The sequence below is a fragment of the Simochromis diagramma genome, unplaced genomic scaffold (genome assembly GCF_900408965.1).
Source record: "Simochromis diagramma unplaced genomic scaffold, fSimDia1.1 OVJJ01000304.1, whole genome shotgun sequence".
NCBI lineage: Eukaryota > Metazoa > Chordata > Actinopteri > Cichliformes > Cichlidae > Simochromis > Simochromis diagramma.
Window position 1 is genome coordinate 7959070 of NW_024387030.1, and position 70229 is coordinate 8029298.

Consider the following 70229-nt stretch of genomic DNA (forward strand, 5'->3'; position numbering starts at 1 on the left):
TAAATGATTCACAAACAGTGCAAAATAATTTGAGGGTAATGGGTCGATTGTTGAACTTTGGGCAGAGCCTAGACTTGGTATTTCCTTCTGCTTTCCCATACTAAGCTAAGCTAAATACTTCCAGACATTAGCTCTACCTCTAGACCAAAGAAATAAGGGACTATAAAATGGCACTGGTCTTCTAGTGCAACATACTTCCCAAAATGTTGCCCTTAAACCTTTGCTGTCGCATAGCAGGCGTTGTGCAGTCTCAGAGATAAAAGCTAACACCGTTTTTCTGAGAACGCTGAGAACAGTTTGACAAAAGCCCCCTGCATCTGAATAAAGTGTAAGGTTATCAGCTTGCATGTTACCGGTTCCAGTGTGACTTTTTCTCTGTGTGCATATTTTCACATGTCACTCCCTGAAGGCATGTTGCTGTCAACCATGGGAACTTGTGTGTCTAACTGTAAGTCCACAGTCCTGCTCTGTCAGAAGTAGGCCGGGTTGGGTTAGAAAATGTTTCATAAGCTTAGACTGACCTCCTTCTTCTCTGTTTCTCCCTCTCTGCCACTCCTCACAGCCCTCCCAGTTTCTCTATCTTCTTCTCACCTAAACATTAAAACAGTCAATGCAAAAATAGTATCGTATACTTTCACCATATGCACCCCAACATCTAAAAAGCCTACTTTTCATAGCGATTTCATTTCACTGCTGCATATTCAAAGTTCTTCCTCTCTTTCTTCATTTTTAATCTCTCACAAAAGTCTCCGTTCTCATTAATATTTCCTGCATTCTGTTTTCTGATAGCTTTGTGCTCCACGAATAATAGTCTTCCTACTAAACTGACTGAGGGAGGTGACTGAAATACTTGAATTTATATGACACTACAGTATGTTCTTGTAAAAGTCTGCACGTTGGTGTGCGAAGGTGCGTGTGCGTCTGTGTGTCTTTACACAGATGTCTGCGAGAGTCTCTATCCATGCGTGCAGTTGCCAGTCTGGATATCCATTTGCGTGTGTGTGTGTGTGTTTGTATGACTGTGTGAGCATGTAATTGCATGCATGTGTCTCCGTGTTTGTCTCCATCTACCATTTGACTGCCATCTGAATCTGTGGCACGTATAGCAGGAGAGCTATGAAACAGCAGAGAGACAGACAGGCGGAAAAGAGAAAGGGAAAAGTGTACTTATATGTGTGTGTGTGTGTGTGTGTGTGTGTGTGTGTGTGTGTGTGTGTGTGTGTGTGTTTCTTTTTTTCGGGGGGGGGGTGAAGGAGACAAGAAGTAGGGAACAAGTGAGGAGGAGAAGGATGAGAGATGAGGACAAGGAGCAGAGGAGAAAGAGAGACAGGGGAAAGATGTGAGCATGAGAGAGTAAGACAAATAGAGATACAGAAAGAGAGAGAGAGAGAGACAGGCTCGGAGCAGGACGGGTGGGGGTGGGGAGTGGGGGGAGTGGGGGGGCATCAGCATACAGAGGCAGTCTGTGGTCTTCCAAGCAGCAGCAGCAGCAGTAAAAATAGGGGAGAGGAAAAACAACGATGGTTTGAAAGATTAAATTCCTGTTGGAATAGGAAGTGCAGAGAGAGGGAAGGGCAGATACCGAGGCAGGCAGTGGGGCTGCTGGGTAAAGGTACTGGTTTTGGCTTTAGTGCAGATATTTTTAAAGGAAAATTCCACTATAAAATACTCGCACAGCCCGATCTAGCATGCTGGATGCATGTTACAAAATGTAATTGCACTTAGTCCTTGGCGAGCACGGCTTAGAAACCCTTATTTGGACTGAAATTCCAGTGATTTTTTTTTTCCATGCAATTTTTACACAATTTAAAAGTCTTTTAGTGTTTACTTTCCCCAAACATCTAATGAACAGAGCTTATATATGTCTACCCTGAGCGTATAGAGGAGAGGCCTTTCAGCCTCAGCTTGAACTCTTTTATTTATTGTGAAGTGATATGACTCTGGGTGGGGTAAAACATTATTACGCAACTTAAAACGCTCAAATTTCACAGTGAATGAATTTGCATTTATTCATGCCCGCTCATGTTGCGGCAGTGCCAGTTAATTTTGGAGCTTGTCACATAAAAATTCAATTCATACGTCACCGAAGAAAACAAGACCACAAACCTTTCCATTTTTTTGTTAACTAAGCATACCACATTTAAACCTGTGTCATGTTTATTTGTTTATCTGTATATTCTAATTCAATAATTCAACTGGTCTAAGAAGCAACTAGCCTTGCCTGTCTCCTCTGGGATTTCAAGTTTTCTTTCTTTCTTTGTTTTCAAACCTGCAGCAGGTGAGCAGTACAAAAAATTATTAAAAGCAAGACCTCAGCAGTGACTTGTTTTTAGCGCAGAGGAAGCATGTGCATGTTTGTCTGTGAAGGGTCTCCGAGAGGAGAGGGGGGAGCTGCAGGAGGAGGGCTGTCTGTCACGTTCTCCATTATTTATTCATTCATTTATTTACTGCCTTTTCCTATATTTATGTGACAGTATCTAAATGAGAGGCACATTTTAAAAAAGGACAACATCTTTGTATGTCTGTGAAGGGAGAAGTCAATTGTAGATGAAAAGCTGCGATAGCATAATTCAATAACACAACTTTCTCTCTCTTTTTTGGTCTTATTTGATTACTGGCGCTCTTTTTTAGCTTGTCACGGGTCATTTATGTCGACATGTTGCGGAAATCGAGTAGAAAGTGTTTTTTTTTTCTGGAATCCTTTGACCAATTTCAGAGGCCTGCAAGTCTTATCTAGTTATTTACTAAAGTAAAAAAAAAAGGAGATAAAAACACACTTTCTGTTCTGTAAATCATCTGAAACCTCAGTCTTGTGCTACGTACATCTATTTCATTCATAAATAACACACTGATGACAGAAATCTGTTGAAAGGTTCAACAAACTGCTTAAATAAGCACCACTACATGGGTAACATAAGGTTTAACTTACCTTCATCTAGTTTAATAGTTAATAGAGTCCCTGAAATGTCGACGGTGTTCTTACGTCTTCTCGTTATTTGCAACAATGGGTTGGATTCGTGACTTAAATTGATATCGCACAAGAAAATCTTTTTTTTTCCTGCATTAACTCACAAAGAAAAAGCCTGTTCTGACAAAAGAAAACGGTGGGGAGGGGGGAGGAAGGAAGTGATTGCTAAGTGTTGGAAGGAGTCCCATATCTCTCTTAGAAGCCAATGAGCTCTGATAGAGAAATTCCAACAAACCGACTGATTGGCACCGCAAAGGATGCCATTCAATTAGAAATGAACATGTGAATGGAATGCTTCTGAGAGGGATCTGGAGTGATGAAAAATACAGGTTTGGCATGATTGAGCTCAAACCTGTTTGGGGATTGCACGTGTGTGTATGTGTGTGTGTGCAATCTCCCTGATAGGATAGGGGCTTCGTTAGGGTAATTACAGCTTTGCTATGTAAATAAGCCTGTCATAGAGGAGAAAGACACACCCACCTCTTTTTCAGACCCAATTAACCTAACTCCCCTGGAGTTTACATACCTAGCGCTCTCCAGAACACACACGCGTATACACACAGATAAAATCCATTCCAACACTACTGCGTGCACACTTGTCTACACTTATGTTAAGGGCGAATATAGTTATCGGCGAAGTCTTCCATGCTCCAAACTTTTCCATTTCACACAGAGCCAGTCCTAGACACCAGGCAACGCAGTATGTGCGTGCGTAAACTTGAGAGCATTTGTGTGTATTCGATCCTGGGCGAAGCAGTAGACTACAGCTAGCCAGGTGATATCTGTATGCATAAGGCATCACCCCAGGCTAACTGGCTGCTGGAGCTGTGGTGAGCAGCATCTATCATCTCAGGCCGCTGATGAATGTCTGTCCTGAATGGCTCTGTGGCGTAGTGAGGGGAGCAGAAAGAGAGAGCACAATATGACTCATGGTGGAAGGAGAAAGGAGGGAGGTGAGGGCTGGTGGTGGTGGGGAAGGGGGGGGGGGGGGACAAGGGGGAAAGATGAGGGAGAAGGGCAGAGGGGGAGGAAAAAGGGGAGGAAGACAAAGACGAGGAAAGAGTGGGAGCGATGAAGAACAAAAAGGCAAAAAACACAAAGACAGAGAGGGAAAAGAAAGTGAAAATGCTCAGTGAGACTGCACAAGAATGTAGAGATGCAGACGCATCGGAGGGGGGGGGGGTGGGGGGGGGGTAGAGGAAGTGGCAGAAGAAGGTGAGGGGCGAGGAAGACGCGGAAGGAAGAAGAAGCAGAAGAAGGAACAGAAATAGGAGATGGAATGGAAGGAGGGTGGAGAAGCATGAACAGGAAGAAGTGAAATGGAGGAAGAACAGGAAGGGGGGAGGAGAATGCGAGAGAGACAGAGATAGAGATGAAGGATGTGGGTGCATGGGGAAGAACAGAGGGAGATAGTGGCAAGAAGGCATTAAAGTGGGTCAGAGGAGAGCAGGATGATGTGGAAGAGAAGGAAAGACAGAGAGGAAGATAAAGAGAGAAAGAGAGCATGTTGGGAGAAGAAAGAAAGTGATGGAGAAAGGATGGAGTGGAAAGAAAGGGAGGATAATGGTAGTTCAGATGACAGCAAACCCAATAATGCACCAAATAAAGATTGACATATGTTGTATGGTGCGTGGACTAAATGCAAAAACACATAAATGAACCTATAATCTCTGCCAAACAGAAGAAAACTAGTCAAACCAGAAAAAAAGTTGTTAAATACAGCTGATCCGTAACAGTAACTGTTTTTATGACATTTCAGCTGCGATGTGATCGGACAATTTATATTTACCATTTTCTGTAAAACATTGCACACCATTGTTGATGCAAGATGTAACATCAGCTTGGTTCCAAATCACCCTGATTTCATTTCATCCAATATTGAATAAAATTATCATATATAGAGGGAAAGCACGACGACAAAAGCCCAACAGCCTTATCTGCATTTGAAACGGAGAGACAGACACACAATACGCAGTGACGCTGCTTGTGTTTATTCTCTGCAAAAGAGGAAGAGCCAGTGTTCCCGGGGATCATTGGGTTCTTGGATCAATATTGGTGCTATGATGAGACAGTGATAGAGTTTGTGGTCTAGAGCTTAAAAGATACCTACACCATCACTTTCTCACTTTCCCCTTCTCTCTCAGAGTTCAGCTGGCTAAATTTGAAAATGCATATTCTTCTTCCTCTTTCGGCTCTCTGTCCACACTTTGACACCCTTCTTTTATAAAGTCATTACCAGAGTAGAAGAATCTGAAAACAACATCTCATTTCAAAGTAGTAGTGCTGAGCAATACAAACTTTGCTATTGATCAGAGTACTGCCAATACCAATACTGATACCGGTACCGATATTTTTAACCTGTTAAGGTAGCTTATGTAGGGGAAAGCAACGTGCTGCGATTCACGAGCTGAATCGTCATCAATTTACTTAATTCGGGACACATTTTAATGACCACCATGATTCTACAATAATTAGTTAAAACAACAAAACACACCTTTTAGCTTTTCTTGTATTTCGAAACTGTTTCTTTTTTGGAGACCTGGAATGTAAATGTTGTTCTGTTGTTTAACGGTGCAATAGGTCATAAATCATATTTGGATGCGACAATTATTTAACACAATTCAGTGGGCTACACGCTGAACGTAGTATCGATGCTATCGTACTAGTATCGATCTGATACCAATACCAGCGTTGGTATCAGTAGTGTCGATATTTGGAATGATCTGCCCAACTCTAGGAGAAGGAAACTTTTTGAAGACCTTCCCGTGTTTGCACATGAAAGCAGTCTTTAGCTGCTTTATTGCAAACATTACACTGCATGCAAATATGAAACCATTAAGCTTAAGACAAATAGCAGTCCACAGCTAAGTGCCCAGTCATATTTGAGTGAGTTTAAATAGGCTGCAAATAAATGTATTCTTATTGTCAGGGTATACTGTATGTCCCTTGGAAAAATCCCAACACTCTTATGTCTGTTGCATCACTCAGTGTTTCTTTGTTGCTATGTTACATTCACTAGTTCACCGAGGAAAAATGTTTTGGTCATCCATAAAAATGATGCTCCTCGCTAGTGTTTTTTATCTGTTGTTCCTCTGTTCTTTCATATAATGTCTGCTCATCATGAGGTACATGCTCATGTAGAAAAAAAAAGGCTTACCACACATACAGAAATATTTCTCTCTCTCTCCCACCCTTTTCTCTCTCTCTCTCTCTAACTCTCACGCACACAGAAATTCGTGCGCCTGCCTCCGCGCATACACACTGCGCCGTGCGCGCAGGCGTGCACGCCCGCAGACAGTCAGCTGTGTCCTTCCCACAGCTAGTAGCACGAAAACAGAACACACTGCCTGTCCCTGCCTTACACACATATACACACACAGACCCATGTGCACACACAAACTCTGAAACAGCCCTCTACACACTCTTAAAGGGACATGACACAAACTAACGCATTATATATCAAGCGCCAGCCCCGTACCTGGATAATCAATTATTTTTTATTAGTATTAATATTATATTAAATTGAAACGAAGCTTGTGTGTCTACAAGCATAAAACAAATATAACTTGGAGCTAGTGAACAGTGATAATTCCTTAATGCTCTCATCCCTGTGTCTTCATAAGATGGTCACTTTTTAATTATTTTATTTTTACTGTATAAACTATAAGCATGTTGATACAAGATCACAGAGATGATCACATTTTACAGTGTGTAAAAAATGTTTCATTAGTGAAATAGTAAGAGTCCTTTGAAATTGAGACAACACGTGTTGCCCCAAATATTCTTTGAATATATAAGAAACTTTTTTTGGCCTTATGATAAGGTTTGTGAATAAAGAGAGATAAAACTGGAAAAAGACTAAACAGATTAGGATAATTTTATCATCTGTATATACAGTGGGTGTATTTGTCTGCTAGTGACGCTAAAACTACTTCTTTATCTTCCAGAACACATAAAATTGATAATATTTTATACCTCGGGACACTTTAGACACACAATGAGTGAATTATGTGCTTTAAGCAGCTGACCGTACTGATTGCACAACAAAACAAAATTAAAAAGATTAAATTATAGCAGAATAAGAGTTTTTTCCAATTACTTGTGTTCCTACTCCTCCTCCTTTAAGGGCCGTTGAGGTCAGAGAACACTAGTTTGGGAGGCAATAGAGAAGTATTGCATGGAAAATAAAATACAATAAAATAAAAACACTAAAGGCTTCTGATTTGCACTTATATGTCAGCATGATAGCATCGATGAGTGGTGTACGCCGACTGTCCGAAGGCTCAGCAGTCAAAGGTAATAACAGACATCTTTTTCTGTGCGCACAGGACTGGGGTGTCTGGTTGCCCTATACGGTGTCACTGCATGACTGGTGCTATGACTGGCCACAGGGGTAATTTAGAGGTACACAGGTCAACAAGGGTGGGTATTTGGGACTATCAAGCCCCCATCTGCTGTGGCAAAATGAAGCCCTGAATCTTTAGCAGGATACATATTGACATATAATTGCTTAGAAAATGTTTCAAAACACCAAAAGCATTCAATCTGAATAATCTTGTGCTGTATATGAACTCACATGTAATGTAAGGCCTGAATTTGAAGGCCATCAAAAAGAACTTGAACTTCAGCGAAGTCGACAAAAACTGAGTCACTGTGCCTTTAAGAAGCCCCCACCGTCTCGCAACAGGGGGGGCGTGAGCTGAATCCAGGAACAGCGATTGAAAAAAAAAAAAAAACGCTCCACCAGCGGACTGTTTCAAGTTCCCCCCGGCTGAAACCCTGCCTGATTTGTGGGCAATGTTGGGGATGTAGAAAAAAAGGAAACCGGAGCAAAGAGAGCGCAAGGGAGAGATAGGGAGACAACACTAACTAGGTAGCTATGGAGATAGTAGGTTTTCCTGGTAGCTTTCTTTGACAGGTGTCGAGTGGGATAAAATAAAGTATCAGAACAGCCTCCAAGATGTACGGCAAAGGAAAAGGAGCTGTTGTCCCCTCCGATAGCCAAGCAAGAGAAAAGTAAGTACAATATTGCACTGTCACAACTGAAATCCAGCAAAGAAGTGTGCTAAGGTGGCTCAACTTGCTAACTGATGTGGAGCAGTTCAGTCACTCCAGCGGAGTCACGCATGTTACTGGAGCTCTTTTCTAAAATTTACCGGCTACTTCAAGTGAAAGCTGTGCTACTTTATTCTTCGTGTTTGCCACTTTGTACTCGTGCCTCTACCTTTCTTCTTATGCATCCTCCCAACTACAGGCATGGCTGCTAAGTTAGCCCAAGTGGCTAGCTGCACTGCCAATTTCACTCTTGTCTTTCTTGTTTTCTCTCAAGTACAAAAAAAGGGAAAAGAGAGAGAAGCGGCAGTTTGAGCAACTAAAGTTGCTCCACTTTTACCTGCAGGGAGTGTTTTCTGCGCGTGCTTCCAGCGATAATGTCTGAACGTGCACTCGGGAGCATTGATGGGGATCCCACGTCCATCTCTTTGCCCCTCGCCCCACAGTGTGAGGAACAATGCATTTGGAGCGACGCCGTGCATTGTAGCTAGCATGCTTTGTGTCGCCTCGCTGAAGCAGCAGGTATAAATAGAATACAGCTGTTTGGGGCTTTGTTACAAACTAGCAGCGGAACGTGCTCGAGAATTGTTCCAGAAACCCAGACTGGTTACATTGTAGCGATGCCCGTGTTCGGCCAGCGAACAGCCGCTTGCGGTCTCCGCGTAAAGGGGAGCTGCGCCTCCTCTTTAACTTTTGTGGCCCGTGGAGATTTTCTGCAGTCATCCCGAGTTGTGCGAAGCGCCGGCGGGGACAAAGTGCTCACAAAAATGCCGCCGCTTTTTTTTTTTTAAACCGTAGGAGTTCCACATGGGCCTTTTATAGTGGTTGGTTTTTGTTTTGTTGGGAAACTTAGATGGCGTTAGCTGTAGCCCTCCAATCCCTTTGTCTGTGTGCCTCTGTCTCGGTGCCTTGTTGTTCGCTCTGAAGATACGTGCCGCACGTTTAGCAACACTCCTGTGAGTTTCGGAGCTTTCACGTTAGTCTCAAAAAGATTTGTAAAAACCCCATGTGCACTGGTTCCGAAATAGAAGACACGCTTCTCTGCAGTGAACTTCCTTTCCTAAAAGTCACAGCTAGCAAAGCGCATTGGGACATTTGTTAAGATTCGTTAAACTTTGGTTAGATTTAACAGTTTGGGAGTGTTGTGCTTTGCAAATGGTCCACAGTGGGGTCGGATTCACTACGGTTAAATATCCTGCTGAAGAAAAAGGAAGAGGGAAGAGCTTTCACACAGGTCAATGCTTATCGATTCGTCCTTAGAGCGGATGAGTTGGACACATCAGCTCTGACTTGCCGGACCGGTCTGAGCTGAAGTGGGACCAAATTGTGAGACTCGTGTGCATGTTTGCATGAAGATCAGCAGGCGCCACGTTACCCCACACCTTCTATTCTGTCATTTGTGAAGCCATCTGCTTTATTCTTTTCCTCTGTGCGTGGCTTTTACACCTCTTTTCTCCATCTGCCTCCCAACTCTCACTTCCCCATCCACTGCTGCTCCTCAGTCTCTTCATCCCTCACTTCAGTGTTGAATTATTGAGACAGACTGAAGCAGCTGCTCTCAGCTTTGCGTCAGAGTTGAGAGAGACAGAAGAGAAAGAAGGAGACAGAAGAGAGGGAGATATGGTGGGCAGGCTCATCCATGTTTAAAGAGGGGGTTTTGTCGGGAGCCTCAGGCAGGATGTCAGGTGTGCCGACCGTGTACATCAGGGAGATTTCTCTCTCTCTGTGGAAGTGAGTTTATGCACGCGCAGATGTCCCATCTTTAAATGTATAAGAGCGTAGTGGGCAGGGAGGTCAAAGGGCACCTCACATGAAGTGGAAGAAGGAAGAAAATTTTTCTTAAAGCAGGAGAGAGAATACCAACCAAGAAGCGTACGAGTCAAGCTATGTGGAGGCCACACAACCTTAACAATTGGCAGAAAAAGGGGTTGCTTCAGTTTTTTAACCTCCCCTGATGAATATAATATCACACACTGCTACTTGACTGCTTCTCTAATCTCCTGTACCACCTGCTGTTCCCTCCACTGTAATACTGGGCATGTTCCCGTTTTTGTTCCAGTCAAAGCCATTTTTTCGTCTCTCCCTTCACTCCACCAACCGCTAGTGGCTCCTCACCTTAAACTTCTCTTTCTTTTTCTATGTGCAAGCTTCTGAGCTTTAATAATGCAGTAGGCCAGGTGCACACACAAGCCGCCCCTTCTTGCAGCCCACATACAAAAAACCCCACACACATACACACCACACATAAAAAATTCATTGAAGGCCTCTTGGGGGGCATCTGCATCGTGAACCTCCCATCCCCAGACGTAACACCAAGTCCTTACCCGTTTCCTTCCAGTCAAAACTCCTGTGTAAGGATGCACATGTATTGAGGAAGCCTGTAAGCCTGCAGTGTGCAGGGACATGCAGACAGTATCAATATTTGAAGCACTTGCTGTATCCTAAAGCTTCCTGTGAGCTTTTGCCAGGCATTTCAAAAATATTTAAAACTGGTTTTAAATCCAAGGAATCTGCAGGTGTTGAGGTGCAGAGGTAGAAAGCTCTGTGATGCATAGCATGTGTGTGTGCGTTGTAGGTGCTTGTGTGTGGCTCAATGCTAGACTGACCTGCAAGTGGCAGTGACTTACACTCTACACCAGCGGTCACAGAGAGCTCTGTGACCTACAAATTGCTAGGAGCCTCAGAAAGTGGTCAGATTCCCCTGGCTAAAGTGGTCAAGTGTTCGCGTGTGTTTGTGTTTCAGCAGAAGTGCAGCCTTTAGCCTCATAAGAGCATTGGTTATTTGTACAACAACTAATCTGCCACGCTGTCTGTTTTGAATTAAGTGGTTGCACTCGGGATGGTTTCTTCCTTTTGAAATATCAGTGCACTATGAGAGATTTATTTATCATGGAATATAATAAAAAAATATGAATTCTTCTGCGAAGAAGTCAAGGCCAGTTGTGCTTGGTTTGTTTGTTCATCGATATGTCTGCCTGTTCATTTATGCGCTCTTATCTCTGTGACTATCTGCAACAGGGAAACACCCTCAGTTATTTATTACCTTCCAAGCAGGTCAGCCCACTGTACATACGCAGAGAAAGCAGCACTTTGAAACTGTTATCTCTTTCCGCATGAAGTGCAGGACTACTAATGACACATGTTCAACCTGGACTGACCCATTGATAGTTTAGTCTTATGTAACACATGTGTCATTATTGTTGACTGAAAACCGTGTCTGCAGCTGGGATGTGTGTTTACAAAGAAACTTTCAGTTTCTGTTCTCTCTTGGTCTCGTTCTCACACTCTTAACTTTTAAGACAAGTTGGGTAGTTGCAAAATGTTTCTTTTATTGAAATTCCCGCCTAGACAGATCACTTAAATCTATTCAAAGTAGCAACCAATAGGAATGTACCAGTTTATTGCCATTGGTTAGACTCCATTTATAGTTTTCTGTACCTGGGATCCAGGTTTATTAGTTACAAACACAATTTGAGCTCATTCAAAATCGGTTGAAAACTTTATGATTAATACGCAGATCTTTGCTTACCTGACACAAAGGGTACAGTGGAAAATTACAAAAACAAATCTGTTTCCACTACTGTCTAAATTATTTCAATCATTAGTTCTGGCCCAGAATTTCCAACTTGTTGCAGCGCTAGTATACAGTGCATATTATATTATTAAGCTCAGGTCAAGAGGACAGAAGGTTGTGCACCTCATGTCGACCCACTTGAATGCCAACGACGCATAGCAGCATGCAGGACCCTAAGGTGGCTTACAGTCTCTATAGGCTTATACATACATTGTGTGAGCAGTCTTGGAAGTTTGCAGGTTTTGAGTCCAACAATGTTGGTGAACGGGTGTATTGATGGTTATATACGTGTGTGTGTGTGTGTGTGTATATGTATGAAATATATTTGCCACCTTCAGTTTGATATCTTGTGTTAAATCATACACATAATGTGTTCTGCTTAACTTTTAAGAAACATGCATTAAAATCCGCTCACTAGCCCCGTAAATGTCTTCTGCCTGTTTTCTCTCGTGAAGGACAAGGTCTGAACATGTAGGGACTAACATCACTGCTGTTACTGTCTATTTGCCTATTCATATCTTTCACAGACTACATTTGCATACTAACAATGCATATTTTAAACATTTGCATACCATTTGTAGTAAGTACAGGTCAGTCACAGATCATATCTCTTAACGTAACCCATGGCAGTTTTTTTTTTTTTTCCATTTCTGTTATTAAGCCTTGAACCTCACAGAGAATTTGTTCATTGCTTTACTATCTGGACGTTTATTTTAAGCGCATTTATTTAATTTTTTTCCTTCAGTACAGGCTATTAGTTTAAAGAACAATGCTCTACATGATTGTGTTTATAGCCTGGGATTATTTGCAAAACATACTCCTAAAAGAGACAAGAATAAGGAAACAAGTGCAGTTTAACATCCCCATAGCTAACACTGGATAATTCTCAATACTAGCACAATGGCAGTTGAACGAACTTCATACTTTTATTGAGCTTCTAAACATTTTTTTGAAATCAAGTTGGATGATTTTGATATTTAAAATGGAAAAACTAAATGTAAACAGGGTTGTAAAAACCTACAGTTTTCCGAGGGATGTCCACGAGGGCAGTCGCATGCCCTGGAACGGGACTGGGGCGAGGCCCTCTGTCATCTCCAGACACAAGCAGCTGGAGGCAACTGCTAGTGATCCTTCCACAGGTTCACCTAAGGAAGTCTTGTTACAGCAAGTAATTCTTTTACTTTTAAGTAAGAACAGTAATCTGGGGGTTTGACAAAACATGTACTGGAGCTCAAGTTAGTTGCTTCAAGCTATTTCTAGAAGTCCTTGCTTAAACCTTTTTTGCATGTCTGTCTGCAGCGTCAGACAGCAGGTGAGACACTTGCACACATTTAGACATGAAGTACAGGCAGCTGTGCTACATGTAAATTTATAGTAAATAGTTGGACAGGATCAGTTAGCAAATATTTGTTACTTCACTTAAAACAGGTGAGCTGTCACATAAAATTGACCTTTATCCCAATGACAGAAATTTGGAGTTAATTGTTATACTTGTTTTGACTGTTAATCTAAAGATTTCAGATTGACTTCAATTAAAAAAACAAACAAACAAATTTCATAAAAATAATATTATGTTGATGGAGTGAAGTTTAAAACAAGCCAGCACTTGACTAATGTACAGCATGCACTCATCAGCTTTATTGATTGGTTAATAGAAAATCAGAAAACTGTGATATAAACCCACCATAACTATCCCCAAATCACAGGGTCGCGCCATCAGGCGTCCTGATTAGTCAGAATAAATTTTACATTTACCAGATTGTGACCAAGAGATGACGCGTCAAGCCTAAACATTTGAGAACATTTGACAAATGATTTCTGAGCCTCCAGTCGATGGTCCTAATAATAGTGGTGGATTAATTTTCTTTTTATAGACACACCCCAAGGTTTAATCTTAGTCCATATGCACTTCAGGACCACAGCTATGCACAAACCTAAGGGTAATTTGAGTATTTGCAACCTCGGCGGTTATTAAACTGTCTTTATCTATTTTATTTTCATTGCATGCTGATAGAACTTCCTCTTTAGCATCTTCTTAAGAGACTTAAATGCATTAAATATGTTTTAATAGATATTTCATCTTATGAAGAAGTAACTTTGGAAACGAAGACAGAATTGGGGGAAAAAAAGCTGTCAGTGGTTGAAAACAAACTGAACAACATCCTAATTATCTCAAAATCATGTGTCATTGATCAGTTCATCGACTAATGATAGGGACTATGACACTAAGCTACTGTCCTTCTCATTAGGACCTTATTGGGCTGTCAGAGGACTGTCTGCTCTGGGCACACGGGGCACTGTCATATCCACACTGCTGGTCGATTGATGGTCCATTAACAGCCTATTAAACATGACTAAGTGAAGGAGTTAGGAGTACAATGTTGGGCCAATGGGGGTTTCCCACTCCACAGCATGGATGTCTGTCTGTTAATAGACCCTGGTGGATTGCCATTTTCAAGTGTTGCTGGCCTGTTATAATAGCAGCGATTTTGAAAAGTTTGACAAGAGCTTTTAAAATATTGTTGGAACGATTGGGAATGCCTGTCATGTGCAGCTATTTCTGCTGGTATGTGGTGCTTTGAATAGAAGCGTATTCTTCAAAGAGTCTGACTGTCTTTAGGTTTTGTTGTGATTAAAGGAGTTTGGATAATTAGGCTTAATAAAATGCACAGAAGCAGTAAAGTATAGCAAACTATACAGACCACCTGGAGTCCCAGAATGTTTAAGTGAGATTTATGGTCTAGGAGAACAGAGGCGCTGTAGAGCTTCAGTCACAGGAGCTTTTGTTTTTCTTCAGTGACTTTACAGCCATCCCGAAATAAAGTGAAGATAACAATACGGAGGAGCTCCAAGTCTCCGGAACTTTGAGCTCAAGGAACTAATGTCCAGGAAGTGTTTAAGGAACTGAAGGTTCATTTTGCCCCTTTTGTTTTTACTGTAGTGTAAAGACCCATAAAGACGAATCAAATTAATCACTAAGTGAGGAGGTGATGAGGTTATGACAAAATGTCCAGATGCTTTAGCAAGGCCATATGCATTACTTTAAAAAAAATCACTACTATATGGAAAAAGTTTTTATTATTTATTTAATAATTAAAATAAATCCCAATAGAAGAGTCAAATCCACCTAAGTTAAATTGTAAATGTACAGCAGTGTTATGAGTATGCATGTATGCATAGTATGGAGTGTAATACTGGGATATTTACTTGTATTAATAGAACTATTCACTGTAATGAAAAGAACTATAATAACACAAGCAAAATCTTAGGTTGGTCATTGTAAGTCCAGTCTTCTGTTGCTGCATGATGTTATAGGTTAGCCTGATGGCTGAACGTTTGAACCTTTGTCTGAACTTTCAGAAAGTACTTCCTGTTTAACCCTAACAGTATCTGACTGACATTTAGCTAACCCAACTTCTCTGTTGATTGAGGAAAGTTCTAAATGACTTCACCCTCCCTGACTCTTTTTATTTTTACCTCTCTTGCCACTTCCTGATAATAGTTTGTTCCTTCTTCACAGTTGAACAGTCGTTGATCTGTTGATACATAATCTTCATTCTTTTTGTCTAATTTGTTAAAAATGCAAGACGAAGACAGAGGAGTTTGACATTAATGTTGAAAAATATCACTAATTTTTCTTTTTCTTTTACATTTCAGGTTAGCGTTATATGTGTACGAATACCTGCTACATGTGGGAGCACAGAAATCAGCACAGACCTTCCTGTCTGAGGTAAGACTGCAGCCATGACATCGACTTTTTTATGCTGTACCGAGCCCGGTCGGTTTAGAAATGCCTTCGTTCTTTGCATCTTTCCTGAAAATCACCCTTATAGTTTAACCTTACCAACTCCTGTTCAAGTACATGCTACCAGAAACATTGGCCTTGGTTACTAATGAATGGAAAACGGCTTCCTGCATTACCAAGCTTTACACGATAGATCCCTCCTGTAGCTCGTGTTATAGCAGCTTGTACCCTCTCAGGCATACATCGTCAGTGCAAACATGCTAAACATGATTACAGGGTGCAAGGTGTTGCATAAATTTTTCATAAGGAAATCCTATAACGTTACACCGGATCATGCTCACTGTCCAACCAGGGGATCTTAGTGAACCGGTGAAGTAATGTTATTTCTAGCCGTTTATAGGCAGTGTATTGTAAACTGCATTGTCTCAAGTCTGCTGACAGCCCATTTGGGTGTAAGGAAGTAAATTAATAAGCTATACTCTAGATGATGATGATTGTACTTTACATTAAAAAGAGGAACAGTAGAGGGGCTAATAGAAGAAAGATAGTCGGGAAGAGGGTGATGCACAGAGCCAGAAGGATGCCGATCTTCACATTCGATACCAGTGACAGTTTGAGACTAACTGATTATGTGTTCTTAACCTCGGACCTGCAGACATAATCCTCCCTCTCTAGTGGCCATAAGTGACCTCTTTTCTTCTGGCTTCCTTTTCCTTTCCCTTTTTCTTTTCCTTCTCTCAGATTCGATGGGAGAAGAATATTACATTAGGGGAGCCCCCCGGATTCCTCCATTCATGGTGGTGGTAAGCGATCTATTCAGTTGTTCTATTATTAGCAGAGCCTTTTTGCTTTTTATTCTTGTTTATTTCGAGTGAGTATGTGGATTTTTACTTGCGTAAACACATTTTACAGTGTGCATCTTAAACTGTGTATCCCCCCCCCTCCAATAAATCATTACTGTTATGTGAACAAACAGCTGTAATCCAGGTTTGAGAATAATAAACTCAACACATAAATCAGTACATGCAACCATTCAAAAGTTAAGGTGCTTGGGAAATGCCACTTTTTAATTTAATTAAGGGTACTTGCCCATATTCATGATTTAAAGTGACTCTCAGAGGTGGGAGGTCTGACAGAGTCTCACCCTTGGGGTTGACCAGACTCACCGAGGGCGTGACCCCCCTCCCTTCCTGTCTTCTCGCCTCTCCCCTCCTCCAGCTCTCCAACCTTCACCCCCGATTCTGAAACAATAGATCCAGATGGTTAGGGAATGGACCCCCCCTCCTCCCTTCCCCCTCCTCACCCTCTCGTCAACCTTTGTAGCCCCCCCCCCCCCCCCCACCTCCCACTTTTTTCCCCTTTGTTCACATAGGAGAGGGATTCTTGGTAGATTAACCCTTTGCATTCCAGCTTCCTTTGTGTACAGCCTCCCCCCACCCCTATCTCCACCCCCCAATCATTTCTCCCCAGGGCTAAGATTTAACCTTTAGGGTCAATACCTTACGAACTGATCAGCAGTTTCACTTGTTTTGAGGGATTGCCCTCATCCTGTGGTTCACATTTACGGGTAGAACCATGTTTGTTTTACTGTAAAACCCACATTTAACAGCATTTTTTTTTCTTTCTTTCTACCACATATTTAAACTTGGATGGAAATATTTAAGCCTGTTATTGGTATGTGGGTTTCCTGTGGATGCAGAGTCCCCTCCATTGTGTCCGTTTGTAGTTAAGACTACTGAGAATTGAGTCAAGCCGTTCGAGGCTACACTTAAACAGATCTTAAGCTTATGTAGCTAAAAAGAAATCGTTGAAATTCTAAGCTGAAAATTAAGCTGCTGAATTGTCTTAATACACTGAAACAGTAGCAGACGAGGAGTATTTTATTTTTCTAAAAGTCAGCACACCTAATGACCAAAACCACAGAAGAATACAATTTATTTTCATTTTTTTCATACTTCTTCACATTCTTGGCATATGAAACCATTTAGCTTTCACTTAAGACTTTGAAATCTGTTCAGTATAAGCTTTTAAATGATTCCTGGAAATGACTGGAGAATAGTTAAAATCGTGCGTTTTAATGTGGATTTAAAATATGAGAGGAGTTGACAAGTGTTTGGAGGAGTACTGACTAGTACCTGAATCACGTCTTTTAACGGGAAGATGTTATTTTCTTACCTCCTCTTAATAAAAGTTTAGCTTAGAGAGTGAACAACAGTGTTATAAGAGTGAGTTATTGAGCACTGATGCTATTGAATCAGCTGTAAAAACAGCACACACACAGCTGAGTAGCTGATGCTTTGTTTGGACAGAACCACACCAAGAAGTTGATAAAAAATGATGAGCAATACCTGGTGATGTCACCACTCAGGAAGCTCTTGTATTGACTTCACAGGTGGCCAAAAGTTTATTTGGATGAATGGGAAGATTTATCGTCTCCTTGTGTTTAACAAGGAGAATTCATAGTTGTGGACAGTTCATCCTCATCAAAGGAGGAATTTCAAGAATTGATCAAGGTCACCAGAACAGCTAGCAGTGTCATCCGACATCATGACGACTGTTTACACTCAGTGGTTGTTGTGAGATACAACAAAAATAAATCAGAATATGTGTTCAAAATGACAAACCCCCTATACCCCCCAGGGTGTAGTTTACATATGAAAATGTTGACAATTGTGAACATCCCGAACATTTAAAAAGAAAAACAATATTCAGTGCAGGGCCACACAAAGAACAAAGCAACATATTAAAAAAATTCTGAAAATGTCAAAGTACAGCATTTGCCAACCTTTCATACAAAGGCGACTCTGCTCAGTGAATCTTTGTAGAGCCTATGACGTAACCTACGTGGCCAACGCCATTGCCAGCATTCATGCTTTTGCGCGGTGTTAATTGTGTTGTGTCCCAGCGTTTTATGCGGTGCCAGCCACGATACAAACAAATAAAATCCTGAGGCTTTTCCCCTCCTGCCTACCCGGTCTTTGGTGTGGTCAGTTTTTGTTGTCGTTGGTTTTGTTTGGGTTTTTTCGGAAGCAAACATATTTGCCCCTCAGATTTTTCCACTTCTTTGTACATTCCCTCATGTTCGTTCCGATAGATTCAGCAAGCTCCCTGCCGCAATTTGCTGACTTCTGTGAGTCCTCAAATTGAGGCTATGATCATATTTAGGTGATAATTGTTATTCTCTCACTGATGCATTCAAAAACTGGTACTGATCAGGCCAATCACAATAGCTGCAGACTGCATTTATGTGCCATGTAGTTACATTTCCAGGTGCACATCAGGTTACAGGAGACGTTTGTGGTGCCGTCAACAATAAGAGTCCAAGGACGTGTTGTAATAAGAAGCAAATGAAAGTAGAGAATAATAATTTGAAAGCATGCAAGGCAGTATGAATCTAAAGAAAAAGTTAGATTTGCTATTTAGTTAAAAACTTTGTTTCAGAAGGTTCTGAAAGGTGAAATAAAATAAGCATGATGCTGTGTTATGTAAACATTCAAGAAGTGCATCTTCTTGAGATTTTTTTTTTTTTTTTTTTTTTTTTTTTTTTTTTTTTTTTTTTAAGTTTTATTGCACACTTGAGCTTTCAACTTTGGTCAATAGTGCTGTTAGGTGCGTTTTTTTTTTTTTTTTTTTTTTTTTCCCCCAACTTTTACCGGCACTTGCTTCTTCCACAGTTTGCTGATACAGGTACCGCAATGCCCACAAAAACCCGCCTCCTCTCAGTCAGACTCATGCACTGCAGCTGAATAATACAGGCTTATTTTTATTTTTTAATACAAATCAGACATCTTATGCCCTCAGTGTTGCGGCGACTTGTCCGCCCCTGGTATTGAAAATAGTGTGGAATAATTGTATTTTCTAAGGCATTCAAAGTTATGAATTCCAGTGTAATGGAAGGAATTTCCCCACTTTTAGGATTATTAGAGTATATCTTAAACAAATCAGGGGTTGTTTTTTTTTTTTTGTTTTTTTTTTGTTTTTTTTTTAATATATACAAGAAGAATGTCTCTCCTCCTCGGAGTTCATCTTGTCATTGTTTAAGCTGTTAGTAAAATAATCAGAGCAAATGAAAAAACATATGTGCTGCTTTGTATCTTACGTGATCATTCTGACCTTCTAAAGATAGGCCACTAAGTTAGGATAAGCCAGCTTTTGGGATCAACATAATCTACTCCATTCTACTCATTTTGCTCAAATACAGGAGCTCATTATTGAACAATCCGAAACCTTCATAAATGTCTCATATGAAGGCAAGACTGTATGAAACGCACAAAAAAAATCAGCTTGGAAGTCTTAGTTTAGTCTTAGATGGGTAGCACACAGGCTGTTTGCATTCCCTGTTCTACTTATCATGCCCAAACACATTGACAAAGAAACTTTATGAATAGTTGGGTCCACTCTTGGTACGAGTCAGTGGAACAGTTACAGTGTAGGGACAGGAAATGGATGGAGGTAAAGAGGTCTGCACAAGTATGGTAATGCAAGTGTGTGCGTATGTGTGTATTCTGAGTGAGTGAGAGGTTGATTGAGGAGGCGACACTGGCATTGTGTCCCTCTTCCAATGATGCTCAAGTGTGTAAGAGGTGGTTTAAGAGCGCCAGGGAGATAGTGAGAGTGTGTGAATGGGTTATGAATAGCTGTTACACATTGGCTTGTATTGCTCTGTTTGCTAACCTTTGAACTGCACCCCCCCCCCCCCCCCCCCTCTTTCATTTCAGCGTATTCTGGGATTTGTATTGTGCAGCTCCAGACCGAAGAGAGACGTGTGAACACTCCAGTGAGGCAAAGGCCTTCCACGACTATGTAAGTGACAGACTGGCTTTTCTAACACTTAAAAGGAAACAATTAACAATTACTGTTAATCTTTTTTTTTTTTTTGCCTGTTCTTTTATGTATGTCTGCCAAGACAAACACTATATTACAGTCACAAGTTCAAGTTTCTAGAGGAGTCTTAAAGTGGAAAACAGGGGATATATATATATATATCTTTTTTTTTTTTTTTTTTTTTTTTAAGATTAATTGGACTGAAAATATTATAATTAAGTATAATGAAAATGTTTCTTGAACAACAGCGAATACTGGCTGACTAGATTTAAAAAGAAAAAAAAAAAAACGTGGTCCATATGAGACACTTCTGCTAACCAGAAGTAAAGTTCTAACTAATGGTCGTTTAACAATTCATTGATACATTCTTTTCTTGATTAGTTGATGCTTGGCCTATAAAGTACAAGGACATGGGGAATGTCTGTCCTTATGTTTAAGGTGGAAATCCTCAAATTCCTTTTGTCTGATCTAACACACAAACATTCTGATCATTTCAAAGGCTGAAACTTTTCAATATTTGTCCTTTGGCTTCAAGAACAACTTAAAGATCCACTCACACAAATTGTAAAAAAGTTTAATTGAAAATGCTTTTCCCCCCCTATGTTCTGTCTTGTGTGTGTGTGTGTGTGTGTGTGTGTATGTATACCGTTACAGTGCTAGATACTCATTTAAAGTATTTCAGAGACTTCTTCAAACTTTAAAATTGTTCTTGACTAGTTTCATATGTCGGTTACAGTTGATGTACTTAAAATGGTCATGTCAACAACCCCAACCATGTGCTGTGTAGACCTGTTTACAAGAGGCAGGCATTTTAGACTAAAGTTAGCTGAAAGCGAGAAGGAAAGGTAGCTGCAAAAAGGCACCAGTGTAAGACAAAGGTTATTTTAAACTGAATCATACAAACCAATTTCAGTAGAGCTCAAGAATAAAACCGTGGAGCCAGAAATAAGTTTATAGGTCTCCTTTTAACTGCTTAAAACCATGTAATTAAAATAAAACGAATAAAAAAATGCAGTGTTCAACTCAGAAGTTGTCAAGAAGATCAATTTATGTGCACCAGGCTTCTTGAGTTTTGCTGTCACACATGCTGAATGGCATGCATGGACATGTGTTAGACCCAAGTATGATTGAGTAGGGAACATTTCCATACCAAACCTATGGTTCCTCATTTCTTAAGGTGCATCAATAATTGACAGAAAAGGAAGAAACTTCAGAGGAGCAGAAAAATAAAAACAATTTGAGAAACAGCAAGAGGAAAAAACTGAGGGAATATTATGGAAATCCAAAGGGTCTCATTCTGTGGTGTTGCTGATTGAACGATGAAACTGAAAATGACATTATGTAGGTAGATTGCAAGTCGCTGTTTCTCTTTGTTACAATGTATAGTGTTGTTACAATACACCACTTGAAACGACACCACACAGTGTAATATCCTTGCAGTGCCATGAAAACCCTGCTTCTAAAAGTGTGTTCTTGTTACCAACTTATATTAATCATGTCTTTAGCTTTACTTAACATAGAATCGCAATTCAACAACTCACTTTTTTAAATTGTTTTTCTGAACTTCATAGGTGAGAATGGCTTGAATTCTTTTCAAAGGTCGGGGTCAGCTGTGGTTTCCATAGTTTGTAAGGATTCAGTGTCTCATTTGAAATCAGTTCATTTGGATGGCCTCCTAATTGTTATTCCTGATTTTCCATCTTGCTGAGGAATTCCACAAACAACAACTCCAGATTTCTGCAGCAATAATGCAAAGTGTTGTTTTTATTCCAGCATGAGGAGAAACTGTAACTCTGTTGTCATGTCTGTAAAAGTCATCTGCTCTGATTGACACTGTGTCTGTCTTCAGCGTGTCCGCTTTGGCCAAGACAGTGTGGCATTGTGTGTGCGTGTTTTTGTGTGTGTGTGTGTGCGTGCATGCGCTGTATAGTGTGAGGAGATAATGGAATAGAGTTCTAATCCGGTAATCCCAGCACTGGGCCGAGGCTAAGCCAGGGATTTGTGTGTATGTGTGAGTGTGTATGTGTGTGTTTGGATGGGTGGGGGGCATCTTTGGCAGCCAGCCCATAATAGGAGGGTGGATGGGCTCATACCCTCCTTCCAGTTAACCCTGTGTATAAATGTAGATGGGTGAACTGCATGTCTGCTCCTAGCAGCGATAAAGCAAAGGAGATGGGACTGGTTTAATTTTGGCTCTTGTCCCCCGAGGCTGGTCTCTGAGCACAGGTCCTTTTCTACTGGTTTCAAAAGAACGAGCCAGTTAGAGGCACCGAAGAAAAAGGCATTTCACCTTACGTTAAAACAGTTTCTTACTCTTTTGAGGATTGCAGGAGTGCACGCCAGCGTTTAAGGAACATTATTACACTTCTGTCCGCTGGGTGCAGAGACACAAATGAGGTCTGGCTAGTTTTTGGATGCGGGTTATAAAAGTACTACAGGGGTTATAATATAGTTGATTTGTTTGTGTATTTTTTTTTTCCAATAGAAAATTACCTGTAATATTCATAGAGCTCTTTGTATAGGTTTTTAATTCATGCTTAAATAGCTTTATAAATTTCAAACACATCTTTAAAGTGATGTGTTTAATGTGGCAATATTTAGCTGAAGTGCAGTAAACATGAGAAAAACAGAAGCCAAGGCAAACACTATGTATATGTATGTATAATTTAATCAGGGCTTGTCAATAAGACCAAGACCAGGGATTCTTGTCATGGGCTGTGTTGTATTACTTGGTAATCTTCTATTAAGTGAATTTTTGTCATTCAGCTTTCAGCAACATCTTTTAACTTTTTGCAAGTATTTGCTTATTAGGTAATTTAGCACTGCTAGCTTGATCACTTATGTTAATGAGTGATAGTATAAAGTGTTTCATAAATGAGTATTTCTGCTAAATTATTTTTTTTTTTTAATGGATTTATTTGAAATTATGTTTTGAATGAGCTTGGGGATGTATTCATCTGGGACGAGGGGTCACGAGTGCTCATTGCTCGGCTATAGAGGCCCTTGAGATTTATTTATTTATTTATTTTATTTTTCTGCTTTTGAGGCTTCTGCAGGCAGCTCTTCTGCCATTTTCTGTTACCTTCTCAAACTCCTTCCCCGTCTTCTTCTCATACACTCTGCAGCTCTGTCCTATTCACGTCATATTTTTGCAGCGTTGAGTATCTCTGTAACACCCCCACATCCGCATCTGTCTTCTGTCCCCATTCATTCCAAAAACTTTTTTTAACCTCTCTTCCTTGTTAACTATACCTCTTACTCTTTCTTAGATCTAACAAACCAGTCCACCCCCCTCTCCTCTCACTTCACTTATCACTCGCTCTGCCTCTGAGTCTCCTTCTCTTGTTGCACCCACCACCCCCACCCCTACAACCCCTTTTCTCGAGACAAGATTGATTGGCTAATCTAGCTGTTTACCCACAATGCCTACTAGCACTGAAGAGAAGAGGGCAGTGTTGATAGTATAAAGACACAACCGAGAGACAATTGAGGTATTTGAAAATGGAGTTCAGTGAACATACCAAATGGATAGAGAAGGAAATTAAAGATAGAGCTGCTTTTCTTATTATTTTAAATAGTTGGAAATTACAGTTGCTCTATGTGTAAATCAGCAACACTATTTAAAAAAAAAAAAAAAAAACTACAGGAAATTTGAAAACAGCATGTATTTAAAGTTATAGTATATCTGTACTGGTGTGTGTGTTTTGGTGCTTTTCAGCACTTTCTGATGCCTTGGAGGACAGTAGCAGCGTAATAATATTTGTACCATTTCCTTTAATGCCATAAAGTGTTTAAACCTAATGAAGCATTAGTGACAGAAAGCAGCTCTTTGTTATACAGCAATTTCTCCTGAAAAAAATCCATTAAAACCAGCTGACATTATGCAGCATATTAAACAACCTGCAATATGTTTTCACTGTGAATAGTTTAAGGAGAAAGCCTCTTAGATGCAATTGAATAAAAAAACAAACAAAAAACAAACAAACTATTCTGCCAAATTGCTGCCTGCTGTGTAACTGCTGCCTTCTTCCTCTTTTGACCACATTAAACAGAAATCTCTCTAAATTCCTGAAATTTCATATAAGTTGCATTACCACAGTGATTTTTAAAAATGTCTATAATCCTGTTAAAACAGTATTTTCATGTATGTACAAATTCCTCTATTAAAAGCAAAGAGACATAAAACACAAGTATGTTTTATTTCAATCTATATTTTTGTCACTGGCTGACTCCAGATCAGCTAAATGGAGAACTTTCTGCTTTTTGCATTGCAGAATAAAGTATGTAAGAGAGAAAGAAGTGTGTTTTTATATATATTAGTGATTTATTACTGTATTACTTAGAATACTAGTAATAATACTAAAACATCCATAATAATTTCAGTTCTTCTCCTTGATTTGAATCTATACTGTTATTCACTGCTGTTCTCATTCCACCCATAGTCTTGTCTTTTGGACGCTCTGCCATCTCTCTGGAGCGTTGGCTAAGTGGATGTTGTGTCTGCAGCATGTATTAGTGCTGTCATCCGGTGTGTGCGCACAAGTCCGCCTGTCTGGTTCAGTACTGCTACCTTGGCAGCAGCGTTTGGGGAAGTGCGTGTGTGTTTAGCGTGCACGTTGTGCCAGTTTTGAGGACCAGCTGGGTTTTCAGAGACTGTGTTTGTGCACGCGTGTTTGTCAGACGTGACGGTGAGAGGAGCAGCCATATCCTGTTGCTCCAGAGTGAAACATACTGTTTGGTCTGGGCTGATAAATTAGCCAGATCACCACAGTCAGCTATTTTTTTTTTTTTTCCCTCCCATCTCCATATACTCTCTCGCATCCTCACTCCTTTGCCTTTCTACCCCCGCCACCCTTCTCTCCCTTACTCTGTGCGCTAAGGACAGCAGGTCAAGGAGACAGTGATGAGGTACATATCAGTGTGAACCAGAATGTAGATTAGTACCTCTCCAGGCAGGGACACACATAAATACAGACACAAGCACACACATACAGATGCATCTGCTGTCTCTTCCTACCTCACGCCCTTCTTTCCATCCAGTGTTTATATCTCTGTCTTTATCCCTGTGAAAGGTATCAGGCGGAGGTCAATAATGTGTTGAGCACTATTGATCTGTCCGGTAGGTCCTATGGGTGAGAGTGGGGAGAGGGAAATGGAGAGGGAAGGATCAATGCTATTTTGTATAGGCTATCTACATACTGTACTATACGAGCCAATCAGAATCATTAGTGTCTTGTTCTTTGATAGATTATTCATCAACACTATGAGTTTGTGCTGAAAAGGAAAAGCAGTCTCAACTCTGGATTAAGGTGTCAGAGCTTGAAATATTTTGCCACCCTGGTAGCGAGGCAGAGGGTGGAATATGTCTGAGTTCATCCTGATTTCCACAGGCTAAACTACTTAAACTCATCTCACTTCAACCAGGAGGAAACTGCTTCAATAAAGTGAGGTCATTGAAGAGTTTGGTACAGTCAGCTTACTGAAAGCTGCCTCAAGTGTAAAATTATTTTCATGGAACAAACAAATGCACGTCAAAGGTTTTACAGAGCCCAAGAGACCATCTTCACTCTTTGCTTGGTAACTAATGTCTTCATATGTTAGAAAATTGAATCAGTAGGATTGAATGAATATTATTATTGTTGCTGGTACGTGAGTGGGAGGTATTTTTGCCTCACTGGATAGTGTATAATCCAGAAATAACAGGGAAAAGATGAAGGGTGACTTGTCACAGAAATCATCATCCAGGCTCAAATCAGGAAAGGTGTGATAAGAGTACAAACATCAGTCTATTAAGAAGACTTTTTTTGGCCTTTTGTCCAAGTGTGCAATAGAGAGAAACAGGAAGCATGGGAAGACAGTCGGATGATATGCACCAAGGCTCTCTGACTGTCAGTGTACCCAATTAATGCTTCATTTGAGGTGTCTGTCAGAGTCTTAATAAACTGTGGATGTACTCATCAGAGAGTGGGCTACAGGCGGGCCCACTCTCTGAATGATTCAAATTTATCTTCAGTATATTTTGCTGGCTGTAAATATATTTAGTGCGAATAATGGAGATTTGAATTTCTGAGTAGAATATTATGAATAGAATGGAAACACCTGTGTGGCAATCATAGCCTGTACAGGTTAGGGTGATAAATGTTACTGAAGCCTTTCTTGTTTAATAGTTAAAGAAAGATCAACACTATGTGACTATGTAAGTCCAGAGGTCGCTACACTCTCCTGCCAAGTTGTGAACGAGTATGGAGTGGCTGAGAAATGAAAACCCTAAAAAGGTAAAGATGTTGGTGGAAGGAAAGAATACATAATGTAAGTTTAACGCTAATAATTGAATATTTTTCATTAGGAAAGTGTAAATCCATTATTTTTCAATGTTGATACTTGTGCTGTTGTTTCAGCTGCGACCCTTTGTCAGCTCAGTATGTTGTAAACATAAAACCCAATTGAATTGAATGGATGATCTCCATAAGCCATAGTCCACCTGTTGTCACCAAAATCGTACACACAAAATCATAATTCATGAAGGTGCCCTCAGTTGAATTTGAGTTTTTAAAAGATAATGTTGTGTTTTTTTTTTTTCTTTATATAGCACAGGTACAGATCAGGTCTCTGGCCCAGATTCCGTGTTGTTGATAGCCAGGTAACATAAAAAACTCACCTGATATTGTTTTTGAGCAGATGCTGCACCAGGATGCTTTGACACAGTGTTTGTGCAGCGCTGCCGCGGAAGGCCATTAAAATATAGTTTACAGTTTAAACAGTGTAAATATTCCCAGGCATTTGAAAATGCGTCCCGTGGGTTTTGTTGAACTTTTCTGCCGGCTTCTATAAAAGAGACACATTCTTCTTTCTGCTGCATGTCAGACATTAAAGAGTTTGTGTTGCCACCAGGTGCTTCTTTCATGCACTCCTTATTTTGTAGACTTTTCCATGCTTCTGCCTGGAAATGAATAATTCAACTCAACTCCACGTTGCTATTATATCAGCTAATTAGTGCAGTACTAATATCTGCTGTGGATTATTTATGTCTTCTTGAACTTGCTTCTTTTCATAAGTTTACACACTTGTCGCCCCTGTACACGCATGTTCTTTGTGAATTAGCATTTAACGTTTACCTTCACAAATGTCAACCCGTTCCTGGAGATCTGATTTGTTGTAAATCACGTTATTGTGATAAAATGCGATGGGGGCAGGATTTTCTGACTGTCTTCCACTTCAGAGGTAGAAATGGGGAGGTGGATATAAACACTACTGTACGTGCCACTACAAACACACAGAAAAAAGGCACTGCTGGATTCTTTTGTATTTCCCCAGGCCAGTTGATTTTAATAAAGTCCAACTGCATATTAAATCTACCTTCATTTTTGCTCGTGGCAACCGCGCTCAGTCTACACGCTTTCAGTCTGCATTCATTTTCAATCAGCAAATTAGGGAATGTGTGAGGAGATAACTGGCCATTAATAGTCCATAAAAATAATGTGACTGAGTGATTGATTGTGAGCAGAAACCATTTTTGGTGCATGTTCTTTGTTTTTCTCCCTTCGTGTTTTTTTTTTTTTTTTTTTTTTTTTTTTTTCTTTCTTCTTTTTATCTCCTTCTGTCTCACTCTTGTATCTTCTAACTCACTCTCAAATCTCACTCTCCTGCATCTTCTTATTCTCTCTCTCTCTCTCTCTCTCTCTGTCTCTGTGCTCCTGGAGCGGGGGATGCCAGGGGGACAGAGTGCAGATAGGACCTGTCTCCATAGCAACAGCTTCTGCAAGCTGCTGACACCCTACTGGGGGGACTGAGGGGAGGAGAGGTTGTGGATGGGGAGGGATAGTACAAGGGTTGGGGCACAGGGATATGTGTGTGTCGTATGTGTGTTTGTGCATGTGTGTGCACCAGTGCCAAGACAAATGAGTGTGGGGGTCACGAATAGGAGAAAAGATGGAGAGAAAAGTGCTCTGAAGAAAAAGAGGAAGGATGGAGAAGGAGAGAAAGAGGCAGCCTACCCTGCTTCTTCCCCAGGGACTCGGTGGCCTGCTCATGTTCACTAGCAGAATTAGCATAAAGATGGGGGGAGGTGTGTGTGCGTGCGTTTGTGATATTTCAGTTTGTGTGCTTTGGTTTCAAATGGGAGAAGGAGGACGGCGAGCGTGTTTGTGTACATCTGTGTAACTGGTGGTATGTGTTGTCCATGCATGCAGCGTGTGTCATATGGATATAGTGTGTTTGTCAGTTGTGCGTGCTGGAGGATCTGTAGATGTGCAAAAGTGTGTGTCTGTGTATTTGTTAGAGCAACTCCCTCCCCTGGGTCTTAAACCCCCTCTCTGTTCTGTCCTGTAGCCTGCGGTTCTCCCCTGTCTGCTTTTCTGTACTGAAGGGCTGCACTTTATGAGGCTGTGATGCAAGCCTTTGTGTGTCTGTGCGATTCCGCGTTCATGTGGTTGCGTGCACATGTGTTTGTTCCGGCTTGCTTATGTAAGCACTCTGAACATGCGTCTCCTTCTATGTGTGTTGACAAGAATACAGTTATATCATATTTAACTCCCGGGCTGAATCATTCTGCCCCCCTTTTCCTATTCTAGATTCTAATTTTATTCTCCCATATTGTTTGACTGACGTAAAGGGGACTGGAGACAGTACTGGTGTTACATCTGATTTGTTTTAGTTGAGTGGTATGCTTTCTGTGTTTGTCCTTAAGATAACAATAACATAATTACTCACTGATTTTATAAATTTCTATTAAGCAAGAAATGTAGCATTTGTAATTAAACATCCTTAGAGTTGTAGAGTAAATGGAGTACTATTAAAGACACTGTGTTTGTCCTATAGGGAATGTTAGCCCAAAAATCTATTGGACAATTACTTTGGAGTTAAATGTTATTCAGAAAAACTGAAGAAGAAAAAAAAGATTCAGTGGCCTTCTAACAAAAGAGTCTTTAAGTGTCTCAAATATCTTGATTGCTTCATTTTCTAAAAATTAGCAAGAACTCAGTAAGATGTAGTACAAAATCAACCTATTTGCAGAAGACTTGTTACTATATTTAACCTCTGTCAGTACTCATTAGGTACTTATGAAAGCTTGTAATGAAGATAAGTTTTGAGTAATTTAATTGTTTACAGTAAATTAATGTAAGTTGGTTTGGTGCTGAATTGTATTTCATAACCTTTTTTTTTTTTTTTTTTTATGTAGCTCATGAAACACGAGATGACACTTGTCTCTGTTGTGATCTGACCAGGAAGTAATCACTATACTTCAAATCAATCAAAATGTCTCTTAAGACATGAAATATGAAGATTTTTCCTGAATTCATTAAAATTAGTTGAATTTTGAAATAAATTAAATGTAACAAATTGTGTAGTTTGTGTCAGATTCTTAAACTGCATCCAAATATGCCATTACTGACACTTGGCTTCTTTGTAATGAGAAAGGACCTGTGAAATAGTCGTTGAGAACTTCAAAAAACAAATTGGCAAAATTTTTCAACTTTACTAGCTGACCTATGGAGCATCTGTTAGGATATTGAAATGCAGTTTCAGGGTGATTAGTTCCATATGAGTACATTCAAGCTACAAACTCCTACGTATGCGGTGTTCCTAGATCACTTTGCAAATCAGCTGCACGTTATTATAGAGTCAGTGTTGTTTTCATTTATCTCCAAGAAATGAAAATGAAGGAGTTTGCTAATATTAGCCGTTATATTTCTGTTGTTTGTGACAGAGACAAAAAAGCTTTTTAATGAAAGAAGCATAAAAGTATGTACTCATATGTACTCATTATCACCGGTGCAGATAAATAACTGCTGTGTTGGTCAGGACATTATTCCTGGGTGTATGATAGAATAGATCAGAGTACAGGCACAGGTCTCTTTACAGCTTTGTGTCACTGACATTTTACGATTGTTCCTCTTCTGAAGTGTTTGAATATTTTTGCAATGTTTCTCCCTGAAGTCTTTCTTTTCATTACTGGCCTTGCCTAAAGAAAGAGATGGGGGTTAATGCATCTCTCTTCTATCTAACATTTAAACTTTAAATGGAGTTTTTTTTTGTGGGGGGGGGGGCAAATGCAGGTGCAGCCACTGCTCCCTGTTGTCGTTTGTTGGCCAATGCAGCATCATGCACATATACATTAGGGTAGAGCAGTGAAGGATGCATGTACACGTTGAACACCATATTGAATTCATCTGTTTGTGTTTTCCAGAGCGCAGCGGCAGCGCCAAGCCCAGTGATGGGCAACATGCCACCCAATGATGCCATGCCAGGTGGTCCCATGCCCCCAGGCTTCTTCCAGGTATGACCCCACTCTTGTGTCATCACCAAACCCACTTCTCATTTTATCCCATCTGCCATTCATTCATTTCTGACTTCCCCAAAACAAATAATCTATATTTAGTCTACTCTTTGACTTCCTTCTCCGATGTTCACTTATTTCTGTAGAGCAATAAACTAGCAATTTCTTATTTTATTGTTAGCACATTTTATAGTAGTTGCACTAAACGTGCACATTTCCCAGTTGAGAAATTATTCAGGTTTCTTTTTAAATTTTCATTCATGTTATTATTCTGACAGTAATTACAGTCTTCTCTGTACAGAAGCTGACTTTTATTTTATGAAAACTTTTTTTAAGTAGCAAATAAAAGCAGCCTTGTTTGCACCTTAATTACTGAGCAATATTTGATTAGCCCAGTTGGTGGTTTATTTACACAAGAAGACAGGAACATTTTCTTAACCTAAAGTTTATCTAAAGAAAAAGGCATGGCTTTGCTGCTAATTGAAAATATCTGTTATATTTATAAACAGTAAAAGGAGGGTTTTTCTCAGTTATTAGACTTCTTAAGATACTGATCAGATACTCGTTTTCTTAAGCCTTTAATTTGACTTCCGATATCAGTCAGGTTCTACTAATTAAGACTTTCACAGTAAAATCTATATGGAGTTTAATCAGATGACAGCATAGTTGCAGTTTTTTTTTTTTTTTTTTTCCCCCTCCACATTTTTCCAAATACTGTTTATTCCACTCTAGATATTTACACCCACCAGAGCCTCTGAAGCTCATACTGTTCATTCATCTGTGGCTCTGCGCTCGCTGGGCTGCTGTTCAGCCGATTTGTGATTCAGCCATCCCGTATTCATCCTCTCTCCACTCCTCCATCTCCATCTCGTCTGTCTCTGACCTGTCCCAGGTCTGTGAAGGGAAAGGTTTTAGTGTGGGAGATGGCTGTCTGAAGAGTGACGAGAACGAGACATGCAAACGCGCACACAGTATACAAACACGTGCAAGCATGCGAGCACACATTCACAAACAAAAACACTGTGAGGCAGTGGTGTGATGGACAGCACTGGCATTTGGCAGGAGGCACGATAAGGTGATGGCGAAGAGTAGGAGCGAAAAAGCGAGTGACACATTAAGGGAGAGGGAAGGATGGAGAGGAAGAGGGGTGAGTGGAGGAGTAAGAAGAGAGGGAAATGTGAAAGATCAGTGCCACCAGGATTGTGGCCCACTGTTTGTTTCTGTGGCTACGTCCCACCCTATTGTTTGCTGGCTGAGAGTGAGGGTGGTGGTGCTGATGGTGGTGGGGGGGCTAGTGAGAGTATGACTGTGAATAAGCAAGGGAAAGGGTAGGGGGGAGAGGGGGTGACGAGACATGCATGGAAGTGCTATTTATAACATTGGTGGAGGAGTAAGATTGGACGATGGCTTGTGTGTCTGTGTTTGTGTGCACATTGTGTTCAAGCGACCTTACTGTAACAGAAAGCTTCGGTTGTTCACTGCAAATGTGGCTCACGCAGGCAGAGCGTTGTTTGAAATCCTGTTAAGAACGTCAGACCTGACACCTAAACAATACCTCCTCTGATATTTGACTTTTAAGAAATGTTAAACTCTTGCTTTCACCATATCTTTTTTTTTTTTTTTTTCCCAGCTAAAGCAGTCACAAATTTAAATGCTCTTAACATACAACACAAGCAGCTATGCAGAAATCTGTCAAGGACATACGAGATCCAAGCAGCGGCTGCTGATGACTTTCATAACCAGTCGATATGTTTTTCTTGTTTTTGAGTTGTTATTTTGTCTACTGTATGTCAGATAAGACATGACAGCTTCAAGATATGACTTAAAATTTACGAGCAAGAGTTCAAAATAAAAACAAACAGTTCAATTTTCCATCATTCTGCAAAAAGACAGCAAATCTTCGCAGCTGAGATGTTTGACATTTTTGTGTTTAAAAATAATTCGCTAATAGATTATCATAGTTGTTGGTTGTTCAAATTTTCTTCTGAGATGCTGACCTCATATTAATTGGGTCAAGTGGTTTCTTTTCTTTTTTTATTACAAAGTTTCATGGTTTTTTTTTTTTTTTTTCTCTCTCCATGAATTTCATTCATTAAGAGCTTTTTATCAAGGCCGCCCTTCTGACAGTTCTGCTGCCCCAGACAAATATTGGTCCGTACAATAAAGTAGACCCCATCTAATCTTGTTGTTGTTTGTTGTTAATTAGTACACCTATTTCTTACTCAAGCAAGCAGTTGTGTTTGCTGGACAGACAACAGACCAAGCAGTTGTATGGAATTGATGTCTGTCTCTATGCATTTGAAGAAAAAAGAAGTGACTTTTGGTAGTCAGTTGTACAAAGCGATTGGCTCAGATTCTGTTGGTCAGCTGATTTCTTCATTTCATCTGAAAAATTATAATATTGAACTGACTGTTTAGCACTTATGGACATTTTTTAAATTTAACCCTTACGTTTTAAAGCATTAGAAGTAGTTGGGACATAAACGGCTAAGCAGGTGTAAGGTCTGGAGTTGAATGTGCATTTGGTAGCTGCTCACTGGGACTTTCAGCATGAGGTCCAAAGAGATTTCGATGCAAGTGAAGAAGGCTGTCATTCAGCTGAAAAAACTTTAGGAGTGGTCTAATCAACAATATGGTGCATTCTTAAAAAGAAGGAATGCGCTGGAGAGCTTAGCTACATCAAAAGGCCTGTAAGCCCACACCACATCTAACTTCTGCTAAAATGATGGGAAGCATATGGAGAAGAAAAGGAAACTCTTACGATCTTAAGCATGCCACATCATCCGTCAAACATGGTCGAGGCAATGGTATGGACATATATGGCTGCCAGTGGAACGAGGTCACTTGTGTTTATTGCTGATGTGATTGCTGATAGCAGTAGCAGGATGAGTTGTGAAGTGTACATGGCTATAGCCCCTGCACCGAGGCAGCCTGCTGCTAAACTGGCCAGATGGCTCTTCACAGTGGGACTCTAAAATGACCCAAAATGTACAACAGAAGTAACACAAGAGCTTCCTAATCAAAGAATGTAATGTTGCTAAATGGTTGGGTCAGTCACCGGACATCAACCCAACCCAGCATGTTTCTCATTTAGGGACGACAACTGAAGGCAGACTGACCCACAAACAAGCAGCGACTTAATGAGGCTGCAGTAAAAGGCTGGCAAAGCATTTCATGGGAGGAAACCTAACCTTTGGTCATGTCAATGCATTTGAGACTTTAGGCAGTCACTGACTGCAAGAGTTTTGTGTATCAGGTATTTAAAATCATGCCGTTTGGTATGATTTTTATTTTATTATTTATTTTTTATTTTTTTGAGAGTTTATGTAGTTACTTTTGAGCCGATAATACTGTTTTGTTTTTTGTTTGTTTTTTTAAACAATTGCAATAATTTATTTCGACTGTAGTATTTTTACTGAACTCCCTAGGATTATGCCAAAAGTCTACACTGAATTGCTTTGTTTTAGATCCATTATTGGGTGTGTGCAGAGATAAATTCACAAAAAATGTTGTCACTGTCCAAATACTACCAGACTCACTGAGGTAATCGGTGTGCTGTCTTTGTGTGTGTCCGGATGCCTAGGAGGGATACATGGAAAATTCCATTTATTCCATTTACCATTAAATCAGCCAGCTTTTGTTTTCTTCGGACAACTGGAAAAGGAAAAAAACCAATGCACTGAAAGCACTAACAGTGATGGAGCAGAAACAAGACTGTTGCATAATGACTTCTTTATTAGAGGCCGTTAACTGCGTGTCTCTGGGTGAGAAGTGGGCAATAACGATGCAGTGTTTTAGAGCAGCAGAGGGGTCCCTCACAGGATCACGCGTTTTACTTTGAAGTAGGCTGACGATAAGCAGGGAAAAACTTCCAACCTGTTCTTGTTTTTGCCAGTATCATCTTTCTGGTTTGAAGTTACCTCTTGTGCCTGTCCTGCTGCTGCCTGTCCTGTTGCAGTGAGCCTTGGGCAATACTGCCCCCATGTGGATTTAGGGAATGCATTTAATTCTCCAACAAGAAGGACCAAAGTATCAGAGAGATGGTTATGCTTTAAGATTTCTGTCAGCTTGTTTGAACTCAAACTCACATTGAAACTATTCCTATATGACTTTTCATTTTATGGGTTTTTAAGGAGTAACTCTTAACTCCACGTTAAGATGCAGCTTTTCCCACTTTTGTGCTTCCTTCTACCTCAAATTAAAGACTCCCCACTGACTCCCCACTGCCCCCCCCCCTTCCCAACCCTCCCCATCATCTTCCTCTCATAACTTTGATTGGGTAATTCCTCCAGGTGTAAACCCACATTTTGCCCCTCCCCTTTCTGATATCGCTCTTCTTTCTTAAAGGGACCACCCGGCTCTCAGCAGTCCCCCCATGCACAGCCCCCCCCACACAACCCCAGCAACCCCATGATGGGACCCCATGGCCAGGTAAGAAGCAAATGCTTTCTCTCAAACACCCCTCTTTTTTTCCATTCCCTCTAAATCTCCCCTCTACCCCTCACCCACACACTACCTCTTTCTTCCCATTCACTGCTCACACACCTTCTTCTTCTTCTCCCACCCTTGAGCCCTGTGAGCTCCAGTTTTGTTCAGGGTAACTCCCCGTAGATGTCGGCCCCCTTTTTATGAAAGCCGAGCTTCCAGAGGCAGCAACGCAAGCTCCTCTTCAAGGCCCAGAATCAGCTGTCCCAGTGTGGGATGAATAATTCACTCCTTGCCCCTCCCCTGGAGCAGCTTGTGGGGGGTTGCACACTTATCTTCTCCGTCACTCTTAGCACACACACATGCTCATACCTCTCCCCTCCCCCCCTGCTTACTTGTTTTAACACCTTATAAATAAAACAGGGGAAAGGCATTATAAACGTCACATATACGTACAAAACACATGGGTATACTGATGCACGTAGAACAACCAGAGGCTTGGGTTGCTACAGCCTGCCAGTTGACAAACACATATCCAGTCTTTAAAAACTTCAATCCTCAGTCATTCAGCAGTTATCCAGAACAGTAGCTACAGATGCCACTCTGGAGGTAAAGCTAGCCTTTACCCATTAACTGCGGCAGCTCAGCTCTTCATTCTTGTGGTTTCTGGTTTCCGTCTTATGTGCGAGAGAGTGTGGACACGCTTCCGCTAAGGTTTTGAACGGTGTTGTTGGCCTGAGGTGTCTCTAACTACGCCAGGCAGACCACAGGCCGAATCAGCTTACACCACAGTGAGAGCACGCGGGCTGTGCAGGGAGCTGTGTGAGCGCTGCCGTTAAGCACACACAAATGTGCGTGTTGTTAGTATAAGCGGGAGATTTGAAAAATCAGAAAATAGGCTCTTATGCCAGTGTATTTTGTTGGTTTCCAAGTTATTATGTTGATGAATCTGCACTTTTTTCACTGTCATCTCTCATTCTCCAACACCACTGCGTTCATCTGTGTCCTCACCATCACCCCTGTTTGAGTGCGTTTGAATCTATCAATAATAGAAACTGTGTTTTCTCTGTGTCCTCCTTTGCCCTATAATTCCCACCCTCCTTTCCCTCTGTTTTTCTTTCTTCCCCTGTTTCTTACTGCAGCCTTTCATGTCACCGCGGTATCCAGGTGGACCGCGGCCCTCACTCCGAATGCCAAATCAGGTACTGAGCAGCATTTTGAATTGTGTTTATCTATTTTTTTATTTTTTTAACACCACTGAGAATCTGTGATGCCAACATATGCCAGTGTGTTGATCAATTTGCTCTTTTCTCAGCCTCCTGGTGGTATCCCCGGATCTCAGCCTCTCCTGCCAAACAGTTTGGACCCAACAAGACCGCAAGGTAAGGCCAGTCGTAGTTACAGGTCAGAGCAGATGATGGGTCTGTAACTGAAGTTTTAGTTTGGATTTTCTTGAATCTACTTTAAAAGTAGTGATATTTTAAAATACCTTAAAAGATTTGGTCGGTAATCAAGAAGTTAAAAAAACAAACAAAACTCTGCATTGTCTTCATACTAGGGCTTTGGGGGATTTTGTATAAATTCAGATTGTGTGACTATTTCTTCCTGAATAGATTGAATATGTGGGGGTGTGTCTGGCTCAGGAAGGGGTCTGTGCTGATTTTAAGTGCAGATTATAGCTTCAGAGGCCCGAGTGTTGCTACCAGAGGGCTTAGAAGGAACCATTCTAAGTGGCTGTGGCATTTCTTAATTCCTGTGTTGCTTTCAGTGTGTGACTCTGGGGGTCTTTTCTTGCAGGTCATCCTAACATGGGTGGACCAATGAGAATGAACCCTCCCAGAGGAATGGCCATGGGCCCACAGGTATGACAAATCGGCTGCGCAGAGGGCACGAAACTCTGATGGGAGTTAGTTTCTACATCTAGTAATTGCAATAGTGAATGAGACAGCTGTGCACTTAGGCTTGCTTTTAATGGTTATATAACTGTATGGAAGCGCCTCTTACAGGGTGAAATGTAACTTTTCTTGAATTTGTTGCTATAATTGTCATTACTCACTTATGGTAAAGACTTGTGTCTTTTGTTATCTGCCTTTGACAGTCCAGTCATGTTTTGTGCATGATGTGTGAATATAAAACAAAACACTGAAACCTGTGCACTCAACAAAATCAAATCTTTTTAAAGTTCTTGTAACTTTGCTTCGAAGCTCTAACTGTGTGTTGGATTTTTTTTTTAAACATCTTGTCTCTTAGAATTATGGAGGTATGAGGCCTCCTCCCAACTCAATGGGTGGTCCAATGCCAGGAATGAACATGTAAGTCCCATTTGCTTCATCTTCAAGTAGTTTTAGTAGCAAGCAGAATCCAAAAAAAGGACATCAGTTAAATGTTCTTCATTAATTCCGAGGAGCTGTTGGAAAAAGGTGTCCAGAGTTTATCCTTGGATCTAGTAAACTTAAATAACTCTCATATTTCCTTTATATTCCCAGTTCCCTTTATTGTTGGTTTGCTTTCTAAACTTTTCTTTTTTTTCCCCCTCAGGGGTCCCGGAGGAAGAGGGCCTTGGCCAGGTCCTAATGCTAACTCTGTGAGTTTGAAGCCCTCTGCACATACACAATAGGTGGCAGGCAGACTTATAGCAACAAGAATAGCAATAACTTGGCAATATTCAAACTCAATGCATTGTATAATGAACTCGTCTAGTTTTCCTAAACAGATTTAAAGTGTTTAACATGTTTAAACAATGTTGGAGATCATTTTGAACACGGCTAATGTGTTGCATCAGTCAGTGCCGACAAGTTTGTCCCCTAAAACCAGGTTCATCAAGTACATTTGGAGATGACTAAAGTTTAAGCAACACCAATTAAACCTCTGAGAAGAATGTGCTTTCTCATTGTTGTTCTGTGATGCTAAACCAAAGTCATGCATCTCCTTTGTTAAATACCCAAAGATAATAAACGGGTAGCTCTTGCACAAAAATCGAGGAAATTTCTGACAAAGCATTTTCACCAGCTGAAGAAAATCTCCCTGACAGACTCGCTGTTTACTGCAGGATTGTTGTATTAGTTTTAATTTTCTTGTCTAGATGAACATCTCTATCTTTCAACCTTCAGATCTGACTCTTTATTTCTTCCTCCCCCTTGCAGATAGCCTACTCCTCCTCATCTCCAGGAAACTATGTGGTGAGTTGTTATATAAAAGCATGTCTGCTGACTAGGATGCAGTGTAGGCTTTTTTTTTTTTTTTTGTATTAAAGAATGCTTCATTTATGCTCCAATGAGTATAATTTCACAGTTGTCTTTTTTCCTTCCTCAGGGTCCTCCAGGCGGAGGAGGTCCACCTGGAACTCCCATCATGCCAAGCCCAGGTGGTGCGTCACCTAACTATGTCCCCAGCACTAACACTTGTGCATTAGAAATAGAAGTGTCTCTCATTTTCCCCTTCACCTAAAAAAAAAAAAAAAAAAAAAAAAAAAAAAAGCATGAGTGTGTCCACTCACCGAGTGCTGTCAGTCTGAGTGCTCTCATTATTTCATGTCTGCTTTCCTGTTTTCATATTTGATTCAGAGATTTTATGTCAACCTCCTGTTATACCAAAACTGAACGTTTTGTTCTCTTTTTTCTTAGATTCAACTAATTCCAGTGAAAACATCTATACGATGATGAATCCAATTGGACCTGGAGGCAACAGACCCAATGTGAGTCTCCCATAACTTTTCTTTTTTAACAGTAATACTATACTGTTCTCTTAGAAGTTTAACTTTGCAGCCTCGCTTAATTTTTCAGATATTGCACATTGATTCTTGGCTAAAATAATGGATGCTATTGTAATGATTAAAATTACAGTCTTCACCTCAAAATATAATCCAGTTCTAATAGGGCTTATAACCACATCACTGGGCACCAGTACAATCCAGCTTTAGAGAAACCAAATGCTGCCACAGTGAGCTCAATAAGAATTGACTGGGAATGAAGTGGGGAGAATAAATTAAACAATCTCAACTTCACCTCGGGCTGAAAACATCACAATTATATCAGAGAGGGCACGGATGGAGAATCGTGTTAGTGGTTACTCATTAGATTTGTTCCACACCTTTTCACCAGTTCCCTATGGGACCTGGGCCTGATGGGCCAATGGGAGCTATGGGAGCCATGGAGCCACACCACATGAATGGATCACTAGGTGGGTTTGAACACTGATGGTTTGGTATGTATACAAACAGAAACTGCTTACAAAAACAATTGACCTGTTTATCTCCTTTTACTTCCTCAGGGTCTGGGGATATGGATGGGTTGCCAAAGGTATGTCGACATCAGATTTTCTATAAACGCTTCTTATTTGGGTATTTTTGTGAACTAAAGCACTTTTTTAGAATCTCTGCCTTCTGCACTTCAACTGTGTTGCCAATAAGAAACAGTTTTTCAGTTTAACATTGATTTTTACCCTCCGTTTCTGCCTCTAGAGTTCTCCCAATAACATGGGGGGCATGAACAACCCTCCAGGGACGCCGAGAGATGACGGCGAAATGGGCGGCAACTTTTTGAACCCATTCCAAAGCGAAAGTGTGAGTAGAGCGAATGAATGACATCTCATGACCCCTTAACAGTTCTCCTTGACATCTTGACATGAACCAGTGGAAGAATGCAAGCAGAGGGTGCACCTGGTTTTTTAGAATTAATCTCAGACTGTTGAAAATGTTTTGGTAATATTTATGAAATTTGGTCCCACTTCGGTTTATTAATTCACTTTAGCTGAATTGGTTAGTCTAAACAGATCTTAGTATTGGAGCAGTAAGGTAGCATTGTTGCTTTTCAATGGATGCCATTAAAGAAAGTCTTGTGACACATGCAAGTGTTAGTGATCACAACGAAATGGACACATATGGACGAGAATAGGGTATCGCTAACATGGGAGAAGCATGACATAGTAGGAATTAACAATCAGTCACAGACAAAAATAACAGCAGTTCACGCCAAAACTAATTTAATACCGTGACTCTGCTCACACGCAAAGGAGGCCTGTGGCCACACAACAGAGCCTGAAAAGACCCAGCCCAATTTCTAGTTCACGTTTTGGTAACAAGGAAGCAAGCAGACCTTTTGAAATAACTAGTTTTAGGCTTGTTTTTAAGTGCAGCTTTATTTCTTATTTAGTCTTTATACTTTTAAAGAGCTTCTTTTATGCTCTATATTTTCTTCTTAGACTTGAGTAGAGTAGCTTTGCATGTTTCACAAATCAGAATAATCCCAGTTTGTCTAAAACTGGGCTTTTTGCTTCATTTCACCTGCTGTCTGATACATGCTGTTTTAGCTCACTTCCCTCACACTTTAAGCCACCTTTCTTCTGATTGGCTGCCCCTCGCAAACAGTAGGTTTGTGTGTTCACAGCCCAAGCTGTTCAGTTATGATGACTATATCTAACTAATCATAGAGAGGCAAGAATAAAAAATAAAAAAAATGTCTAAAAGTGAGTATTTGGACTCACTATTTGGACTGAACCTTTTTCCTTTAAAAAAAAAAAAAAAAAAAAAAAGTTGTTCTTCCTCTTTAGGTTTAATTATATATTATGATATACTTTGTAATTTGGGACACAGCTTGATAAACCTGAAAAGCAAAACCTGCTACACTGAATACGACTTTCAATGTCCAAAAAAGAGGGAAAAAAGATGTGTAGAATATTTTTTTAAATATATATATATATATACATACATACAGTGGATTAATAACTTGTGTTCTGCTTGCATTGTAGCCGCTTACTAATCACTTAAAAGCTCATACAGTTCCCTCTGTATCAGTGATGTGGTTGCAGTTGATTGACATAAATGTTTGCTGCGCTTGAGTATATTATAAATACCTGGATTTATTTCATTTTAAAAATTTACTAAATGACTAGAAGTGGCAGTATCTGTAAGCCTTGTGTTGCATAAACAAATGTAATGCTCTCTTACCTTTGGCCTGAAGAGCCACCGGGTGCACAGACTAGAACTCGAGCCAAGCCTTAATCACTCGATTCAGCTAATTAGTAGCGGGGCTGGGTATCATCTGAGTTAAACAGCTGCTGGATAAATGATCATTAAAACTGCTAAATATCTGTTTGAAAGCTAGAATTCATTTCAGTCCATACAAATCATATATGTACTATTCCCAGCCCTTATTAGACATACAGCAGAAAGTTCTGATTGCCTGAGTTAAAGCTTGGCTTCAACCATAGTCTGAGCTTCCTCTAGCTTTGCAGGGCGGGGTTTGAGCGCCCTCTGGTGTTTTAAATGTTGTCAGTGACATATCCACTCATCTGTGCCCTCCTCCCCCTTCCCTCTCTCTCTTTTCAGTATTCACCCAACATGACGATGAGTGTGTGATTTTATTTTCCTTTTTTTTGTATTTTCATTTATTTCTTTCCCCCTCTTTACTTTTTGTAACCCTACACCTGATTTTTTTTTTTTTCTTCAACTGAATCCTTACTTCACCTTGGACTGGATCACTTCCCTTCCTCCGCCCACACACACCCTCTGTCCCCTCCTCAAACGGGGACCCACTACTACCCAACCCACCACCCCGTTTTTGTTTTTTTTAATTTTCCCCTCTTCTCACTCGGGAACTCTACGGCCACAGCCTTCTGGGACAGCCCTTGAGCATGCTGGGACTCTAATTAAGACGGGCCCTCCCGGCGCATGTAAGCTGGCTGCGGGTGTGAATAGGAAGCAGTCACAGAGCAACAGGAAGAGCCTCCTCTCTGACTCCGGCCCCAGCCTCCCTGGCTTCCTGTCAGGGTCTAGACAATGAGCGAGGGAAGGAGGACAAATGGAGAGAAAGGGGGAGAAAGGAGACTTGAAACACAGCCCTCCCCCTAATGACACAGTGTCAGGTCTCTCAGCAGCTGCCTGGAAGCGTCTCAACCACGACTTTGGATTTTTTTGTTTTGTTTTTTTTAATCATCGTTTTTTGATTTGTTGCTGTTCCTGATGGGGTTATCGGTGGGTCGGGAAGAAACGACCTTCGTGCCCCCCACATTGTTCTCCTTGTGTGTACATTTGTAACAGAGGTGTTGTGATGATCAGTGAACAGGATTTTCCTTTTTTGTGTATGTATTGTATCATTGCTATTTTTATTATTGTTATTAATGATTATTGGTATGATCATTTTAAGATTAGGTTCTAATTTTCTGTTGTTTGTAAGGGCACATTTATTATGATGAAGACAGTATACGTGCACACAAATTGGTAATTATTTGCTGTGTAACATGAGGCTCCGTGTGAGCACACTGCCCCCTGCAGGTAAGATTTTATTCCTCACGGTACTAATTGGTTCTTTGTTTTCGTTTTGTTTTTTGGGAGGTTGGCAACTTCCTTTTATAAGATCTAAAATTTTAACTTGTTGCTCAGTAACTCACACCCGAAGAAGAGTCTCCTAGGTTCCCTGCAGTAAAATGCACAGCTCTATTTATTTATGTACTTTTAATTTGTCTTATGAATCATTGTTCCTTTTTTTAAGTGTTATCCCTGTTTTTTTATTATTATTATTTCTTTCTCAACTGCAGAACTAGTAGCAACTGTGTAAATATGCAGATCCACTCAGCAGCATCTCCTTATCTCCATCATTAGACCCCCCTCCATCCATCCCGAAAGGTGCTGACGTTAACACGAGTCCACAGTTTGACCACACTCACACCGCTCCCACTAATGCTTCCCACTGTTCACTCTGTCGTGTACATACGTAACATGTTCGTCTGTCTGCTGACCTGTAGTGAACACTTGGATCGTTTTCACTTGCCGATGAGGTCCCCCACACACTGTGATGTCCGTCTGCACTTTGCGGGCGCTTGCTTTCACACACCGCTCATTTTAGCTTGCAGGTGTTTTCGTTCGAATATGTGCTGTTCTTCCTCTTTTTTACGGTTGCTTGTGGTGAAATGGCTTCTGGCCATCTGCTGATCGGATCAACGGTGTTTTTTTTCTTTATTTTGGAGAACGGCAGGTTAGGAAGCAGCAATGGCATTGCTCTGACTGTAGCGAGTGGCCTCCCTTCCATTTGCTTCCCTATTCTCACCTCTCTAATAGGCCAGCATTGACACACAAGACACTCAGTCACACACCACCCCTCTCTGATTTTTTTTTTTTTCTTTTTTTTTTTTTTGGTACAACTCCATGTTTTAATTTTAATTTTTTTTTGTAAATACTGTAAAATGCATTTTGATATCATTGACATGTTTTGATATTTCAAATCACGACTTTAACAGTTGATCCGAAACGAGCTGATTTGGGCAACTGTGTATTTGTTCAGAGAAGGCCTGTCTTTTACTCAGAAATAATATGAATGACGAGAGAAACGGAAACTGGAGCTGCTAAAGACTATTATGCTATTTCACCTCATCACAGACAAACGTGGGGCTTTTACTGTGCATCGGCGCTGTTGTGTCAAGGGGTCCAGCGGGACAAGGGAGGAAAAACCTTTTTGTAGTCGAGCTAATTCACTGTCACACACATGTACCTGGAAAAACTCAGCTTCAGATGAGATATAAGTCTTCTTCCTCTGCCTCTTTTATTGGAAATTTATTGGGGGGGCACAACCTACCTCTGTTTTTGACCATGAATTTGCAAAAACAGAGGTAAAGACATTTTTATAATTAAACTTGTGGTCTCTTGACACAACTGAATCGCAAAGGAGGGGTACAAAGGACACTGGCTCTCAATCCAAAGCACCAGGGACCAGAGTTCATGCTTTACTATGAAGGAATTTTTTTAATCTATTTAAAAATGAGGCAAGAGAAATGTTTGGGAAAGTAAAAATGGGGAAAAACAATAACACGTGGGACAGATTTGTTGCTAAGAAGCGGTGGAGGTGGTGCAGGAAGAGGCGTTTTCCTCCCCTGTACTTTGAAATGCTGTTGTATAAAATGCAGTCCGACTTCTTTCTGTCCTGTAAGTAAAGCCGTCACAACGTTGATCATTTCTGTATTTCTATTGTGCTGATGTATAATACTGTAACATTCAGGGGTGGGGAGGGTTAAGAGAGGACTTTTGGGGGAGGGGGTGGGGAGTAAAGATTTTTTTTTTTTTTTTTGTTTGTTTGTTTGTTTTTTGTTTGTGTTTTTCCTGTTCAGTTCCTCATTTTTCCTCTTGATGACAAAGCAGTATTGAATATGAGGCAGTCTGTCCTTGGGGAGTTGCTTTGTATCTCATGTTAGGGTAGTTTCAGATCCTAAATGTCTTGTGTAGTAAAATAAGAGGTTCCTTCGTATGTTTCTTTATATTGTAAAGTTTCTTTAGACGAAAAAAAATATTGCTTATTGGAAAAAAGGTGGGAATCTGCATTGATGATGTATTTTTTTTTGTTTTGTTTTGTTTTGTTTTAATTTTCATCAAGTTGTCAGTCGTTTTTTGCCTGTGTCCCCCTTGTTGTAGATACATATTAAAAATAAATAAAATGACTTCACTCCTTTTGCCATGAATATAAATTTTTGCCTCCAACATAAATGCAAAAGTTGATGAACAGGAGTCAGTTTTCAAAAGGTTTGTGTGAGTTTTTTCTTTCTAAATATTTGTTTCATACAGTTTATATCTCCATTGTGTTCAATACAGAATCAACAAGAGGGCTGCAGCCAGGGATTAATTTATAATTCATTATTTACGGTTTTGCAGAAATTAAAAGCAGAAACCTTAAGTTACTTAATTCTAAGAGCAATCCACTTTCCCATTGTTAGTGTGTTTGAGTTATTTGTTGACTGACTATTCAATTTCTTACATCTTTTTCATTGCATTTCTTTATGTTCTGCTGGTTCACGTTGTACTTCTCTGACAAAACACTAGTGTTTTAACCCAGATATTTGTGAATGGTTTCCACAGCTAGCTTTGAGTTGATTGATTGCTCATGTTGAATGAGAATTTAAGCAGGTATCCTCTAAAGTTAAATTAGTTAATAAACCGTACTCCATCTCAGAATCACAAGTCTGAGTATACAGTAAGCTCTGTAAGCTTTTGGGCAGCAGTACAATTTTTTTTTCTCCTAACTTGCCTCTGAACACCACCACAGTGTTAAATCAAACAATTAAAATGCGACTCAATTGCTGTTTTTCAGCTTTGAGTCATGGGGTCTAACAAAAGTGTTTCATTAATTGTTTAGGGATTTTTCAGAGGCTGTATCTGTATCTAACTGAAAGTTTTGAGGGGAGGTGGAGCCTGTCCCAGCTGTCATACACCCTGGACAGTTTGTTAAAGGCTTAACACAGAGACCAACAGCCATTCATGCTAACATTCACACCTACAACATACATTTAGAGTCACCACTAGACCTAACATGCATATCTGGATTGTGGGGTGGAAGCTGGAGTATCTGAAGAAAATTAAAGCACTTAAAACATGTCTTATTGGGTTACGATCAGGTAACTGAGTTGGCGATTGAAGAATATCCCAAGTGTTGTAGCCCTGCACACTTCAGAATTTATCCTGTGACTTCTATCAAAAGTCACACCATCAATAAAATCTCCTTGTTCCACTGGCAGACATATGTGTCTATACCATTGCCTTGACCATGTTTGATGGATGATGTGCGGTGCTTAAGATAGATCGTAAGTATTTCCTTTTCTTATCATCATGCAGTATGCTTCAAATCCTCTGTTCTGTTCCTTCTCCAAACTTTTCTCTTCCCATGATTATACAGTAGAGGCTAAAACTAGTCCAAGTACTGGCGAACCTAACTTGTGAAAATGACGCTGGGACCATTATCCTTCAAATATAATATGGTCTCACATGTCTAAATAGTTCATCCGTGTTCCTCTTTTTAGCTGTTCAAGCTGCACCGAGTGACGACGCAGTGACCTCCTGTTTCTCTCGTTGTAGCAGGAGGCAGAAGGAGGAACCAGCGAGGTGACGGAGGAAGCCGAGGGCAGTGGAGGGAGTAGAGCTGGCCTCACTGATGCTCTAGAGGGAGGAGAGGAGCTGGGTGGGTGAGGCAGAAACACCATGGTTCTGCTTTTGGCTGGTGAAACCTGGGTTGGAACCTGGAGGTGAGATGTGGATTGGCTTCCCAAAGGAGGGAGGTGAAGTAGAGGAGGGTCGACTGTGACAGAGGGGAGGGTATTCCTGCGGAGCTGGGAGTGAGGGGGCAGGCAGGTGGGGAGCTTTTCGTCTGAGAGTGACCCTGCAGGAGTGACACATCGTTTGAGGACCACGCTGCCGGGCGTTGCATGAGTAGAGCTCATCTCAGTGAGCGAGACGACAAAATGAGAAGCCTTCAAAGAGAAATCCTCATGGCTGCGGCTGTAATTCTCTCCTCCATATCCGTTATCTCTCCTTTGAACCTTGCCTCTTCTCCTCTCTTCCACTCTGGACTGATCAAAATGGGACTCCTTTTCTTCTTCCTCCTTTTCCTCACCCTTACTCCTTCCTCTCTCCCCTCTCAAATCCTCTCTGTCTCTCTCCTCCTGTGGGCTCCTCTCGCTCCTGCCCTCCTCATAAGCTCTGTTCAGACAGGCCAGGTTGTGAATCGCTAGCCAGGGTTCAGATGATATTCTCTGTCTGAGAGGGGGAGAGCTGCACCGGCTCAGTGGTTCACAGGAGGGACGTCTGCTGCTAACGCTGCTGCTACTTCCTCGTTGGCCTGGTGGAAGAAAAGAAGTCAGTTTTAGGGGTTAAAATCATAGATGTAGAAGCTGTTGAGAAGCGGCATCCTTTCTCTGTTGCTGTAATGTTTCTTCATATTTGTCATAAAGCTGGCTCCCTGTTGGATACATACAAGGCTTTTAATCTACCAATATAGTGTCTTAAAAAAGGTGAACATCTATGATAAAAGTCACTGATAATGTCTTGTTTAGAAGATATAAGCTGCAGCAGTCGTCACATTGTGATATCTCTGTCCCTGTGATTTACATCTGCCCACTTTGAACACCTCTCACAGTGCCACGCAGGAAGCCATGGCAATCCATCCTATTTCAGTCCAGAATAAAGCGAGGCAAAGCTACACATTCGTATAAATATGTTGTGCATAGCGTGTGCTATAAATTCTAAAAATATTCAGCCAGGTTTTCCCCAGTTCATCACTTACCCTCACATGACACATCTTTCCCATAACAACCATCTGTCTTTATTCACTCTGCTTCTATGGTACAAATCGAGTTCATAGTCGGGACCTGTAGCTTCCTTCATTACAAGCTTCACTCACCCTGGCAACACATGTTCATTTTCTCTCCTCGGGAATGAGCGTGCAGCTAATGATTTCAACCACAAGGCATTTATTCTCATCTGTCTAGACTTGTTTTTGTTCAGTGCTGATCTGCTATTATCCAGGAGAGGCAAGTGTCTGCATATAGAGATTGCAGTATTGATCTGTTTTAAGGCGGTATAGCCAGACAACTCTGATAATATTATTCAGAGCCGGTTAGGGAATCCGTTATGCTGTGGGGGAGTGTTTTGTTGACATGGATCGGGTCCGCTAATCCTTTAAAGAGAAGCGTCTCTGAAAATCAGAACTCGTCCTGTGATGAAATGTTTCTGTTCAGATGGAAAATGCCGTGAGGGCTGCAGTAGCAGTTCTGACTGGTTTGGTGTGGTCAGAAGTGCAGCTTTGTTGGAACTTTAACTAAAACCAACAGTCGTGTCAGTGTCTTTAAATACAGTTGTGGTCAGAAGTTTACATGGAGTCATCATGGGCATGGCTGTCGAGATCATTTTCGGCTTTTAATGATTTCCTTTGAATTCTGCTTTTTCCAGGGTGGAATGATTATACAGCAGACATCTTTATTGACTTTAAAAAACAAGAATTGGATGCACAAGTTTTTTTCAAGTATACAAGCAACTCACTGAAGATCTAAGAAATAGAACTGAAGATTCAAACAAACTGGTAATGTCTCTCTGAGCCATTTCTAAACAACTGCATATTCCAATATCATCCGTTCAAACGGTTGTATGTAAGTACAAGTTATTCAGATATGTCTTAATAACTTGGGGATTAGAGAAATTCCAAAATAAATTCAAATGTATGCACCCAGTTCTTTTTATTTAAGACATTGAAGGTGTACAGCCATTTCAGTGGTACAGCCTGCTGGTGTGGGATACACCATAATTCAATTAAACCAAGGCATTTTCCTGTAAACAAAGCTCATTACTCACTTGTTGCTCTGAAGTTGAAGATGTTTTCGCCCTCGGGTGAGTTTGGCGAGCCTGTCTTCAGGACGATGTCAGATGGGGACATGCAGGACACTGGTGAGGTGTTTGGGGATGGGAGAACATTCAGATAGCGTCTGGTCACAGGGCCTCCATGCACACCCACCTCTGTGGCAATGATGATGATGTCACGACCTCTGACCTGACATGCATCCATCAATACCTGAAGTACAAGAATGCTGGTAAAGTAACTTTACAGGTCTTGTGGAGGTGTTGAAATCTCCTTCTTTTGGAGTTCTATTACATCCTGGTAGTTTTAATGATAATCATTTAAAATGAACCAAATGATATCAATTAATTGAAATGAACTCCATCTTAGGATGGTATAGGGTTAAAACCCTAACTTATAAACAATGCAAAACCTCATAATATCCTCTTCCATCCTTTAAATGTATTGATTCACACTTCATTTCATTTTTTCTTTGCTCCTTACTAACCTTCAGAGTAGGCTGATGCTGCACGTTGATGGCGTAGACCAAAGCTGAGGCTCCAGAGTAATCCTCCATGCTTGGGTCGGCTCCTGCAGCAAGGAGTGTGGCTGCGACCTGAGCTCCCGCACGCTCCATACAGGCGTACATCAGCGCAGTACGCCCAGCCCGGTCTTGTGCATTAGGATCTGCCTGATCGGTGCAAAAGATCCAATTGAGTGATTAATTCAGTGATAAATGGTTATCCCAGAAGGGACATGGTCCGGTGTTAGGAGTCACTCGGAAAGCTCAAGTGTATATTTTATAGAAACCAAATTTATCAGAACTCTGTGCAATTTGGCTAATGCTCTCTTAATTAGAACTGATCTGGCACTGTTGCTTTTGTGTTGTGGCTCTCAACTGTGACTCACAGTGTGTTATATTCTGTTCTCTGGTGCCAGCATGTTCAGGAACACCCTTTTAGTTGGATGGGGTACACAAGCAGAGCTGGATAGATCACAAGCCTGTTTACTATGCATTAAAAGTTCTCCTCTCTTAGAGCAAGTACAGTTTTTTATGCATTAAAAATACACCTAAGTCAATAAACTGCTGAACTTGTATGCACATGTTTACATTCAAGTGTCTGTATTTAATGGTGACTATTTGTCACTGCGGACTGACCTTGTTCTGGAGGAGGTATGTGAGGAGCTTAATTGTCTCAGGCCCAGCAGGCTCCCCTCTCAGGGCCTTGCAGGCAGCCAGCAGAGCTGTCTCTCCTTTAGGGTTGCGCCCATTTACCTCTGCTCCACCGTCTACCAGCAGACGGACCAGACGGAGCTTCCCAGAGGATGCTGCACTGATGAGCGGGCTACAGTCTGACAGAGGGTCCAACATCGCCGCTGTAGGGCATTCAGTCATTTATCATTCTGATACTAATAATATCATATCATATATATAGATGCAGAAATGCCTCAATCCTGTAATCAGAGCACTAATTGGATTACTATGACATGCACATGCACTATATTGCCAAAAGTATTCACTCATACGTCCAAATAATTGAATTCAGGTGTTCCAATAACTTCCATGGCCACAGGTGTTTAAAATTAAGTCCCCAACTTTCTGCAGAGTCAATCTCTACAGACCTGCAAACTTCATATGTTCACCTGATTAGTTCAAGAAGCGTGCATAGAGAATGTTTTTCTAGTGATGACCCCTTCCTGTTCCCACATGTCTGTGCACCAGTGCACTAACCAGGTAACATAAAGACACGGATGAGCGAGTTTGGTGTGGAAGAACTAGACTGGCCTGCACAGAGTCCTGACTTCAACCAGACAGAACACATTTGAGATAAATTATAGCAGAGACTGCTAGCCAGGCCTTCTCATCCAACATCAGTGTCTGACCTCACAAATATGCTTCTGCAAGAATTATCACAAATTCCCATAAACACTCCTAAACCTTGTGGAAAGCCTACCCAGAAGAGTTGAAGCTACTTTAGCTACAAAGTGGGCCAGCATCATATTAAATCCTTGGATAAGGATGGGCTGTCATATGTGCATGAAGGCAGATGAGTGAATGCTTTTGGCTATTTAGTGTCTGTGTCAGCAGTCGTCCTCTCATGCACCTGTCGCTCATTCAGATGTGCAGAAATTCTACATCAGAGTTGTGCAAGCAACAGAGATACTTATAAAAAGTAAATTTAAAGAAGACTGGGGAAAGATTTTCGATTTTCTTCCTTATGTCATTTTAAAATTTTCTTCTAATATCAGTGAAATTTTTAATGGATGAGCAGAGTATCTACAAAGTACCTACATTCAACATCATTCTTACCTTAATTTTTCTGTTCAGTCTGTCTTCTTCAACAAAACACAAAGACAGCAGTCATCTTCAAGTTATCCAGATACGATGCAAAAAAAAAAAACCTACTACCCTGCTCCGAATTTTATCCTGATTCTTTACTAGCTTGGTTTTCTTCATGAAGCGTCCTCGTGTCGCTGGCCTGCAGCAATCAGCCGAACATGAAGTGATAGGATACTAACTTTCATGTACTCCCTCGGTCTCTGTCTCCCTCCGTCCTGATCTGTCCTCTCCTTACCTGCTGGGTCAAAGGGAGGTTCAGCCCACGGCTACTGTTCAAAGTCATAAATGGTTTTAAGCCCAAAATGTCACCTGTTGCAAACACTACACTTCAAAAGAGCCAGAGGGCCTTTGATATGAGTCAGCTTTGAACAGTTCTCATCTGCTTTGAGACCATCTGTGTTCAAACACTGGCAGGGAGACATAGATGAGAAACAGAACTAAGGCTAAGCAGGCTCACACATTAAACTCATGGCAGCTCATTTGTATCTGAACATTTTTGACGCACTTCTGTTGTTTGTATTTTAATCTTTTGTTCTTTCAGAGCACTAAGCGGCTGTTAATATACAGTCATGGTAAAAAGAAGTACACCTATACAATTCTTATCGGGATAAATTAGGTAAATATGACCTCAAAAGAACAACACATTAGAATATAATGTGACATTATTCAGACCTACTACAATGACCATTAAGTAGGTCATTGACCTACTTAATGGGTACACCAGTGAACAATTAAGTCAATCATCCTGGTGGAGGACCGTTTTTCAAACCCAAGCCGTGCTGCCATGTTCTTTTTTACAGAAAAGAGGCTTTCGCTTCTTCTAAACAAATCATACCTTTTCAGTCTTTTTTCTAATTGTGCTGTCGTGAACTTCAATATTTAAGATGCTAACTGAGGCCTGTAGAGTCTGAGATGTAGTTCTTTGTATTTTTGCAGTTTCTTTGAGTATTACACAATCTGTCCTCAAGGTCAGTTCGGTCAGGTCGGGACATTCCCTCTCAGGGTGATACAGTTATCTTGAATATTTTGTGAATAATCTTTCAAATTTAAAACTTTGTAACCTTTCCCAGACTGACAGGCAGCAACAACTGCTTCTTCAAAGCAATGACTTCTGCTTTTTTTTTTTAGAGATGCTCACAACCTACCCTCTTAATTCCTGTAGAAGCAGTAAAGTTGTACTATATTTTTATATTTTCCATGTAAAATAAAATGTAATTTGTTGTTCATACGCGATTGTATTTAGCTAATTTTAAGATATGTTGATATATAAAACCTCAAATATGAAGGAGAGTGTATGAAAATGCAGATGAGTGTAATACTGCTTCCAATACTGAACTTTTGATTGAAATACAAATGAATTCAGTTAATCGAACTGTGTCAAATATAACTGGTGAGAGCTAAGACTATAAATCAGAAAGAATCTGGATATAATAGAGGTGCTCACACTTACTGATGATCGGATAATCGAGTGCATTTGATTAGCAGCACCTGGCTGGTGTTTACATTTAGTTTTTGTATACTGCTCCTGCAAAGTGGCTGAATTTTTGTTAAATATATAATTACTTGTGTTATGTAGTTGAGCCGACCTGCCGAAGGTAAAATTGTATTTTTATGTCTCGACATATAAAATGTTATGAATGAAAGTGTGTGTACTTTCATTTTTGTGTACATACTTTTGATTTGAATGAGAGAAAGAAGGAAGAAGAGACAGTAGATAAACATTTCAGAAAACTGCACACCGGTTGTGTACTTGGGCCAAACCACAATTAGGTCAAGCAAACAGATTTAGACCGGAGCAAAAGCAGCATGTATAACATGTTTATAAGGCAGTGTGAAAAAAGCAGCACTGTGTCTTATGGTATTTAAATTATTTTTAGTATTGAGGGCTAAAAGCTTTACTACACAGTAGAGCCTCAAAAAGCAGCAATCATCTCCCTTTTTGAAAAGGTTATCTCAGCATGCAAAATCCTTAAAGATCTTGTCTTCTATCTACAGAGATGTAATAGAGCAACAGGCTGGTTTTGAACTGTATGCAAACGTATTATCTGTCAAAGTTTTTTGGGGTGCTATCTATAGTAAATGTCAGCTGGCTCACTTTCCCAAAGGTGCATATGTTAAATGAAAACTTCATCTGTGTGTGTGACAAGCTGTGTGCAAAACAATGTGAAATATCAGCTTGAGCATTTAATATCCATTTAGATGTTGACATATATATGGATTGCAGTCCAAAATGCAGTGTTATTGAGTCATTGCATCGCCTGACACACCCCATTCCTCCTTCTGGGAATGACTTCAACACTCACTCATGCTGCAGCATTCTGAAGAGACACATTTTGAATGAGTACTGCCCTAGTAACATCATTTTGTCATGGTTACACCAATGTGAAATGACAACCACCTCCTAAATAAGCCCTTCAAAGGAAATTCCAGTGATACATGTCCACCACATCTAACTAAAATAGGCAAAATTAAATCGTTAAGATTGTAATTATTAACACCTAAAAATACAACATTATCTTGTTAAAATTTGCTGGGAAGCATTTGGTTTCTGGCATTGTTTCACTGGGTCTCTCACAGCTGGAAAAAGACAAACACAGAAGACTAAATTATCTCTATATGTGTGACTCAGCAGCGACAAAATCCACCAGGAAAAGCTGAGAATGTAGATTCCCTCAGAGCCACTCTGCATTATATTTCAGCACGTGTTGAACTGTCACATGGTGCCACATTTATATCTTGATGTTACTAGTCAAAAAATTTAAATGCATCACTTAGAGTTGTAATTGTGAGCATTGTAGCAGTGATTCAGCCCAAAAAAATTGCACAAATTCTGTTTTGCAACAGGCGGCTAGAGACACGTGTCTAAAGATATAATGTAAAATTGGTTCTTTGCTAAGATGTCTGTTACGTGTCGTCACAACAGCAGTCCCTCCCTTGAGTTAGGTGCCTTTTTTTTATACTTGAATGATTCGAAGGTCAGTGTTAAGCAGCTTAACAAACAAGAACAAACACAAACATTCATCTGAAAATGATCAGGTGCAAGGAATGGACTGAAAATCAGTGAAAAAGCAGCCAATGTCTGATGAAAACATTTAAAAGACCTACAGAGAGCCTGATGAAATATTGCTCAAGCCAATTTTTTTTAAAAAATTACAAGAAAGTTTGGCTCCTTGGACGCAGACTATTAAGAAATGAGAGATGTCTCAACACTTGTACTGCTGTCACCACTAACCTGAATATACATCACAGATCTCTTAGTCTGTCTGATTCCACAGGTGGATGTAGATTTAAGATTAACTTTTACATGCACAACACAGGCAAAGCACACGTTTTGTTAATGGTCGCCATAAACACATGATATTTTTAATGTTGTAATATATTAGGAATATCATGTAATCCTGACTGTTCTGCTGCCTTACATAAATTTGAATTAATCTCACTTCCCACTCTGAAGCGTATAACTGAGAAATTAAACAATACTAATTGTGTACATGATGTTCTTCCATCTCGTATAGTCAAGGATTGTTTTAATGTAATTGGACCCTGTCTATTGTCTATTGAACCTGTCCTTGCTTTCTGGTTATGTACCTTCAGTTCTTAAACATGCTTTTATTCAACCCGTTTTAAAGAAGAATAACCTGGATCATAGTGATTTTGCCAACTATAGACCGATTTCCAAGCTTCCTTTCTTGGCTAAAATCCTTGAGAAGGTGGTTCTACTTCAACTGCAGACCTACCTGGACGAGAATAATATAAATGATAAATTCCAATCAGCCTTTAAACAACATCATAGCAGTGAATCAGCGCTGCTTCGTGTTTTTAATGATCTTTTATTTATGGCTGATAATGGTCGTCCTTCTGTTTTAGTTCTATTGGATCTCTCATCTGCATTTGATATGGTTGACCATAACATCCTAGTCGCAAGATTAGAGCACTCTGTTGGCATTAAGGGCACTGCCTTGGACTGGTTCAAATCTTACCTCTCCAATCGGCTCTCTTCGGTACATCTGGCCTCATCTTCCTCTCCCCCTGTACCTGTTTGCTGTGGTGTCCCCCAGGGTTCTGTGTTAGGCCCGACCCTTTTCTCACTGTATATGTTTCCTTTAAGTGCTATCTTTGAGAAATACCACATTGCTTTTCACTATTATGCGGATGACATCCAGATTTATTTTGAGTTAAATGATGATCTCGCTTTATCTTTAAATAACTTTCGTGAGTGCATGAGTGAGGTCAAGAAATGGCTGTTGGCAAATACTCTTATTCTCAATGAAAAAAAGACTGAAATCATGATTTTTGGCAGTAATGCCCTTCGCGCCAAACTTCAAGATGCCTTTGGCTTTCTTACTAGTTCTTTCTCTGATACTGTCAGGAATCTGGGTGTCTTGTTTGACAGCTCCTTTAAACTTGATAAACAGGTGTCTGCTGTTGTCAGATCTAGTTTTTATCAGCTTCGTCTTATCTCCAGGGCCAGACACTATATCCCGTATAATGACTTAGAAAAGCTCATTCATGCTTTTGTAACGTCAAGACTAGATTACTGTAACTCACTCTATTCTGGTCTCCATGTTACCCTTCTACACAGATTACAGACAGTTCAGAATGCTGCGGCACATATTCTAACTAAAACCAAGAAGTTTGACCATATTACTCCTGTTCTTGCTGAGCTGCATTGGCTGCCTATCAAATACCGCATTCAATTTAAAATTTTGCTGTTTACTTTTAAAATTATCAATAATACTGCTCCAACCTATCTTAAGGAACTTTTAAACCCTTATGTCCCTGCCAGGGCTTTAAGGTCATCCTCGCAGTTATTGTTAGTTCAGCCCAGATCTCGGTTGAAATCTAGAGGCGATCGATCGTTTGCCTTTGCTGCACCTGAGTTATGGAACAGCCTCCCGATGGCATCCGGGAGTCTGATTCTATTTTTCTTTTAAAGCACGCCTTAAAACTTATCTTTTTGAACTTGCCTTCTCTACCCGTTAAATGCTGACTTGTTAACTGCGACCTATTGCATTAACTTTTTACTACTCCTTCATTCTTGGTGTTCTCTATCATGCGGCACTGGGTCTGCTATAATCTATGTGCTGCAGTCCATTTTATCAGTGGTTTTTTACTGTGAACATTGTCTGCTGTTCTTATTATATTGATATTAATGCTCTTAACTGTATTATTTTATTGTTTTTTTTTGTAAAGCACTTTGGTATGCCTAAGGCTTTTAATATGCTCTATAAATAAAGGTTGTTGTTGTTGTTGTAATGGCTTGTGACCATTTTGCATCCCATTTTTGTTTAATCTAAGTTGAATGTTGTGATTAGATTTGTTTTAATATACTGGAACTTTAATGTGTAGTCCGCTTTTACAACAGAGTAGTTGTCAGTTAGTCAAATTGTACTCAAATTGTAATGTAGTTTAAAAGAAAAGGTGGTTAGAGAAAACCTACTTCCTCTCTATAGCTGTGCACAAACGTGCTAACCAGACTGGTATAACTTCTAGATCACAAATAATGTTGCATAACTTCCTGATTTCTAAACACATTGTTTATTCTGTATGCATAGCAATCATTGCTTAAAATATTAGGTTTGTCTTGCTCACACCCTTTTATTCTTGACATATAAAAAAGTACCCAAAAAATCAGCGTAAATTAATAATACTTGTATCTCAGTATTTCGCTCAGATAAATCTCCATCCAGCCGTTTATAAATCGCTGAAAACGAATCGAAACAAAATCACCTGTGTCCTCGCACTCACTGTGCAAAGTACCCTCAACATGCCAAAGAAAGAGAATTAGCATAGTGAGAGGGGAAGTAGAAAAAACAGTAGAGGTGGTTACGTAAAGCCCTACGTAATGGTTTATTTATGTCGGTGGGCCAATAAAATGTGCTCTGACTTCAGCCGTCATGACGTAATGCGATCTACTCCAGAATAGCGCGCGGCGGAGGAGCAGCCACACGGTGCAGTTCAGCTCTTTCTCTCTCCGGACCGTCTGGCCAATGTTTGTTTATTTATGTCGGATTCGTGCGGTCCGGAATAAGGCTGGCAGGGCGGGATTTGCGGCGGCATGTCGGCGTTAAAGGAGAACCAGTGTTACGGGCTGTCCAGCGGCAAACTGAGCCGCGGCGGTAACATCTCCGTTTTTCACGTAAAACTCACTGACAGCGCGGCAACAGCCATTAATACCTTCCAAAACGGCAAGGTGGGTCATTTTCTAAAGTATTTTCTCTTCAAATAATTACTAGTTAAGTACACTGGCATTTAAATTTAACGTACCACTTTGTCAAAGGAACAATTTTTGGGTTTTTTTAACAAAGGAAAAGACGAAGTGATACTAAACGCGGGTTTGTTTTTTGTGTGTGCTTTAAATTTCGGCCGAAGTTCACCACTACCTTCCCCGGTTGTTGACTCCTACAAGCTCCCCCCTTTTCAAGCTATGAAATGGAAATACATGTTGCATAATACAACGCAGAAGCGTTTCCCTGTGTGCTGATGTTTGTAACGAGCTGCTGGCCCACTGCTCACAAGCTGCTGGCAAAGTACTAGGAATGCTAATCAGTGCCGGGGTCGAGGAGAGGAGAGAGGAAAAAGGAGGACAGGCTGTGTGTGTAGGGGGGAGGAAGGGAGGTTAGTTGTGGGAGGATATTCTGAATTGGATTTAAAGACATGGAGTACTTGTGTGGTTTATTTTTCTTTTTTTAATTTGCTGAATATCATAAAGATCAGAAGACAGATGGACGAACTCAGGCAAACATTTGACCCAGTTAATCATAAATGAATCAGACGCTGCAGGAAGTGTAAAGCAAAGAACAGTCATGTACACTTCCTCAATGCACTAATTCCTCCTAATACAGATAGGAAACTCCTCAGTGAAGAAATGACAGCTACAAGCTTTTCTGATGAAAGGTGGAAACCACGCTGCTCATGTCATGTCCTTTCAGCTAAATACAGCTGTGATGAGATCGAGGGGGGAAAGCACCTGATGAGGAGCAGGCTGTAATATGCATATATCATTGTTTCTGAGCATGCATTTAGGTTCTTTATTTAGCTTTAAGCATGTCTATTCAAATCCTACTTGGCTGGATCACAGATACCAAAAAAGAAAAACCCAAAAAACACCTCCACACCTTACTCTGTACTAGCAGCCACCTCACTTTCTCTGCACTCATCAACAGGTGGACTTATGCAAAGGTCAGAATCGAGTCATCACATACTTTCCATCCCTGCTGCAAACGTGTCACTTTGGCTAGTTCGCTCCCTGTGAGAGATGATACTGTGTTTCATCATATTTTTATCTGTGGAGCTGCTTATTGACCTTAGCCAGTGCAAGGGGATGGAGGAGCAGCAGGACCTGGAGCAGACAATGGTGCATGTACCCATCTGTTTAAATGGGAACTGAGCACTCAAATAATACCTGACATGCTTGTTTAATATCCTGAGTTTATTAATAGGACTGGGTTTGTTCTTGATATGAACGCAATGGGTGTAGGGTTTCTTTTTCTCTTTCGGATTCCTAAGTAGGAGGGGGAAGTAGCTTCTGGGTGGTGAAAGTGAAGCAAGTACAGAGCTTAACAGTGACTTAAACCTGCATTCATTTTAATGGCCAGCAGGAGGTGACTTTTCTAGTTTCAGGAAGAAGTCCAGTTCTTCCTGAAACTAGAAAATGACCCTGCTGCTCACTTGATCTGTACCCTTATTATATGGTTGTCTGATAACTTTATGGTTTCAATTACTAGTTTCACAGCTTATTCAATACAGCACGATTCAATAAGTGTCCAGAGGGACAGTAAAGTGGCATATCTCCCTTGTTTTTCCATCATATCCCTCGCTGTTTACGTGCCGTTTCTAGACAGCAAGAGAGGGATGGGCCTCGCTAACCAATGGATGATGTCACAACAGCATTGTCTTATATCTTTTATATACAGTTTGTGTGCACTATGCAGGTTAAGAGCTAATTAGGAAAGCTCACATCTTTCTAAATTGATAACCCTGTTCAAAAATAAATAAATAAATGAATACATAAATAATCTTCCAACTGTAGCACTTGAGACCTGTAATCAGACCCTTACTGGGCTGCTGCAAAAGAAGGGATACTACCTTCACTTGCAAGCTGGTGTGGGGTTGTGAGAAAAAAAGATGTTGGAAAATTCTCTGAAATGCTGTTCACAATTACGAAGAATAACAGTACACAAAACAAAATGAAAATGGGCTACTAGCAGCCAGAAAACCACAATGAAGGTGGAGCCAGAAGCATTCAGATGAATAGTGCAGACCACAAAACATCCTCTGCTGCCCTGCTCTATATGTATATGTGTGGGCTTGTTTTACTATACTTGTGGCATCTGATAACCTTGTGGAAACTATAACTGGACTCCACAAGTTTAAGGTTAAGCATTTGTTTGACGTTGTCAACGTTAGCAAATGAAGCACTCATACAAAGGGGGTTGTGAGAAAACGAGTCAGTATGTTAATGCTTGTGGGGTTTTAAAGATGCACACATCTAATGTTTTCTCTCTTTCTTTTTTTTTTTTTTTTTTCTCCCCCCACCACAGGGCTGGTCGGCCCAACCCACAATCTGTTTTAGTGGAAATGAAGGGGTAAGAAGGAAAGCTTACTGCTGACACAAAGCGATCCTAACACATTTTTAAAGCTGATAAATCTCAATCTTTCAATCTCAATCTGCTTTTTTTCTTCTTTCCCTATTCATATTACAGAGAATCACCATCCCTTGTTCGGAAAATAGAGATGAAGTCAGGAATTTCACCTTTGGTGTAACTAATGTTGCCCGTGATAATCCCCATGGAAGCTTTGACTGCATCAAACAGCTCAGCACCAGGTAAAGACAGCAAAAAGCATCAGTTTCGATATAGGAAGGGTTTTCAGATTAAAATAGAGTTGTAAGGCTTTAACTGTATTGTTTTGTCTGAGGTGGTTATATGATTATATGTTTACTTAGTATTATAGATGTAGAAATAACTGACTGCCTCAATGAGTATTAATCTTTTCAAATGTATGTCTCTGCCCCCTGCTGCTGTGTGAAAGTTACCCTGCTGCTAACGTTTCTCTGCCTTTAAATGCCAGAGAAAAATTAGGGTTCCTGACTGCATAAGCATAGAAATGCACTGAAGTGGATTTAAATGTCATGTATTGGCGAGGCAGACAAGTAGTCCAGCATGCATCTAACTGAACACTACCTAAAGCAACTGCGTCCTGAGAAACAATCTTTTATTTGACACGGATAACCTTTGCAAGGAGTCGTTAAAGCACTGTCAGGTCGCTGTCTGTACACGGTGTCTTCCCCCCTCCTCTCAGTGCCGCCGAGGAGCTGTCATGTCTCGGGGTGATTCAGAAGAAGATGACAGTCAAAGCCACAGATGAGTCGTACGATAAAGCTCGTCAGAGCATGGCCCAAGCCGAGGAGGAGACGCGCAGCCGAGGGGCCATTGTCATCAAACACGGAAGCCGCTACCAGGGTATGAAGTATAGAAAACACTTGCACGTCCACAGAGCGTACTCGGTTATACAACAGATAACTCCAGCTAAGCGAGAAGATTGGCCTGAAGAAAAATTTGTTCTGTGCTTATAAGCACAGACAGCCATATTGCATTGGTTGCCTTGGCAACATGTGTAGTAACCAGTGACATAGTAACGGCCTGTCTTGTTTTCTCCTGCATGTTTTGTCCTTTTGTGTAGCTATCTGTAAACTTTCTATATGTGATACAGTGGTTTTAAATAATACATGGTCTCTATGCACATACAGAAACTGCGTTCTGCACATGTTCCTCAAACATGAATGTGCACGATGAAACCAATGATTTAGCTTTTTTTTCTTCTTCTTTACAAACCACCAAACCATTTCCGTATGAACTGATATATTATAGCCTGAGTCTCAACTGCTTTCACCCAAAGGGCAGATAAATATACACGTATATATGTAGATGGGTTTTGTTGATTCTGTCATTTCAGAGGAAGCCTTAAAAAGAGAAAAAAACTTCCTTACAACAGGCTTGTGCAACCATGTGGTTACTTCTTAAATTAGACAGCAGGCTTTGCTCACTGAGATGCGTGTGCATGCAGCTTCGTAACCTAAATGTGGGTTTCTGAAAGGTGAAATGAGGTCTTGTCTTTGTGTTTATCCACATCTCTGCTTTTGGAGAAAGTTCAGGAAGAAAGTCCTTTTCCCCCCTCAGTATCTGATTTTGCTTCTCTGTCTGGAAATAGCAATACATGTTAGGAAATGAAGCACAAGGTTATTTTTGATGATTGAAATCACAGGAAGTGCTCCCCTGATGTCATTGATGTAAAAAAATTTCCTGTTTCTTTGAAGGCAAGAAGGTAACCGTGCGAGCCCCAGCCCCTGCTCTGGCCAGACTCACCAAGCCAAAACACTCGTCTCTTCTCAGCAACATTAAGAAGGGAGTCGGTGCGTCCAAGCCGAAGAAAGATGCCTGTGCATCAAACAGGAGAAGCAGTTGTGATTTGCAAGATAAGCCCCTCAGGGAGAGAGTAATGCACCTGCTGGCTCTAAGGCCATACAGGAGGCCCGAGTTGATCCTGAGACTGCAGAAAGACGGGTTGACAGCAGGAGACAAAAACATGCTGGACTCTGTACTAATGGAGGTATTTCTGTTCCGGTTTTATACAAACATAACATGCAAGCATTAGACTGTGTTAAAACTGCCTTTATGCACGTGACTCTTGGTTTCCTTAATATCAAGATTATGTTTTTGCAACCTTTGACAAATCTGTAAAGAATATGAACACACTTGGATCGGTTTGGGAATCAAACTCTTAAGTCAACTCCTCAAAAACAGTTGTCTTAAGTCTTTTCTCCCCTGTTTTTGTGCATGCTTGTGTTCAGGTCGCTCAGCTTAATAGTAGAGACAGCACATATGTTCTGAAGGACAGTCTGTATAAGGAGCTGCAGAAGGACTGGCCCGGCTACACCTCTGGAGACCAGCAGCTCCTCAAGCGCATCCTTGTCAGGTAACTTAGATAAGGATGTACCTGCTGCTGTTTTCATACTTTATGACTACTGCAGAGCTCTCAGGCCCTACGTTTCTTCATTATAATTTGTTAAGCTTAAGGAATGGAAATAACTGGCATTTTAGTTCATTTTCATCACTTTGAAGATTTTGCCACTTTAGTGATTTACAGAGTTCAGTGATTATGTCTAAGTGTTTTTGAGGGTTACAGGTTGCTTTTCTGCAGTGATGTAATTTCTCAAATTTGTGTTTCTGTAAATAGAGTCAGTTTCAAAAAAATGTTTTTGCATGTTTATGTAAAGCAACCGTTACACTGGCAGCAACAGTTCAGACCTGCATATGTAGGTTTTTTTTTTCTTTTCTTTTTTTTTAAGCTGCTGCGATAATTCGAGAGTATGAAATGACATATTTGGACAGGAGATGCAGCGATTGTGAAATTCTGAACCAAAATGAAAGTTTACCGTAACAGTTTGGCTGATGATAACGATCGACATTTAAAAAAAAAAATAATAATAAATCAGTTCCCTTTTTTTGTGCCAAGCCATTCATGATCATCCTTGATGCCAGCTTCATATCATCTTCGTTGAATTGTGCCGAGATGGTGTTCGTATTCAGCAAACATCCCTATTCAACTGTTGTAGTTACTCATAATACAGAAGGAAGCACTCAGGTTGCATAAACCAGTCTTAGTTTGAAATTCTCTTCAAATGCAGTTGCACAGCGATCGAAGGCTCTGATGAAACTTATTCTCACAGCGAGTGCTCTGGTGCTGCGGATAAATTCAGTTAGCAAGAGGCCACATCTTAGAGTTTAATTATCTGATCTGTGTCACCGTCAGCCCTTCGGAGGAGACTGCATGAATTAGGCCTGTATGGTTGAAGCAGAAGGTGAACGGATGGTATTTGCATATGTGGGTCCCACTACGTAGCATGGAGGAGGAGGTGTGATGGTGTTGGCGACTTATTCAGGATTCAGTGCAACATTTAAACAACATATTTGGCAGCAACACGTCATCCCATCTGGTTTGTTTAGTGGGACATTTATTTATTTAAATAACAGGACAATGAGCCACTGGACACCTCCAGGCTCTGTAAAGGCTATTTAACCAAGAAGGAGAGTCAGGGGAATTATGGGATATGCTTGATCACAGAGTGAAATAAAGGCAGCTTCTAAAAGCATAGCATTGTGGTGCTTTTGATTTAGACTTTTTAAACATTTAACACTTGCACACTTGCATCATTTATTTTTTTTACCATATTATTATTATTATTATTATTATGTGTTTATCTGGAGGGCTCTGCTGTTGCATTGCACTGTACAGCACATGCAAGAAAGAAGAATGGATTCCAGGGAAATGCTAATTAAAGCTGATGCCCTGTGTTTTCTGTGCAGGCGACTGTTTCAACCGCAACAGAACCTCCTCGCTGTCCCTGAGGCCCAGGTCAGCCCACTGCGAGACACGCCCAACTCTTCGCCAGCACACCGTCCAAAGCATTCCCTGCCAGAGGAATACACTGACCCTTTGGCCTCCAAGAAGCCCAGGATTTCCCATTTTTCCAGCAAAGCAGCCAGTGACAAGTCAAAAACGAGGCCTTCTAAACAAGCTCACGAGGACGTCACAGCAGATGACAAGCAAAGAGTATCGCTTGATCCTCAGAGACTTATTGACTCCTTGTCAGCAGTCTGTCAGCAGGAAGAAAAGGTGGCTAAAAGGTTAGAACCACCTCACGCTCCCCCGAAAGAACCCGAAATTCCACAAGATCACCCTCAGGATAACTCGGATCGCCCCCCGTCCCTTCTAACGGTGCCAGATCTTACCAAACATGCAATAAAAAAGAAGAAGAGCAAACACAAACACAGAGACCATGTGAGAAACTGCTCCTTATTTGTCTTTTAATAGTTATTCCATTTGACGTGACACATTGCTAATTTGGATTTGTATTCATTTGTCAAGGAGAAGGATAAGAAGAGAGACAGGGTGGAGAAAAGAAAAAGACCCAGCTCAGAGCATCCAAACAGCAAAGCCTCTCTGGACTGCACAGGTGAGGCCTAATGGCTGCTGACTCATCAGCACATGTGCTGCTTGTTTAGTTTTTCACTTAGCTGACATGTTTCTGTTTTTCTTTCAGAGCCGGCTGACATTTTTTTTGACTCTAATGCACTTCGAGTGGACAGTGACACACCAGACTATTTATTGTAAGCATCATTCATTTGAACAAGTATTTGCAATGGTCAAAAGGGTTTGTTTACTTGTCTTAATGCACTTTTATTTAATAATTTCCTTTTCTTCTTTTTTCCCCACCCTCTTCACAGGAAGTACACAGTGATTTGTAGCCACGAGCAGAGACAAAGTTACAAACAGGACTTTAACAAGGAGTACAATGAGTATCGAGATTTACACGCTCGCATTGACAGCGTGACGCAGCAGTTCATGGATTTGGACACACAACTCAAGCAACTCCACCATGAATCACATAAATATAAGGTAGATGTACAGAAAGTCTTTATTTTTCTTTTCTTTTTTTCTTTTTTTTTTTAAATGGAGGAAGTTTGCATAAACATCCTCTCATCTTTCTTTGCTGTCTGTAGTTAGTCATTAGACACATACCGTCCACTTTATTAGGTACACCTTACTTGTACTAGGTTGGACCCCCTTTGGTCTTAAGAACAGCCTTGGTTCTTCATGGCATAGTTTCATTCTTCAGAGATTTTGGTCCGTGTTGGATTGCATCACACGGTTACTGCAGATTTATCGGTTGCACATCCATGATGTCAATCTGCCGTTCCACCATATCCCAAAGGTGCTTCATTGGATTGAAATCTGGTGACCGGAAGCAGAATTAAGTGCAGTGACAACTGAAACCAGTTTGATAATGTTTGAGCTCTGTGACAGTGTGTTATTCTCCAGAAAGCAGCCATCAGAAGATGGTACACTGTGGTCATAAAGGGAGGGACATGGTTAGTAACAATACTCAAATACGCTGTATTGTTTAAATGATGCTCAGTTGTTCCTAGGACGTCCAAAATGTATCAAGAAAATATCCCCCACACCATAATACGACCTGTCGCCTAAATTTGTTTAACTTACGCAAATTGTAGCCTCAGTTTCCTGTAGTGGCAACAAGTTAGGTCTTCTGCTTCTATAATCCATGTGCCTCAAGGCTGGACATGTGCATTCAGCAATGCTCTTCTTTATACTTGTTGGCCCGAAGCAGTTGGGCCTGTAAAGTCATTGCTTTGGGAATCCCCAAAGTAGCAACCTCTAACATCAGTAAGACATTTTCACCTACAGAATTGCCACTATGGGTGAAGGATTTATTTTTGGCTTATTAGACTGAGCAGATGAACAGGTGTACTTATTAAAGTGAGCAGTGACGTGTATATGTGGCAAATTCAGTCATATTTTTCCTATATTAAACGTTCACACACAATGGGGCCCCTGTACCAGCATTTGGGGGGGGGGAATTGTTAGGTCATGGTTCCTGAAGCCTAATAAACAAAACCATGAAGACAAGCAGTGATGTATTATAGTTTTTCTGTGATCTTATAGTCACATAAGGATTATATTGCAACTTTTCACAGACTTGATTTAAATTAATCTTTATTTCTGTATTTTTCCCTGGCAGACGGTTAGAAATCAAATTCTTCAAGAGTATCGGAAAATTAAAAAGGTAATGACTTTCTTAAAACTCCCCACTTTTTTTTTTTTTTAAACCACCGCTTTTAAATAATCAAGTTTTCCTTTCCTCACTACAGTCCAACCCAAACTACAATCAGGACAAGGCTCGCTGTGAATACTTGCACAACAAACTGGCACACATCAAGAAGCTCATATCAGAGTACGACCAGCAGCAGCTCCGTGCGGAGCATGCCGCTCTGAACTGAAGAGCCTAACTCGGAATGACGAGTGAACTTCACAAGTACGACAAAGATCCCCAGCCAAAGGGGATTCATGCTGCTGAGCTCAGTGCCATCATGCTTAGGTCTGTGGTCTTAATGGCTAAATATAGTATCATTAGATCTACTGCGATTGTTGGCGAGGTTAAGTCTTTTGTGAGGAGCTGGAGTGATCGGACGGCAAGATGAGGGATTTTCTTTGAAAGTGGTCAAAGTGATGCTACTGCAGCAACACGGGAGTAACAGTAGTTTTGCTCTAAAACCTAGAGCTAGGGTCTTACTCCTCAAAATGCAAACACACGAGGAAATGAGGTGAAAAGCCTTAAAAACATTTGGAGATTCTCATCCCTATTACACCTTTTAGTCGTTGATTTGGGTTTTTTGTGTGAATTTAATCAATTTGAGTATTTACTAACATGTTCTGTCAAACACATCAGTGTTGAGGTTTAAACTATAAACATGAAAGAATAATAAACTACACGCTGTACCCACCCAGACAGCTCATACAAATGGCAGGTGAAGGTTAATGTCTGATGGCAGCTGGGACGCAGATGTGTCCTGAGAAGAATCCGTCCTGTTCTTCGGGTTTGGTGAGATTACGAGTCTTGCCAGTTGGCTGTGACTGCCGAGTTTTTTGCCTTGCGCTCCAACTGGACTCGATTCATAGTATTCCACTGGTACTGTGCTTCAGGTGATTTTCCTGGATCACTGAAGACTGTTATGTTGAATGTCATGTGAACTTTAAGTTGTAATCAGGGAATGTGTGTTCCGCACGAGCTTCAGTAAAAGTGTAAATTTAAAATAGGTTTTAATTGTCTGGAAGGACGTTATTATACGGTTTCTGGGAAGGAATCGAAATATGAAAAGACGTAGTTGCATGCTGTGTACTTTACAGAATGCATGATGCATTACCCAAGATTTTGTCTGAGATTCAAATAAATCTGTTTGTACTCATTTTGTGTGATACTTCTCCTTATTTACTGTAATTTTACTCTAAATACCAAATAAAAGAGTAATGAATGATGTAAGATGAAAAGGACACTGTATTTGGTAATCATCGTTTTGATGCAGAAATACTACTTTATGCCTGTAAAATGTTGTCTTTGACATCTTTTCAGATCAACTAAAAAGGGGGGGAAACAAATGTGCTTTTGCCATAAGCTTGCAACAAAGATGTGTGGTTCATCCCTTGAGTTGTCTGGGTGTTGTTGTTTTTTTTTTTTTTTGTTTTTTTTTTTTATGCTCCAGAGTTTTATAGATTAGTTTTAGATTCACAAGTATATTCATTTGGTCCTGTTCTAAATTAATCAATAAATGAAAAAGGTCTGTAATTAATTATTTTCTCTCTAAACAGTCTAAACATTCAGTCATCACTCTGTTTAATAATAAAGAAAGGCTCCCACCCATAGGCTAATATCCATTGCGTCAATCTGAAAACATGCTTCTGATTGGTCCGTTTTCCTCTCTGCTTTTTTTTCTTACTGTCAACCTCAGTAAGCAGCTTCATGCACTTGCTAGCAAGCTAAAAACACGGGATGTGCCATGTTTATGTAAATGAACTGCCCTTGAACTTTGTGACTTTCATGACGCGAAAAAAAGACACACATTGCTAAATGAACGCTTCTGGTGAGTAAATGAAGCCGTTATTCGGAAATATCGGAAAGGAGCGTGCTAAGCAAAGTAGCTAAGCTAACTGAAGTTGCAGCTGCTTCAGGTGGTGATATTTGCAAGAAGAAAACATGCAAAGAGGGTAATAAGATGCATTGCTGCTGGGAAGTAAGCGTATTTGCTGCAAAACACATGTAAAAAGACAGCTTTAGTTAGTGCACTTACTAAAGCTGTTCATATCTTAGGTCTCTTATACCTCATATATCTTCTATCTCCTATTGCTGTTTGTGTTTATGAATGGATGCAGAAAGAGATGCAACGAATTGCCACCAATGTAGAGTTTTATCAAGGTTGGCTTTTTATTTCTGCGTCTTTGAAGCAAAGAAAATGCAGTTAACTTCTAGCTAACAATCCTAACATTGCAGATGACTAGAGACAAAATAACTAGAAGCTTTCAACTCCACTACAAGATAAAAATGCTTTTAAAAATATCCAACTCTTCTTCTTGTCCCACCTGTTTTCTGCAGCTTGTGTTGCCGCCTGTCTCTACAGTCATGGCAGGACTTTTGAAAAGAGCACTAAGGCTAAGGACAGCTCTGAGATGTCTGTACGACTACAACACGCTCTCACGATCTACAGCCACTCTTTCACCTGTTGACTTTCACAGTCCTTTTCTGACCTGCAGCTCAGAGCAGGTTTTGGCCTCCACTCGTAAGCTACATGCTGGGGCAGACGGGTCTAAAGTATCTCCTTCTGCAGCACCAGAGAGGTTGCCTTTCTGCAGAGTAACTGAGGAAGATCTGGCCTTTTTCAGGAAGATCCTAGCAGGCAGAACCATTGTTGACCCTGATCTGGTGGAGCCTAGTAATGTGGATTGGCTAAAGTCTGTGAGAGGTGAAGGCTACAATTGAATCCTTAATATAGTTCATAATAATAATCTACTGGTGTTGATGGCTCATTTTTCTGTTGTATGTCCTGCAGGTTCTAGTGAAGTGTTGCTTAGACCTCAGACAACAGAGGAAGTATCACAAATTCTAAGGTAGATGGTAACCAAATCAACAGAAAGGTGTTTATCTAGTCATCAGACTTTTTCACATGTTTTGTTTTTCTCCTATAGCTACTGTAACAGTCGTAATCTGGCGGTGAACCCTCAAGGAGGAAACACTGGGCTGGTTGGTGGCAGCGTGCCAGTTTATGATGAGATAATTCTCTCCACCTCTCTAATGAACAAAATCCTTAACTTTGACAGTATCTCTGGTAAGTTTACAAGTTGAAGTCAAAAGAAGTGCTTCGCCATAGGCTGACAAATACCTGACATGTGTTTTTGATTTATGGTTACTTGTGCTGAAAATTCTCAAAGATCACTTTGTTTCCCTCTCAGGTGTTCTGACCTGTCAGGCAGGTTGTGTCTTAGAGAACTTGTCTTTCTACCTCGAGGAGAGAGACTATATAATGCCACTGGATCTTGGGGCAAAAGGCAGTTGCCAAATTGGCGGCAATGTAGCAACCAATGCAGGTGGTCTCCGGCTGCTGCGGTATGGGTCCCTACACGGGACTGTGTTGGGTCTGGAATTGGTGAGTGCTGGACTTTTGATACTCTCCCCCCCAAAAAAGTAAAGCTTATTTTCAAATCTGTAACACATGCAGGTATTGGCAGATGGGCAGGTGTTGGACTGCTTATCCACCCTGCGGAAAGATAATACAGGATATGACCTCAAACAGCTCTTCATAGGGTCTGAAGGCACTTTAGGAGTCATTACTGCAGTGTCCGTCCTTTGTCCACGGAAACCCAAATCTGTTAATGTTGTTTTCCTGGGTAGGATTTTCTATTTGCTTCTCAGATATACCTTTGTAAAAGATGATAGAGAAAGTTTTGCAAACCATTAAATGCGTTGCTTTTCTTGGAGATTAGCAACAAAACTCATGTGTCTATCTCTGCTGTTAGGTTGTGAGACCTTTGAGCAGCTGCTGAAAACATTTCAGCTCTGCAAAGGCATGCTGGGAGAAATTCTGTCTGCCTTCGAGTTCCTGGACAGTGAATGTATGAGGCTGCTGAATACACATCTCAATCTACCCAATCCTATATCTGGTATAAGCACGTTCTCTCTCTCTCACACACACATCTGTAACGATCCTATAAAACGAGTGAGCACACGCAGACCTGCCCTTTCCGTTTGCTGTGCAGACTGTCCATTCTACATCGTCATTGAAACTTCGGGATCTGACCCGACCCACGATGCGCAGAAACTCCACAACTTTCTTGAGGAGGCAATGACATCATCGCTGGTCAGTGATGGAACGGTAGCAACTGAGGAAGCAAAAATAAAGGTCGGTGGACATGATTGGAAAAAATATGCTTCTGTTGCATACAGTGAAGAAACTTGAGTATTCCAAGATTGATCCAAGATCATTTTATGTAATTGCATAGGTAAATATAATGCCGAATTATAAAAATATTTTCTGCTCCCATTTTCTCAGGCTCTGTGGTCACTGCGTGAACGTGTCACTGAGGCACTGACTCACGATGGCTTCACCTACAAGTATGACATCTCCCTTCCAGTGGAACGGATCTACCAGCTGGTGACAGACATGAGGAAGCATCTGGGAAACCGGGTCAAAAGTGTGGTGGGATACGGACACGTAGGTAAGATGACTTGATAAAATGATCTGCACATGCTCTATACACATACTACTGTCAGCTATCATCCAATTCTCTCTTACTTATCCTGTAGGTGATGGTAACCTCCACCTGAACGTCACTTCTCCGTCTAAAGACCCTGCTCTCCTGGCTGCCATTGAGCCATTTGTTTATGAATGGACAGCCAGCTGTCGTGGGAGCATTAGTGCAGAGCATGGACTGGGCCTGAAAAAGAGGAACTACATTTACTACAGTAAACAGAGCCAGGCTGTGGCACTGATGGGTAACATCAAGGCTATGCTGGACCCCAAAGGCATCCTCAACCCGTACAAGACTTTACCAGACAACCTGAAGCAGTGATGTACGCAGAGGTCATGCTTGAGTTAAACTTTAGTTACCTCACCGCTATATGGCGTGTGTGTGCAGTTAGGGTGCTTTTCACACATTTGGTGCAGAGCTGACAGTTCACTCAAGAAACACTATTTGTCACACAAGCCACAAAACCCAGTCTTGCAAAAAAGAAAAGACAAAGTAGTTTCATTTTCTACAAAGCATTACTTTCAGACAGATATCTTCTTTAGCAAGCTGCGCAAGTGAAGTTCCAGTTTAAATATTTTAACTACCCTTGTTACTTGCACTGATAGAGTAGCCTTAGTCTGATGCACTCCATATTCTATAGAATATTCAGCAGGTTTTAGAGGTTGAAAAGAAAAAAATTCCACTTTCTCAGAGGAAACAAATGAACAATGACTGTCCTTCATATGGTGTTTGAGTGCCACTAGAGGGCAGGTGGGTATAACAGTGTGGGTAAAATGTTGTCTGG

General features: G+C 40.7%; 4 protein-coding genes across 6 annotated transcripts in view; 3 read left to right on the forward strand and 1 right to left on the reverse strand.

The window, feature by feature from the left end:
- The first annotated feature begins 7683 nt into the window (after nucleotides 1–7683).
- zgc:110158 (uncharacterized protein LOC553590 homolog) lies at nucleotides 7684–43650 on the forward strand. Of its 3 annotated transcripts, none has more exons than XM_040042045.1 (18): nucleotides 7684–7984; nucleotides 15252–15324; nucleotides 16081–16142; nucleotides 20058–20142; nucleotides 30350–30439; nucleotides 34787–34870; nucleotides 36007–36066; nucleotides 36180–36246; nucleotides 36662–36726; nucleotides 37115–37176; nucleotides 37403–37448; nucleotides 38008–38043; nucleotides 38177–38228; nucleotides 38488–38558; nucleotides 38965–39043; nucleotides 39134–39162; nucleotides 39324–39425; nucleotides 41190–43650. In XM_040042045.1, exons 1-18 carry the CDS (start codon nucleotides 7929–7931, stop codon nucleotides 41217–41219), a joined length of 1149 nt encoding a protein of 382 aa, XP_039897979.1. In that variant the 5' UTR covers nucleotides 7684–7928; the 3' UTR covers nucleotides 41220–43650. The 3 variants fall into 3 exon arrangements, with proteins under 3 accessions (XP_039897979.1, XP_039897980.1, XP_039897978.1); XM_040042044.1 differs by having other exon boundaries at nucleotides 7686–7984; nucleotides 38177–38231; XM_040042046.1 differs by lacking the exon at nucleotides 34787–34870 and having other exon boundaries at nucleotides 7685–7984; nucleotides 38177–38231; nucleotides 41190–41219.
- Nucleotides 43651–43946: 296 nt separating this feature from the next.
- LOC120739996 (ankyrin repeat domain-containing protein 34B) lies at nucleotides 43947–50617 on the reverse strand. The gene is made up of 5 exons (XM_040042043.1): nucleotides 50258–50617; nucleotides 49106–49323; nucleotides 48455–48637; nucleotides 47964–48180; nucleotides 43947–46455 (listed from the first exon to the last, which is right to left on the reverse strand). Exons 2-5 carry the CDS (start codon nucleotides 49316–49318, stop codon nucleotides 45602–45604), a joined length of 1467 nt encoding a protein of 488 aa, XP_039897977.1. The 5' UTR covers nucleotides 49319–49323; nucleotides 50258–50617; the 3' UTR covers nucleotides 43947–45601.
- Nucleotides 50618–56189: 5572 nt separating this feature from the next.
- Nucleotides 56190–66114, forward strand: LOC120739905 (RNA polymerase II elongation factor ELL-like). The gene is made up of 12 exons (XM_040041878.1): nucleotides 56190–56480; nucleotides 58831–58875; nucleotides 58993–59114; nucleotides 59591–59751; nucleotides 60606–60898; nucleotides 61140–61264; nucleotides 62656–63130; nucleotides 63218–63305; nucleotides 63393–63459; nucleotides 63577–63748; nucleotides 64890–64934; nucleotides 65020–66114. Exons 1-12 carry the CDS (start codon nucleotides 56346–56348, stop codon nucleotides 65146–65148), a joined length of 1857 nt encoding a protein of 618 aa, XP_039897812.1. The 5' UTR covers nucleotides 56190–56345; the 3' UTR covers nucleotides 65149–66114.
- Nucleotides 66115–66495: 381 nt separating this feature from the next.
- Nucleotides 66496–70229, forward strand: part of d2hgdh (D-2-hydroxyglutarate dehydrogenase) — a 4102-nt gene continuing 368 nt past the window's right edge. The window contains exons 1-10 of the mRNA XM_040041879.1: nucleotides 66496–66786; nucleotides 67296–67662; nucleotides 67750–67807; nucleotides 67886–68025; nucleotides 68150–68343; nucleotides 68416–68584; nucleotides 68714–68857; nucleotides 68954–69096; nucleotides 69247–69412; nucleotides 69501–70229. The exon at nucleotides 69501–70229 is cut by the window's right edge and continues 368 nt beyond it. Coding sequence (XP_039897813.1) covers nucleotides 67323–67662; nucleotides 67750–67807; nucleotides 67886–68025; nucleotides 68150–68343; nucleotides 68416–68584; nucleotides 68714–68857; nucleotides 68954–69096; nucleotides 69247–69412; nucleotides 69501–69766 — 1620 coding nt within the window. The 5' untranslated portion in view covers nucleotides 66496–66786; nucleotides 67296–67322 and the 3' untranslated portion in view covers nucleotides 69767–70229. The remainder of the gene's footprint in view (nucleotides 66787–67295; nucleotides 67663–67749; nucleotides 67808–67885; nucleotides 68026–68149; nucleotides 68344–68415; nucleotides 68585–68713; nucleotides 68858–68953; nucleotides 69097–69246; nucleotides 69413–69500) is intronic.

Coding starts and splice junctions, on each gene's coding strand:
- zgc:110158 (XM_040042044.1), top strand. CDS start 7,929: ATGTACGGCAAAGGAAAAGGAGCTGTTGTCCCCTCCGATAGCCAAGCA. Junction 7,985..15,251: donor GATAGCCAAGCAAGAGAAAA/GTAAGTACAATA, acceptor TTTACATTTCAG/GTTAGCGTTATATGTGTACG. Junction 38,044..38,176: donor CATCTCCAGGAAACTATGTG/GTGAGTTGTTAT, acceptor TTCCTTCCTCAG/GGTCCTCCAGGCGGAGGAGG.
- LOC120739996 (XM_040042043.1), bottom strand. CDS start 49,318: ATGTTGGACCCTCTGTCAGACTGTAGCCCGCTCATCAGTGCAGCATCC. Junction 48,638..49,105: donor CATACCTCCTCCAGAACAAG/GTCAGTCCGCAG, acceptor TGCACCGATCAG/GCAGATCCTAATGCACAAGA. Junction 48,181..48,454: donor AGCATCAGCCTACTCTGAAG/GTTAGTAAGGAG, acceptor CTTGTACTTCAG/GTATTGATGGATGCATGTCA.
- LOC120739905 (XM_040041878.1), top strand. CDS start 56,346: ATGTCGGCGTTAAAGGAGAACCAGTGTTACGGGCTGTCCAGCGGCAAA. Junction 63,306..63,392: donor AGCCTCTCTGGACTGCACAG/GTGAGGCCTAAT, acceptor TTTTTCTTTCAG/AGCCGGCTGACATTTTTTTT. Junction 64,935..65,019: donor AGTATCGGAAAATTAAAAAG/GTAATGACTTTC, acceptor TCCTCACTACAG/TCCAACCCAAACTACAATCA.